The sequence below is a fragment of the Artibeus jamaicensis genome, unplaced genomic scaffold (assembly GCF_021234435.1).
Source record: "Artibeus jamaicensis isolate MK-2021 breed Jamaican fruit bat unplaced genomic scaffold, CSHL_Jam_final scaffold_474, whole genome shotgun sequence".
NCBI lineage: Eukaryota > Metazoa > Chordata > Mammalia > Chiroptera > Phyllostomidae > Artibeus > Artibeus jamaicensis.
This window is the reverse complement of record NW_026522046.1, coordinates 27,279,827-27,334,096: the sequence shown is the minus strand read 5'-3', so window position 1 is coordinate 27,334,096 and position 54,270 is coordinate 27,279,827. Positions and strand designations below refer to the sequence as shown.

At 39.6% G+C, this 54,270-nt stretch overlaps 1 protein-coding gene across 1 annotated transcript; it reads left to right on the top strand.

The window, feature by feature from the left end:
- Window positions 1–366: 366 nt before the first annotated feature.
- TIPARP (TCDD inducible poly(ADP-ribose) polymerase) lies at window positions 367–29,302 on the top strand. Its single transcript, XM_037126355.2, has 6 exons — window positions 367–605; window positions 3,792–4,750; window positions 19,272–19,440; window positions 21,234–21,394; window positions 26,380–26,658; window positions 27,317–29,302. The coding sequence occupies exons 2-6, from the start codon at window positions 3,834–3,836 to the stop codon at window positions 27,762–27,764; spliced, it is 1,974 nt and encodes a 657-aa protein (XP_036982250.2). The 5' UTR covers window positions 367–605; window positions 3,792–3,833; the 3' UTR covers window positions 27,765–29,302.
- The last annotated feature ends 24,968 nt before the right edge of the window (window positions 29,303–54,270 follow it).

The window sequence follows — 54,270 nt, the reverse complement described above, 5'->3', positions numbered from 1 at the left end:
TAAACAAAGCCAACCACACGAAACGGGTCGTTCCGTTTCACATCCTCCTTCGGGCGCCTGGGTTTTCTCGGAACAAAGTGACCCTCCAGCTACCCGCAGGCAGGTGGAGCCCGCCTCACGGGAAGAGTTCCTCCTCGCCGCGCGCTTCCTGAGGCGCATTGAGGAGGACCCTCCGGTCACCAGCTGGCCCGGGAGAGGACACGCCCCCCCCCGGGAGCGCGCGCCCGCTTCGCGCCTCCTCGCGAGCGCGCACGCGGGGCGGGTTTCTCTCTCGGCACCCAGTGAGCGCCCGGCCCCCTCACCCCACCCCACACCCCGCGGCCCAGGCTCCACCTCCGCGGCCGGGCTGTGGAGCGCAAGCGACCGGAAGCCACTTTAAAGCAGAGCTCGAGGTGACAGGCGGGCGATCGGGATCGGGAGTGCGGTCGCGGCTCTCTGCGCTCGCGGCGGCGGAATGGCCCGGGTGCCGCTCCCGGCGTCTCCAGTCTGCGACCCCTAGAAACCCAAGCCTGCCCTCCGCGCTGACCCCCGTGCGGACGCTGCCCGCGTCTCGGCAGCGCCGCGGCTCGGCTTCTGTGCTCTGTTTTCTCAGTCTGTCTGCTCAGGTAAAGGGCTCGGCTGAGCTGAGGAGCCGGCGAGGGACCCTGGCGGGGATGGCGGGCGAGGGAGGGGGCGCCGGCCTCCTCGCTGCGATTCTCGCGGATCGAGATGCGTACTTAGTGCTTTTTTTGTGCCGAGTTCACTCGGAGCCCTTCTAGATGGGGATGGAATTGGTTTAGACTTCTAAGTCACTCCGGGCCTCTGGCAGGTGTCTACGTCGGAGTGGGGCTCGGGAGGGTTTAGTCGGGGTCGCGGGCGCCCCTGCCCGCTCCCCCAGATCCGAGCGGCCGCGGGGGAGCGTCCGCGCGGCCTCCCCCGCACCCCCCCGGGAGCCCTGCGCGGATCCAGGGGCAGGCCCGGTGGCCAGGCAGCCTTCCGGCCGGCCCGCGCTGCGGCTGCAGCCCAGAAGTTTGCAGGCTGTTCTCAGATGAACTTTGAGGGTGCAGACGTCCTCGCCAGCCTCCCCGGGGAGCGCCGGCCGCGTCTCCCCGGCGCTCCGCCGTGCGGCTCCGCCACCCGCCGCGACTCGCAGGACTGTCCCCCCTGGAGGGTGGGCTGGGGCGGGGGGTGGAGGAGAGATTGTGGAAGGCGCCGTGCGGGGCTTCTGGGGAAGCCGGGCGGGAGGCGCTCGCCGCGAGGAGGCTGGACCGGGGTTGGCGGAGCGCCGCGGCGCCGGCCGAGGGGAGGCGGCGGGGCGAGATGCTGCGAACTCCGGGGCCGGGTCGGCCGAGCCCCGCCGCGGCCCCCTCCCCCCGGAGGCGTCGCTCGCACCGGGGCTCTGCGCCCGGGTGTCGGGCGGCCGTCGGCCTCGGGACGAGTCCCGACTTTGGAGCCGGCGGTGACCGGGGACCGAGCTACCGGCCGGGAGTGAGGGGTGGAGCGGCGGGGAGGTCGCCGGCGGCGGGGACCCCGGGGAGGATCCTTCCAGTCTCTAGTTTTTGTTATGCAAACTAATTGAGGAACTGGGTTCTACGACTTCCCTCCCCACTCCCACCACGCTTCCAGTTTTCTGCCTCTTCCTCAGTTTTACTTCCGAATGCGATCAAAGGGCAGCGATGGGAAAAGTTGTAGCATGTGGGTATCGGTAAAATTGGGTTAGAGTCTGTTTTGCCTCGACGGGGTGTGATAGGAGTGGTTTGTGTGTGTGCGTGCGTGGAGGGTGGCACAGGCCGGTTCGGTGTGGCGGAGAGGGAATACCACAATCCGTGCCAATTGTGCCTCGAGGCAAGAGCAGTGAATTATGAATAATAACGCCCGGCTTGGCCGCTTCCCAGTTGATTTATGTCCTCTGTCAAGTCCCTCCTTCGTGAAGCTTTCCATAACAATGGCAGCTCACACCGAACTCCCCCCCCTTTTCCTTTTGTACTTATCATGGGGGCTAATACCTTGTGGTTTTGTGTTTTATTTTTCTGAGTTTGATCATTATGCAGTTTTCACACGTTGATTGAAGTATCTCTCCAATGAGATCTTTAATATTCATTTTCTGGGCACTCAATTTTATTTCCTTGTTGTTGATCCATAAAAAGTAATAGCATAGGCACTTAATAAGGTTCTTTTTTCCTCAGTAACTCAGCCAAAAAATGCCGCAGGGTATTAGTGTTCGCATTGCTAGACGTTGTAGTGGGTACCTGGGGTGTGTACTTGTTGAAGTCATGGGCCCTTGCAGCAAATATCCTTTTCAGTATTTTGAACAGGAGAGAAGAGGATTAATTGCTCATCACCAGTCCTTTCCTGCCTGGCACAGTGTTCAGTAAATATTTTCAGAATTAGTTGAATGCTAGGTTATGGAGGAGACACCATTTGTCATTTTACAGAGTTTCCTTAGCTTTATGCTTTGTTCACCATTTGTCATTTTACAAATTTTTCTTTGATTTACATTTTGTTTCCCTTTTTTTCAAGGGGTCTGATTCATTGTAGAAAGCACTTTTACTCTTTCAGTAGTTCATAAGGAGTCTGAAGTGTGGTTTGTGTTTTGTATGCTTGTGTTATTTTCTACAGTATGCCTTCATTTGCCTTTAAAAATGTCTGTGTGTAACTTTTCTGAAGACAAGGACAAGGAGGCTCTTTCTGTATTATGAAGTTGTGTTTGGTTTCTAAAACAGTGTGTGCTACGGTTGTTGCTTATGTAGCTTCTGTTGCTAAACAAGTCCTGGAATGTGTCCTCCAGCAGTGGTAATGTTTTGGGGATAGCAAAGGTAGACTCTTAACATCTTTGGGGAATATATTGGAACTTTGTGAGTGGACAGCAGGTCATCATAAACGTCATGTTCATGTATGGACTTTACTCTTGTTTATAACAATTAGCCTGTGGTAAAATTAGTTTGGTTATGGTTGTTTCCCTAAAGTCACAAATGACCTTAAGTAAGGACTTAACAGAAATGTTTTAACAGGCCCCTGGCTTTCTCCCATGTAACATTTTGAGAGCCCCTGTTTCCTGAGTGTTCACACTCCATATTCACTCACCGTTTAACTAGAACTTTACCCTTCATTTGATGAACTTTTTTTTTTTAAAAGATTTTATTTATTTATCTTTAGAGGGGAAGGGAAGGAGAGAGGGAGAGAAACATCAATGTATGGTTGCCTTTCGTGCATCCCCTGCTGGGAACTGGCCTGCAGGGAACCTGCCTGCAACCCTGGCATGTGCCCTGACTGGGAATCGAACCGCAATTGTCTGGTTCGCAGGCCCACGCTCAATCCAGTGAGCTACACCAGCCAGGGCTTGAACTTTTTTTTTTTTTTACAAAGAAACAGTTTTTGTCACCTCATGAAAAAGGTGATACATAAATAACTGAAGAGAACCACAAAGCAGTGAAGATGTGGTTTCCCTGCTGTCATCGTTAGACGAACTTATTTCAACTCCTCACCCCCACTCCACCCTAGACTTACAGTTAAAATTTATACCTCAGCAGAATTACAGATTGTTGTGTATTAAGTCCACAAATAAATTTCAAGAGCCAATTGAGAAATATTTTCTCTTTTACCTTTACTTGCTATGGAGTTTTGAATACCCTTGGCTGCTTTAGAGCCTTGATTTCTCAATAACATTTAAAATTGGCCGTAAAGATGAAATACAATGTAAGACAAGTGATTTCAGGGACTTGGTCACAGACTAAAACAAAACATTTTGGTGAATGAATGGGATCCAGTTGTAATCAGCTTGTAAGTGATCATCTTCTTTCCTTTCCTGGTAGGATTTTTTAGACTCTGAGGAGCAGTTGGAGCTAATCCACATTATGGAAACGGAAACCACCGAACCTGAGCCAGACTGTGTAGTGCAGCCTCCCTCTCCTCCTGATGACTTTTCATGCCCAATGAGACTCTCGGACAAGATCACTCCGCTGAAGACTTGTTTTAAGAAAAAGGATCAGAAGAGATTGGGAACCGGAACACTGAGGTCTTTGAGGCCAATATTAAACACTTTGCTAGAATCTGGATCACTTGATGGGGTTTTTAGATCTAGAAACCAGAATGCAGATGAAAGCGGCTTGCATGAACCTATGGTGAAAAAAACCCTGGAAATCAATCCATCGTGTCCACCAGCAGAAGATAACATGTCTGTCCTGATTCCTGAGGGAACAAGTGTCGGGGACCAAATACCAGAAGCTCGTCCTTCCACTGATGCTCCAGAACAAGTGGTTCCAATCCAGGATCACAGCTTTCCAGCAGAAACCATCAGTGGGACAGTGGCAGATTCTACAGGAGGGCACTTCCAGACTGCCCTTTTACACCCAGTTTCAAGTGATGTTCCTGTTAGTCCTGACTGCATAGACAAAGTCATGGATTATGTCCCAGGGGTTTTCCAAGACAACAGTTATACAATCCAGTACATTTTGGACACCAGTGATAAGTTGAGTACTGAGCTCTTTCAGGACAAAAGTGAGGAGGCTTCCCTTGACCTTGTATTTGAGCTGGTGAACCAGTTACAGTACCACACTCACCAAGAGAATGAAATTGAAATTTGCATGGACTTTTTGCAAGGCATATGTATTTATGGCAGGGATTGTTTGAAGCACCACACCGTCTTGCCCTATCATTGGCAGATCAAGAGGACAACTACCCAAAAGTGGCAGAGTGTATCCAATGATTCCCAGGAGCACTTGGAAAGATTTTACTGTAATCCAGAGAATGATAGGATGAGAATGAAGTATGGGTATGTACTTAAAACTTCTTTAAAGCTGTTCTCGAATACCATAGAGAAGGTAAAGAGGTTAAAAGCTTAGTGGGCTGATTTCCTTTAGTAGTAACCTAATGGGTTTTATTCTTTTTTTCTACTGCTGTTCTGGCTATGTGCTATACTGATTTTTCATGGTGGTTGAATGCAAGCTATTTACCTGTACAGACAAGGAAGTTTTTATGATTTGAAAGATTCAAGTGTTTCTCTGTGCAATATATTTATGACTGTGAAGTTACATATACATTGACTGGTAAATCAAATACAATTTTAATCACATGGAGAACTTGAAAGAAAATCCATGGTGAATCTTATAAATAACGAACACCTAATATATCTAATTTTAAAGTTACGCATATTGAGTAGCTTATTTTTAAAGAAAAATAGTATTGTTTGAAGACTTTTATGGCCCTCTTAATTTTAAATGGTACAACAGTCTTTTTGTGAACAGTTCAGAAGTTCTTCCCAAACTTATGAATCATGCCCAAACATGATTAAATATTTGTTTTAGGTTTCTTTAAAGCTTTTTAATTAAGTTGATTATTTATCTTACAGGTGAAATTAATTGTTCAACAAAAAATTGAGGGTATTTTCTTAAACCTGAAAGAGTCTTTTAACAATAAATGAAAGACAGGTTTGTTTATGTTAAGTTAATAGGTATATTTATCATTTACATAAAAAAGTTATTCTCATTTTTTTTTTATCCAAGACATGTATATAAATAATTCAGTTCTTTTAGTATGGATGTTCACTGATAGGATAGGGAACTGAAGTTTCCACATCTGAACCTTTCTTTAATTGAACTTAAAATGAAGAAGAAAATGATAATTGCCACCTATGAAATAGCTAGTGCAAAAAATGGCTGTATAATAATATTAAGCCTTATATTTCTAAGTTGTTTCTCCTATAGTATAGAAGGAGTTATAATGTGTGATATTAAGAGTTATTTGTGTGTGACCAAGAGTAAGTAATAAAATTACTTAGGGGGAGAAGAGCACTTTAATTAATCCATGTTTCCTGATTTGGGAGATCATGCAGGTATCCTGACTTCTTCACAGATAATAAATGGCTTGATGTGTGTGTTACTGAGAGGCATGGCCCATAGGGAGGAAAACTACCCTGAGTATCCTAACCCAGAAGTCCAGGAGAAAAACTTGCTTAAGACACATTTTGGTTCACAGAAAACTTGGGTTACTCTCTTCAAGTGTTTGGAGAGTCAACAAACAAACGGTGGTGGTAAACCATTCCCAGGTTGTTCAATGCTTTTAGTCTTGCTGTTCACCTTCTGTGTTCTAGTATAGTGCCCAGAACATTATTGGCATTGTAGAAACCTGGTCCTTTTTCTTTCCCTTTTTTTTTTTTTTTTTTTTGGTACTTGTTCCCATTTACTATTGGGTAAGTAGTTTCTTCTTAATATTTCAGTTATATAGCACACAGATCTGTGTCTTTTTAGCAACTCAGTTATGAGACTAAATTATGCATCTTCTAAGATTCAAAGGGACATCTATGGGATATATGGAACAAGATGAGAAACAATATAAGGCCTAAATTTAAAGCCATTATTATTTAGAAGACTCTTTGGGATAACAGTAAGATTATATCAAAGAATGGAGTTTTCCTGATCATAAGTGTATTATCTTGATAACAGAATTCATCCAAGATTCTATCTTGTTTGAATAGTGAAATTCTTAGATCCTGTGATAATACTAAGTACTTTTAACTTTTTTAAGCCAGCATTGGAGGACAATTATGTTTTCCATTCTCTTAAAAATCTTTTTAGTAAGGAATTGTCCTAAATCTCTGTTGCCCATGAGCTAACAATTCTAATTGGTCAAGGGTAATTAATTTTATATACTCTCAAATCCTTCCATCTCCAGATTGCAAAACTGCAGATAGTAGCCTCCCACTTCACTCCTATGAAGCACATTTTCTGCCTGTTTGAATTGGCCAGGATTATTGTCCAACACATTATGTTCTATTATCATGAGTAAGGCAAGATGGGTATTTTGATCAAGCAAATCCAGGAACTCTTAGGTCAGCAACATATGGGGTATTTTGTCCTTTGGTAAAATTACTTTGCTGAAGAATAGATATATTGTTGGATCAGTTATAAAGAAGTTGCAGTGAATGCTTGATTTCCAAATCAGTTTTACAGAAGTAATGTTTATTTTGACACTTGAGAAGACATGATTGACTTATTATTATTATCACTCTTGCTGCTGACACGTTGTTAATGGTAGTAAGTTGTCCTATCCTTACAAAAATAGCAAAGTACTAAGTTAATTACTAGTAAAGTGCAGGTTCTCCTTGGAAATGTTATAAAATTGTAGATAGCTAAGTGTCAACAATTAGGCTTTTGGGAAGTTGACCTGTGGTCATTGCAACCTGGTTTTCCTTGTATTCCAAAGCGATGTTGTGTTTCCTGGCAACAAGATGCAGATAACGGCATGTTGGGCCTTGCTGAGAGATTCACAAACAAGCTGGAGCAGCCCAGGTTCACATGGTTACCACATTATTTGGCTAAAGCTATTAATCTCTGTGGTCAGGCCTGTAAAGCTGGTCTATCTGTTCAGATTGCACATAACCAGGAAGTGTGTGTTCAGCTGTGTATATGTCCAAGTCAGACCCAGCAGTCTTTGGATCCAGGAATAATGAATGACAGTTCTTTGTCCTACTTGTGTTCAGTATTTAATATGACTTGGTAAATCATAATTACATACTACATACATAATACTTCATTGTATGAAACTTGGGGAAAGTTCATAGTTCTGGATCTACTGTGCAGATAAAACTCTTTGTTTTGCAAATGTAGATTTAACATCTAAATCCAAATTAGATTTGCAGGGTTCATTATTCTCAAGAATGAAATTGGAGAGGAAGTTGACTTAGATAAGTTCACAAGTCTCTTTCACCTCTTCACTCAAGATGCTTAGATACTAAAAACACATTTAAAAAAGAATTTCACCCTGGCCAGTATAGCTCAGTCGGTTAGAACATTGTCCTGTAAGATGGAAAGGCTGGGAATTGAACCAGTTGTGGGTTTGATCCCTGGTTGGACACACACTGGCATGTACAGGAAGGCAATCAATTAATGTTTCTTTCTGTCCCTTCCTCTCTTTAAAAGCAATGAAAAAATATCTTCGGGTAGGATTAAAGAATATTTTTTAAAAGAATTTCAATAATAATAAGTGCTTATTTGGTTCATTATAATGAAATTATTTTAATTATTTTTCAATTTTGCCTTTACCCCAAATTATGATATAATGCCACTTTTCCACCATACTCTGCTTTTGTACATCTGCAGGTGTTCCTTGCCACCATCAACTGGAAACTAGTTGTATGTATGAACTCCCCGTATTTACATGCTGATGCTTCTTTTGCACACGGAATGGGTTTTGGAGAATTTCCAAATTCCAAATATGAAGTTAAGAAAACAACATTGAATGTTGTGTTTTCAATTAAGGAAACATAGTCTCTGACAATTTAGACACTCATCTTTTTTAGAAAATGATACTCAATGGCAGGTCTTAAGCAGTTTTAAAAGAGCCTCACTAAATGTAGAATGCTGTTGGGGATAATTGAAATTATGAAGGATATGCAAATCTTCCATTAGCAACTAAGATTGCCATTGGTTTTCACATTACATCCATTTTTAAGTGTGCCAGAAGTCTTGTAGTTATTATCAACCATAAAGAAGAGGCACTCTGCAAACTTTAATATGGAGTTAATCTGTAGGTGAAAAATATGACCAGTGATTATTTCTAATTGATTTTTTTTGGAAGAGTACAGGAGGGTGAAGTAAGTAGAAAGTTGCAAACCCTGGCTCCAGGGTTCATTTTTCTCAGAGAACAGTATTCTGTTTTCCCTCTTTTTGGAATTAAAGCATACTGAGAAAAAAGGGAGTTTTACTTGATATGGCTTATATTTAAGAGTGTTGAATTGTCTTAGTTTTGAATGATGTCTTAGTTTCAATTGACAGTTGCTTGTAGAACTTCTTTTTTTTAATCTGTCCGAAGGGTAATACCATTAGATGATGTCACAGGAACTCTGTGAAAGAAGACAGAAGTGTTGCAAATTGATGATAACAAAGAGCATATGCTGTTCTTTTTTTATGGGACTTGCAGAGTGGATTATCGATTATCTAAAATGGAGCAAGCTCCTGACTGAACTCTACTGGAATAGTTAAATTAGCCAAGTTAGCTCTGGCCTGTACAGCTGTGATGATGTATGAACTAACTCATCATGTGTTATTGATAACACTGGAGAAATGAGAAGAGTTGAAACTTAACTATGACTTGTGACTTTTTGGTGTTTCTTGAATATACACAGCTGGATGAGTTAGAATTTATTTTAAAAAATTTCTGCCTAAGAGAAAGAGCTCCATAAGCAATAACTATTTGAAATGATTTTCAAAATGTGTGCCTTGTGCTTTAGAATAAAGCAGTCCAATGAATTATTTTTTGTACCTCTTTATAATGCTATTTACATATGAAATAAAACTATAAATGGCTTCTGTCTATACTAATCTAGAGAAGTTACTGGGTCTATAGAGCTATCATGGGAATCAATAGCAATCATTTTCTTCTCTAGTTTTTAATCAATAAGCATATTAGACGTTTTGAAGCAGCTGTCACCTGGTTTCAGGTTGAGGTCAGTCTGTTCCTAATGTATTTATGGTCATGAAAATGAACTTCACGAAAAGCAAAGACATTTGAAGGAAGTACTTACAGGGGTATCTGGCAGTCCCTCAAAATACATCATATATTATGCATTTAATTATTGAGTTTACCCTAAAGCTTTCACCTTTTATTGTAAGTAAGTAGGAGAAAGTAATAACTCCATTCAACATAAAACTTTACTCTGAATATGTGGACATGCAAAAAAGGCAACCTTTTATTAATTCACTGTACTGTATCCCTGTAAATCTGTTTTCTATTGTTACACTAGAATTTCTAGATTCTAGATCTGAATTTTACCATAAAGCAAAGGTAAATTCATAAATTCTGTCTGTGCATCTCTGATCTTAGTGATTTTTTGTTTTTTATTGGATTTGACAGCTATTTCTAGAAGGTAAAGCAGTATATAGCCCATATAAACCTTGACCACTCAAGGAATGCTACTAAAATCCAGTCATTTGAGATTGTGTTTTTCTATGTCCGTTCTTTATTTCTGTCTCCATGATTTGAGACCACCAGCTTCTGCATCCTTTTTGTCTGATGATACTAATTTTCATCACATTTAAATTAGGACCTATGGTCCTCTTAACCTGGGTCAGCAACCTTGAATAATTACCAGTGTCCTGGTTGTGAGTTGCAGTTGCCTTTTTGTGGAAAGAAAAATAAAGTGTATGTGTATGTCATTTTTGCAAAGAGAAAAAAACATTTTGAGTTATAAGGTGGCTCAATTATTCTGGCACAACTTCCTATGAGGCTGGTAAGTTTTATAAGAAACTCTCTTTGTTAAAAAGCAATTGAGCTTCTCCTAAAATAAATCTGGGAGTCTTAAAATAAAGTGAAGTGAATATGAGTGATCTTGTATTACTGGAAGACACCAGACTGCTGAAGGTTTCATCTGGTTTTGATGTTGTTAGGTAATAAGCTTAAGATCTTGGGTTGAACTTTACTTTGTAACACCATAAACACAAACTATACAAAGGAATAAATACTTGTATAGTTTGCCATTTTTAGGAGCAAACAAGTCACATTTTAGATATGAAGGGACTTCTTTAACAGAAACAAAATATTTTTATATGTATAGATTATTTATGATAGTGCTTTCTAGGGACCAGGAATCTAAATCCCTGTGGTAAAACTTATCCAGCCTAATCCCTGACATAGTAACTGAAAGCAATGAATTTCTGATACAGATTAATTCCTTGTTAATTTGAAATTATAAGGTTTAGGTTCTGAAACACATTTTGAAATCTTTGAAAATAAAGGATTTTATGTAAATTCTAGTTATTCAACATGGTAGTTTGTAAAGATTTATAGTTGTTCTGTACAAAAGACAGTATTGCAGTTTTGTACTAAATATACCCAATCCTGTGATCAGGAACTCAAATTTTAGAAGTCGATGCATTAATAAGTTTCTAATTCTGAAATTTCCAATTTTCCTTGCTGACATAGTCAGTTGCAAAAGTAAGCATAAAGGGAGTTAACTAAGCATTCCTGTTTGCAGTATTCCTGTAATAAAATGTGTCTGTCTCCTCCATCTTTCTCTGCTATGTGCTATTTACTTACTGGTAACACCCACTTGACCAGTAAAGAACCTTTGCGTGGTACTCACAATGAAAGGGTAAGCTAACATGAGAGTGAGAGCACTAGAACGACTATTTCACATTCTTCAGAAACCAGTGATTTGCGAGCATATGTGCCACAAAATGTTGTGTAAGGAGTGTATTAGAATCTCCCATGACTAAGTTGTCTGAGAAAAATTTGTTCAGGACATTTGTATTCCTTATGCAAATGGTGTCTGTCGTTGCTTCTGAGCATAAGGAAGGCTTTGTGACTGGTGTTAATATTGAGACATAGCACTTCTCACAATGATTGGAAATATGTTTTGTTTAGGCCACACTTACTGGAATTTCTTATTACATTTATTTATTTTTCTTTTTGAATTAAGATATTCCTAAACTGTGCCTTCTCTTTTGACATACAGCCATTGAGCTTAGGTGACCTTCCTTGCTCTAAGTTTTACCAGCACTAAATAGTAAGTGGAGAATGGCAGGAGAAGGGACCTAAGGGTGAACTTTGGTCCTTGTAGTAATGCATGTGCTTTCAGAATCTTGCCTGCACGCTGTGATCTTCACAGCTCCTGCAGGGTGCAGAGAGGGCAAATGGCAAAAAATACTGTATATAATTTCCTGCTGTGGTTGGTCTCTGGTTTCTGACTGTCACCTGGCTTCTCTCTTTCATTTCCAGGCACTGAGAGAATAAAAATAAGCACAGGAGAAATACAGGTTTGCCTTCCAAGTTAATACAAGAAATGCAAGACATCCTTAAATGGGGGTAGAATATATGAAACAAAAGAAACTTTGACTGCTTTCTGAGGTTTGGATTGTCCAAATGTTGCTACACCTCAGTAGCGCTGTGTAAAGTGTTCTACAATTAATTTGCTACTAAAAAATAATGTAGATTCCCTTAAGTAATTGATAAAATTAAATCTTGGTTTTGTAGCATCCCTGTCCTCCAGGAAAAGTTGATTGACTTAAGACCCTGTTGAAAGGTTTTATTGTTATAGTTTACAAAACCAAGACCATTTAAAAAGCTCTCTGAATATGTTTTCTATAGGAAGTCTTTTCTTTTTCCTTTCAGAAATTTGCTTTAAAAACTCTCAGGGGATGATGCATTCACTATATACTAGTTTGTATACAGTTAAATCTCTAGTGCCGAAAGACTTATTCATCTCTGGGTCCTCATAATAAGATATCAGTGATTGCATTTTTAATTTGTTCATTTATCAGTTAGCTTATCTGTACAAGTTGGGAGAAAAAGACAAGGCTAACTTAAGAATGTTCTGACTAAAAACCTTTTTAAGGGAGTTGTTTGTGATTTTAAAAATTAGCTCAGAAATAAATTAAGGTAATAGATTGTATCTTCCTGGGAGTTATTAGAGGATATATTTTATGATAATTATTTATAATTAGTATTTCATTTATGTTATTTCACTTAACAAAAGGGATATTTACTCATCTTCATAAAAAGCAACAACTGCATAATTTAAGGTAGTGTAAGGCATGATACACATTATTTTAATCCATTGTGTGCTTTCTATCTCAGCTTTTTATGGAAATTATGTTTCACTTTCTTGTCATGCCATGGTTGAGAAGTATGTCTCACTTTACTTCTAGCAGTCTCAGAACATGTGAATGAGCTTGGATAAAAGTTAAGGCTCTCTTACATTTCTGATGTCTTCAGGGTTCAAAATTTAGTTCCATGGCTCCATAAATAGATAGCAGTGAGAGCTTCTGAACTTTTAATATGATTTTTATTCATCAAACAATTTTGGCTTATCCACAGCTTATTAGCAACTTCTTTTATATGCTTTGCTTTGATCTGGTAGTTTTGTAATAAAAACCAAAAAGCGTAACAATATTTTAGTAGATTTCTTTTCCTCAAGTGGATATTGTATTTTAATTAATTCATTTTTAGTGGTTGCATGAAGGAGACTTCAGTATATGATATTCTCAGGGGTTTAGGGACCGTTTAAATGTTTTCAAATGGCTGTATCTTAGTACAGTTTTTTGACAGTGAACTGTATTATGTGTTTGTTTAGTTCCTCATTTTCTTAAAAACAATGTATCCTTTTATTTAGGAAACCTACCTATCTTCCATTTTTTCTCCTGTCTCTTATCCTTATTATTATTTCACTGTGTTCACCTCTAGAATGACTTTTCAGATGACTTACTAGATGTCTAACAATTTGTAAATCAGACAAGGGGTTTAGCAGACAGATAAATGTGATTCTAGTCAGCGTTTCACTCACTCACTTGCTGCCTTCTCATTCACCTATGTATGTCTAAGGTGTCTGTCCCAGGAGAGACCAGAGGAACAGCAAGCACACACAGTCAGAAGTTTGCCTTTTGATGATGCCTTTTTAAGAGTTGTTTCTTAAATTGGAGAATATTTTTACCTTCCCAAAAATCTTTTGAGGCATTTAAAGAACCATAAGATAAATCTATGATCCAAGATTGATGTTAATTGTTTTATAGAGTGATCTAAAGCAGTTTTGCCTTGATTAGGCCACTTATCTCCTAGGTATAGATAAATTTTTAATTTTAAAAAAATTATTGATTATCAAAAAATTATTTTATTGATCTGAGAGAGAGAGAGACAGACAGACAGACATGAATTGGTTGCCTCCCCTACGCATCTGACTGGGAATTGAACCTCCAACCATTTAGTTTAAGGATGATGCTCCAACCAACTGAGCCACACCAGTGAGGGCAGGTATGTGCAGATTTAATTGAGAGTCAGCATTTGATTTGTCACTTACCCATATCTACTGAGGGCCTTATGCATAATAATGTAAACTCCCAATTTTTACTTTTAGGTGTATCTGTATCTCCAGCTATTCTAATACAAAGGGGAAAGCCTAGTTGTTACACTAAGACCCAGTGTCATAGTGTAGAAGTTAAGTATAGAATTTTAACTTCTGGTAAATATTAGAAGATGTTGCTTTGTATATAAGTGTTTATAGATAATTTTTTCATTGCCTCTTCCAATAGTTCTGTGCTATTTATTTGAGTCAGTGTTAGCAAAAAGTCTTAATTAGTAACAGAATGAATGACAATTACTATGTTTATAAAGCATAAAGTTATGAGTACATAGTCCTCTGAAGTTTAATAATTATACTGCTTTTACAAAATATTTTTGTATAGTATATGCCATGGCTTTGATTTTCATCACCTTGTAACATATTTGAAGGGATCTATAAGCTGCCAGATATTCTAGCCTTGCTAAATGAGTTCCTGGAAACATCAAAGACAGGTATCAAAAGCCAGCTATATTTTGTGCGTCTGTGAAATTTCTGTAGCAGCAGCAAACATACCCCATCTGTCATGCCTGTCCCAAGTCTGTAGTAGAAGAGCCTTAACACTCTCTTCATACTGCATTTGATCTTTATCCTTCTATCATTATGATTCTCAGTTTGGGGAGACATTTTCATTTTATATCATAGTAATAAAATAAGAGGACCTGTTAATTATGTCTAGTTAGTGCAGCTGATTAGGGCAGGTGTTATTGAGGTCACAGGTTTGTCCTTGTAGAAACCAGTTAACTTATAGGCAGGAAGCCAAAGTCTAGCCCATTTGGTTAAAACTGTACAGAGTAGGGTCCAGAAAACTTTGTACTTAATTGATCTCTGCCAGAGTATGATTTCTATATTTTATTTGCATCATATTCCCATTTAAATATGTTCCACCTCCTGCAGTTCCTGTCTCATTTAATGGCACTGTTATCAGACACCCAGACGAGAAATACAGGCTACATCCTGGACTCTCTACTCCTTTCAGCCCCACATGTAATCATCCTCCATGCAGTCATGTTCTAACCCTTAAATACCCCTCAGAGCATCTGTTGCCTCCTTCATTTTCTGTCATTTACTTGTCAATACTTGTAGATGGCTAAGCATAGAATAGTAAATACAAAAGCAAGTAAGTGCCTGTCTCTATCTACCCTTCCTCCACTCTCCCATATTCTAAAAAAAAAAAAATCAGCCCACCATAGTACTACTGTTGGGGAGTGACCTTTATAAAAGTCAAGTCTGAACCTGGTTGAAAATCCACTGGTGATTCCTATTGCCCACGAAGCAAGTCCTAACCTCTTAATCCATAATACAAAGCTCTTCATTATCTGGCCCCAGCCAACCTATCCAGTCCAATCTTCTCTCTTATCATCCTCTTCACACATATACACCCTGACTTCCCACACGAATTGCATGTGCTGCATGCTCTTGGGGTCTCTTCTGCCTTGCTTGGTTAGCTTCTAACACATGTCAATCACTTTGCATGTGGCGTCCTCCCTCCCCCCCCCCCTTCCCCATTGCCTGCCTGGTGGCTGGCCAGACTTGGCTCTCGTTTCATCCACTCTGGGATGCCTACCGTGACATTTCCTGGCCCCTTTTTATTATTTCTTTGTCACATTTCTTCCTTGGTTTCAAACAACTTAAATAGAGAAATTACCTCAAGTGGTTACACTCTTTACTGAGCTCCCAAATGCATAATCCCAAGAAATATTTATCTAACAAACAGATCATGTTCTTACTCATTTCTATTTCATCCAGCAACTCTTTCTTCAATAGTTTTGGTTTATATTCATTAAACAGCTGTTTATCATTTACTGTCATAGACTCTTTTTACTTTATTGTTAGTATCTGAAATATACATAGAAGAAGTGGTGGTGTGTGGGGCATACTTTTTGACTTAGTGTGGGCATTGGTATTGCTAATGTATGTTGGAAAATGTCGGTTTAATTGGTATGTCAAGATATTTGTTGAGACCATTATTATAAAATATCTAAATTATGAGAATGGGTGTCACTTTCAAAATTTTAGTTTCGTATCTGGATTCTTATATTGGTATGTGTGGTGGTGTGTTTGTTGGTGAAACATGTGGAAATAGAATTGTTAATATTTAACACAAGTTCATTCTTCCCTTTACACCAAAAATTAGCAATATGTTCACAAGGTTTTTTTCTCCTTGACTTACCATGAATGACTGGGTTATATCTCAGGTACATCAATACTGATTGATTTAGCCACAGGATATATTTAGCAAAATCTAAACTCTACTTGCACAGTGGGTGTCTTGAACAGAGTTCTTATCCACCAGGATATTGGATCCTGCTTTTATTAAATTCTACTCCCAGTCTCTTGCTCTGTCTGTTGCTCAATTTTTACACATCCTTTAATTCTTCAACCCTTTATCACCATCTGCTTGATACTCTAAAAATCCCACCTGTATTTAAGAAACCCTGGACTTGCCTCATCAGCTAATGGCCTGCCATCTTTCACATTGCCTGTTATACTCTGGTTTCACATTTCTTCATCTCTTCTCTACTTCTGGTTTGAAGGTTTCCTTTTCCAACTATCTGCTCTGTTTCTGTCCCTACCCTCCTTTCAAGAATCAAGGTGCTTGAAGAACTCTTTTGTTGTTGTTTTCCACACCACCCTTTACTTACTAATAATATTTCCTATTATGTAAGTTGTTCCTAGCATTTTTTCTTTAAAGAAAGTTATCTTGGGTTGATAAAGTAAAGCCTATTCCTTTTTCTGACCTTTATCCATTCCTGGATGCCAGTAATCAACTCCTCTCCCATAATGCTGTACGGCTATTCTTTGTCCTCTCATTCCGGGATTGTACTTGCCACTGATGAATTTAAATAGGCAGATGTATTGCTTATTTGATTTGACCTTTGGTTTTTCATTTCTCTCTTGAAGCCCTTGGAAGCCAGGGACTATTTCTGTTTTAATTCTTTGTGCATTGCCTAATACAGACAGACATTTCTGTTACCACGTACACACAACTTATAACTGCTTTCTGATAATACAAAAGAATGGTTTGATAAAGAAGAGCAGTAGATGTTGAACATTTGGCATCTGTATTTTATGCATTCATACTGATGCAGATTGAGGAGGGAAAGTACTCTTGGCTTTGGAGTTTTAAGCATTGGTTGTTTATGGGAGAGCAGGTGGTAAAATTAATCTTATAAAAAGATAATTTAATGTTTTTCACATTTGTTGTTTTGTCTCTGTCAAGCCTAGAAAAGTATATTGAAAATCAAATAGAGCTAAAACAGTACTTTGATAACATCAATCCAAAGAACATTTGATTGTAGTAAATTAGGATTTGTCATAGAAACTTCATAATGCCCAAAGGAGAATGTAGCAAAAGCTGCAGTTTTAGATGTCTTTCTCATGCAAATCATTATCTATGAGTCTAATAATACAGGCTTAAACAAAAATTGCTAGAGTGATGTCCAGAATAAAATCTGATACTTTACTAGCAAAAAGAATTGGCTATGGCTATTATAATGCACGTTAACATAATGACTACTGTTCTAAGACCCTTTTAAAAAATGCTGAGGATTTATTAACATAATTGGAAACAGTTATTGGGAAATAAACGTAAAGGCAGAAAAATCTGTTTAGAACTGGAAATGATTTTAAGAGGAAGAAAGAGTTAAGTGTCTCTTGGCTCTATGATAACATCAGATTCTCCAAAAGTTAAGTGAAATTTGTTTACAGCAAGTTGTTGCGAAGTTTAGGTATAGCAATTTTTTTCCGTGGTTTTTTTTTAAGGGTTTCCCAGGAAAATTTTTTCCTTTTTGATTGAGTATTCCTGTTTACCATAATCACTTTAATCAAAGCAGTGTCCAAATGTTATTTTAAACTATTCTCTTATTCCAATTTTATAATGAAAATTATATGTTCTTTTTAAGATCACATTCTATTATCTACTAGTGCATATTCTTTCTGAATAAGAAATTAGGGGTTTGGGAAGACCCATACTATTTTTTAGAAGTGCTTCATGGTACCATCAGTTGGGTTTATGGCTTGAGTTTGGTTTGTTTGTTTGTTTGTTTTTAATAGAAGCTGATTCACAAGTTGTGGACATTGGGGTGGTGGGTAGAAAGATTTTCTTTCCCTAACATTTGTCAGGGTCGTTTATTGAAAGATGTTAACAAGTATTCATGGGGAAAGGGGGGAGCACTGTCACAGGTTTGTAAGGATACTTTATAGCCTATCTTAACATGTTAAAGGGACTGAGGAGTGACCACAGTAAGTAAATTGTTTAATTTTGTGTAACCAAGTTTTTTCAAACATTTGACTGCAAAAATGTTTTTTTTTTGCACAGAATACCTATTTAACAATCCTTAAAACAACAGCAGAGTTTGGAAAGTATTGCAGTAACCAACCAAATCCCTAGGTCAAACTAATACCCTTTGCAAAACCCTATTGTACAAGGAAATAATTATTGGGAATATCTGTCCATGTACCTGGATTTCACGTAAACTAGTCATTCTGAGCACAACTGTATCTGGAGCATCCTGTGTGTTACAGATATCTAGTAGGGAATCTGTGATGTTAAGAGTGGAAAGTATATCTATAATGTTATTTTATGTTTAACTTGTTGTTTTCTTAGGGAAATTTTGAAGCATACACAAAAAGAAAGAAGAGCAATGAATAGTTGAGCTTGTCAGTTACTTCAAATGATTCAGATGTCTCATTTAATGATTTAATGGAACTAGATGAAGTTCCACTAAAAAAGAAACACAAATGTTTTAATTGGACCACCCTTTATAAATTAATTTTCTTAAATGATTCTGCTTCATACAGTGGGATTTTTCACCCAACAGTATTCAGATATTTTGTAAAGTGCTGGTTCAACAGCAGCAGACCAGAGAACAAAAATAGATCATAGCTAAACCTCATAATCAAACCATTTTTTCTCTTCATGTTTTGCCAACTATTTTTTTCACCCACAGGATAAAATATAATATTGATGGTGGGTAGATTAGCAGTACTTGCCTCCTGGAGTTATTTTATTTTTCATTTTTCTTTTGTTTCATCAGACAGTATTGTATTCCTGTATTGGCTTATGTAAACTGATAGCTCTGAAAAAAAGGACTGGGTCCAAGAGAAGTTTCTTTTGTTTCCCTGTCTGCTTTGTCAGTGTCATCTTCAGTCTGACTCCCTGATTGGCTAACATCAGTGTAGTGGGAAGGGTGGAGTTTTGTTGATTGTTTAGGCCTTTGATACTGTGGGATAAAATCAATTCTGCCACAACTCCATGGCCTGGAGATTTTGGTCTTGTTAATAAGTAAAGGCATGTAGTACATGGGGAAACAATCAGTAATGACCTTTTACTCCAAATAAGACTAGCTTTAAAAGTCATACGATATCCTATGCTAGGTATATTTACTGTCATTAATGAGATGTTTTAAATTTTCTGTTTTGTGAATATATTAATATAACAAATCATCTTTCTTGATCTTTTTAGAGGACAAGAATTTTGGGCAGATTTGAATGCCATGACTGTATATGAAACAACTGAATTTGACCAGCTACGAAGGCTGTCCACACCACCCTCTAGCAATGTCAATGCTATTTACCATACAGCCTGGAAGTTCTTCTGTAGGGACCACTTTGGATGGAGAGAATATCCTGAGGTATTTACAGATTTTTTTTCCCCCCAAAAGTACATTTAAATATTTTTGTCTTTCACATTCTTTTCTTCTTCCTTTCTAACAATGATTAGGCAGAAGTACAAATCAAAGAGCTTATGGGTATAAAATTGAGTTTTGTTGTTATAAGTAACACTTTATTGATTTTTCTGAAAATATTTTTCCCCCTATTAAACTTATGGAACCCATAAGTAGAATATCAAAGTTGTCAGAGAGAGAAAATGTTTCCCCAGTATCTTACATTATGGAGAGAAAGTATTTACAGTTATAGGTACTCAGACTCATTACTGTTTTTGGAATAATTTTAATGAGATGAGCACTTGTATAACTAACTTCTGTCTATATCTGGCTCCTGGGCTCATGGTGATTAGGTCATGTGTTGCACTTAGCATTTCAGAAGTCTAGTGGGAAATAATCACTCTTAGGCCCCTGGAAGAAGTACTTGAAAATGTTTATTGAGCTGTGGTTAGGAACATTAGTCATTCAAAATTCTATCAAACATACACCTACATTCTTATTCTAAGGTGGTAAGAATAGTTTATCAGTCACAAAGCAAGGTTTTAAAATTATGATGCTTTCTTTACTTCCAAATAAGGATTCTAAGTCAGATTTAAATACCCTGAAATGGACTTTAGAAATTAATTTCACATTCCAAAGATCTGACTTCAATTTGATCAAATTTCCAGCATTACAAAAGAGGGAAACTATCATATTTACCTTAGAGTTTCTTTTAAGGCAATAACAAAGGAAAACGACATAATGTTAGTTGCTATGAAACAATATAAAATTTTTGACTCTCTTTTAAGTAATCATTAGTATCTAATATTTTCCAAAGAAAAGAGGCTGGTTAAAATGTATTCTCAGAATACTTGGATTGTCCCTTTGTTTTTCCTTTGAGAAGTTCTTTTAGGTTTGGAATTTAATTGATTTATTTGAATACTATATCATTAATACTCTTCTGAAAATTCCCTTTATAAATATAAAAAATCGTTGTTCTTCTTCCTAGGATGGTGTCTTCTGGCACTCAGAATAGTTCAATGTGTGACATACCCTCAGGGACTGCCCTGCAATGCAGCCTCAAACAAAGCTAGGCTGTCCTGAACTCCTGGTATTTGTTTACCTTTATACCAAGAAGGTTGGGAAAGCCCCAAAGTCTGCACATGGTGTGTGCCCAGGCCAACTTCAGGGACTTTGTGCTGTGAGACCTGAAGTTCTAATGAGGTTGTCTAACATGAAAAAACATTCAGCAGGGCCTATAGTGGTGGATCTACATGTGTTAAATGTGTCTGTGACAGGTTCAAGTGTGCTTTTTCTTTCTAGAGGAGCAAAAAATTGTTGTGAAGGCACAAGCACAGAGTCAGAAAGCTAAATTTAAAAAAATTAGCTTTTTCAAGTAAGAAAAACAATTAAAAGGCTAAAAAAAGAAGAAGAAATATAAAAAAAATCTCTAGGACATTGTTATTGTCAAAGTAGAAGAGCAGTTCCCAGTCACTTGTGTTTCTTAAGGTTGAAATCTGTGCTCTCCTAAACAGGGAGCATCTTTCTACCCTGCATCTTTGGCTACCCCCTCAAAAAAAAAAAAAAAGAAAGAAAGAAAAGGAAAAATTTCTATGTATAAAGGGAATTAATTGACTCACTGTACTTTATTGAAACTCTTAATGTTAACAGCAAGGTTAACTATTTGTAGCTTTAGTAACATGAACATTTTTTTATTTCATAGTGATTGTGTATTGACTTGCTTTTTCCTTTTTTTTAACCTTCTGTTTACTACTCCATAGACTGTTATTCGATTGATTGAAGAGGCCAACTCTCGGGGTCTGAAAGAGGTCCGGTTTATGATGTGGAACAACCACTACATCCTCCACAACTCATTTTTCAGGAGAGAAATAAAAAGGAGACCCCTCTTCCGCTCCTGTTTTATATTGCTTCCGTATTTACAGTAAGTGTCCAATGGAAAGTCTCATCTTTACTCTGATTTTACAAAAAATGTATAACCAAATGCCAAAGAGAAAAAAGTTAATTAAAAGACTAACTTGGTTATTGCTTCTAGAATGTGAAATTCTGAGTTATTCTTTGGTTTTAATTCTTCAAAAAGTAGAATTCATATAAGCTAGAGTTAACCCAACACTAAAGTAGTAAGTATTGTATTAGATTTTTTTTAACTGAAAAGCACAGTAGAGTTAACTTTTTTTCACAACTAAAGGTAATTATATTTGGAATGAGGCAAAGTTTGCGTTTCCTCCTTCAGTGGAAGATTGCATTTTCTAATGATACCTTCTGTGTTGTGGGACTACTTCCCAGCCCAGGTAAACTTCCCGGTCAGGTAGGGAGAATCCTTCAAGGTGGTTGTCTCCATTCTTCTTCCTGGAATTGATTTGCATGGGAAGAATTTACATTTTCATTTGCTAAGTAAGGCCTATCTTCTTGTAATGCTCACTAAAATTACCTGTGGCACCTTTAGGTTGAGATTGAACTCATCTTTCAGAATTATAGGTGAGCTCTTTTATTTTCCCAGGTGCCATTTCTTCTTTCTTTTTCTAGATAGCCTATTGGCACATCTTTCTAGATACAAGTAGGTGGGGAACGTTGTCATTAGCATGGCCATCTTTGAAAGTATCTCTAGGGAACTGACTGGTATGGCTCAGTTGGTTGGGCATCATCCCACAAAACAAAAGGTTGCTGGTTTCATTCCTGGTCAGGGTACGTGCCTGGATTGCGGACTCAGTCCCTGGTTGGGACATGTAGGAGAGGCAACCAGTTGATGTTTCTCTCCTTCTTTTCTCTCTCCTTTCCCCTCTCTCTAAAAATAAATTAATAAAATCTTTTAAAAGAAAGGTATCTCTAGGGAAATAATTATAATACTCCAGTCAGATATACTGTATTTAGAGCCTAGTTTCTGAAAATGATACTAGGTTTACTTGGTTTTATGAACTTCGGAGGTCTAGAGTGATACTTGTTAGTCTCTTCTGCTCATCTTTGAGGTGAAGATGCTCTTTTTATAATCTTAGTTGTAGTTCTCTTTATTTGGGGCCCAAACTGTGTCTTTCCCAGATCATTATGACAAAACCTTAATGACTCTAATTCTGAGATTGCAAAGGAAATGTTAAAAACAAAATCTCTGAAATTCTTGGTATCCAGAAGTACTGTGTAATAAGTCCAGTTTTAGAAATCTATATTGGCTTGGATAAATGTATGCTTTCTTTCTAGTCCAAGTGTAAAATATTTTACCTTGTAGGGTTTTTTAATTATTATAAACTAATAAAAATGCCATTTCTGTGATTTTTATTAGCACAGCTGGAGATGGTGTCAGTGTCCAGTAGTTAAGAACATACTGTCTTCCTAGTGAGAGTGTAGAACTCATAAGTGAGAACAGTCTCTTGGCATGCTGAGCCAATCAAGTGAGATGTAGCTTCTGTTTGAGAGTAAGAATGCTCATTTGGGTGCTACATTGTCGAAGGACTTTTATAGAATGGTGAAAATTGCTGTTTCAATCCTAAGAAAAGTAATTATGAAATGTTACCTCCACCCTCTATTAAACTTAGGCTTGTTTTGTAAAAGCATAAACTATAAAAATAATACAAGTAGTAGTAGAATTAATGCCACAAATATGACCTTACTATTTATAATTTAGGCTTAAAGAGAACAAAATTCTTTTCTTCCATTTCATTTTAGTGTTCTTGTCTAAAACAGTGATAATCAAGTGTAGGATAAGAACTTAGCAAGTCAAAGAGATTGTGCAGACATTTCAGTGAGCAAGGAGTGCAGCAGCAGGAAGCTCACCAAGGTAGAACAGGTAAATGTAGGCTTTCCATTCCGATCTGCCTGAGTCTGGGCCTGAGGGGCACTGGGACTGGCCTAATGGAGACAAAGAGCACTGGGATTAGTTCTACAAAGCGATTTCAGAGAGACCATGATCTTGGCCAGAAAGAAAGTTTTTTGTTAAGTGTTAGTGAATACAAAAGGTCGAAGAAAAACATAGGTGTCAAGAAAGCCACAATTAGGGAATCAGAGATGCCTGAGAATTGGGAATGCTAGAGTAGGGTGGTGGTAAGATGGAAGGGGGAGGGAGGTGGACCTACCTCATGAACTTACTGCAAATTCAGCTCTTTAAATGAGTTTCCCTGCTCCTTTGTTTTTCTTCCAGGTTTTTTTTTTTTTTTTGAGATATAATTGACGAAACAACATTGTAAGTTTAAGGTGTACGGCATAATGACTTAACGTATGTATATATTGCAAAATGATTACCACAGAAAAGTTGGTTGACATCCATCACCTCATAGTTACAAAATAGTTTTTCCTTGTGCTTGCTGTTTTTTAATGGGGCTCATATAGAGGGGCTTATTCTGTAATATTCTTAGACTTGAGCTGAGACTGAGTCTTAGCTTGAGCTGAGACTGTATAAGCAAATAAAACTCAGAATTAGAGGTTTGGAGGTTCATTTCAGCTGATAGGACATCTCTCCCCTGCAGTGACCTGAGAAGGCAGGTCATGAGAAGGCAGCCTGATACAATCTCTTTGGCTTTTCCCTTCTAAAGTATAAAATGAATTAGTTTTTGCTTCTTTACAGAAGGTGGGTTAGGAAACATCTTTCAAAATGACAGGGGGGCAGGAAGGTGAGTGATAAAAGGTGGCTTTGGATTCTGAAAATCTTTTTCAGAAGTTCTTGAGTACAGGCTCCTTATCCTTCAACTTTGTCTCCCTAAAGAAGGCTGGTACAGCACAGTAAAGCACACAGTATGTCTTTGGGCTATGCATGAGCTGAATATAAGCTCAGCATTCTCAGCAAATAAAGCCCCATTTCTAACTATGCTTAGACTATATTTTTAACCCATGGGAACTAGAGTGTATCAGTCCATCAGATATGTCTGTGTGCATTTTTTTTTTTTTGTTTTAGCCCAGTTAGGATTTGCCTTGTTAAAAGTAAGAATCTATTGGTAGGAATGAGTGCTAACCATATATATATAAAATATCTTAGGGTGGATAAAATTTACTTCTATAGGCTTATCATCTTCAGGCATGTGTGAGTAAGTAGTAGACCTTGTCCCCCTTGAAAAAGGAAAACACATTAGAAGCTTTCATTTTATGAAACTGGTTTTTAGGGAGGAATGGTATAAGAAAAAAAAGGGGCAGTCTCTTCTGTTGTTAGTGCCAGGTTTTCAGCACAGTTGTGACAGCCCAAAACCTGTTTGGGGCAGAATGTTTTGGGAGAATCTTACCTTCTTCCCTCAACCCGAAACCTCCATCAGTAACTTCAGCCCTTGGTAATACTGAAAAGCCTGGTGAGCTGGGATTTATCCTCTTTGCAGAGCAGAGGTAGAGGGGACAACTAAAAATAAAGAGCTTATATTCTGTATTTCCTGCCATCCTCCAGCATAGTGATGGTTTTTAAGGAGTTATAGACTTTTTAGGATCTGATTAAAATAGAGTAGGGCCTCTCTCTAGAAAGATGTACTTCTTTCTACCTCTGGTCTTTGCTAGCTATGCTAGCAATTTTTATATGTGAAAAGTAGGCGTACCCAAACTGTCTTGCAGGGTGGTTATGATAGTTAGTGATACTTTATGCAAAATGCCAAGTCCATAGTGTGTTCTTAGGAGAAGGTAGCTATGATTGTGAGGAGGGTGATGGTGAGATATGCTCTTGGAGACTAGATGCATGTTCACTCACAGTTGCAAACTCTGTGTCACAAAGCTCTTGGAATATTTCCCTTTCCTAATCCACGTGGCAGACTTACTGCTTCCTTGTGATCACTACATGCTGATGAGTGTTACACTGTCCTGAGCCTTCATCTGGTCTCAGGATCAGGATTTCCTTTCTGCTGCTTCTCTTTTGCTCTGTTTTGAAAATGGCCTAAAAAAAAATAAAAAAAGAAAATGGCCTAGACATATGACTGGAATGTAAGCATTTAATCAGGTAGGAATAAGTAACTGAGCAAAGTTGCTTCTTATCTAAGCTCATGCTAAGTAACAGGCCTGAATTTAGAGGTTCAAGGATATGCATTCTGGTATCTAGAGCTTAATTAGCACCATCATGCCTAAAGGTGTAAAATTTGAATAATATTGGTGGGTTGTTTTTTTTTTTTGGTGATAATGAAAAAATGAAGCAAATATCAAATGTCAGTTTTTAGTGCTTATGCCGTGATGTTTATTTGATTTTATACAAAATTATAGAGGTTAAGCCTTTCTTATTAATAGTTTGCCTTCTCCCTGTAATCTCCCTTTTTTCTGCCTGCCTCACTTTTTCCTACCCTTCATTCTGCTCCCCTGACCTTCCATAGACTTTAGTAATGATATGTTTTCTATTTAGTGAGGCCAAATTTGAAGGATGCATGTGAATTATTCTCACTCTCTTGAAACAAAGCTTCTTTAAATAGTTAAAAGAGGAGTCCAGGGTTCAAAATGTGTTTGTAAATTTGCTCTTGCTTGCTTGTTTGCTTTATATTCTATATTCTATACTATATTCTATATATACTATATATATAGTATATACTATATAGAATATACAACAGTATATTCTATAGTTTTTTCTGTAAGGAGATGGCCAGGAGGAAGCAAATATCTGTGTACAGGCAGTTTTTGCTCTGAGATTTTTTCTTTAATAGATAGCGTTATTTATAAATTAATTAATTAATTAATTAAAGATTTTATTTATTTTTAGATAGTGGGGAAGAGAGGGAGAGAAACATCAATGTGTGAGAAAAACACTGATTGGTCACCTCTCACATGCCCCTCAACCCAGGAATGTGCCCAGACTGGGAATCGAACTGGCAACCCTTGTTTCTCAAGCCAGCACTCTGATGCATACCAGCTATTGTTTTTTAAACAAACTTTTAAGCTATACAAATTATATTAGGTATTGCCGTAGAGCACTATAATGTGAAATGTTCTGCGTAGTTTTACCCTGGTGTTTCTCCTTCTCCCTCCTAGGACACTTGGTGGTGTTCCCACACAGGCTCCTTCACCTATGGAAACAACCTCATCATCACAAATCATCTGCCCAGATGGGGTCACCTCAGCAAACTTTTACCCTGAAACTTGGGTTTATATGCATCCATCTCAGGACTTTATCCAAGTGCCTGTTTCTGCAGAGGACAAAAGTTATCGAATCATTTATAATCTTTTTCATAAGACTGTGCCTGAGTTTAAATACAGAATTTTACAAATATTGAGAGTCCAAAACCAATTTCTTTGGGAGAAATATAAAAGGTGAGTCAGTAGTACAAAAAGTTCAAGAGAGCTTTTGTTATAATAACTAAAGACAATGGCAGAACCTAAGAGTAGAGACCTGTGTAGAAGTGAATGTAGTATTTTTCATACATTAACTCACATAATTCTTATAACAGATCTGTAACTGAGTAAATTGCAGTCTATATTTTACAGAGAGGAAATTGAGTCACAGAAAAGTTTGGTAATTTGCCACAGGAATACAGCTAATAAGATAAGGTGCTAGAATTTGAACCTAGGCAGTCTAGCACCAGATGCCTTGCTCTTAATTACTTTACACTTTACTAGTGTAAACAAACCAACAAATTAATGTTGTACAAAAAGAATACATGTAGGTTTAAGAAATCTCAGAACTAAGAAACACATAGGTCGGTAGAATTAGACAGGGAAGGCATTCCGAGAAGGTAAAATGTGAGACCTAGTTTTATGGAGGTGGGGGGAAGGGAGGGATTTCTTGTCTGCAGTAGAAAAGATAGGTTTAAACTTGCAATATGATCTTTGATGGCATTTTGGTCCTCGTAGCTCCTTTAATATTTGCTCCCCCCATTGGACCCATAAAGAGAAGTTTACGACTATATCATGCCTATTGAATTGATCTATCCTTCTGTCTTCTGAATTCCCTCTCTACTCTTTGCATTAGGAAAAAAGAATATATGAACAGGAAAATGTGTGGCCGTGATAGGATAATAAATGAGAGACATTTATTTCATGGAACCTCCCAGGATGTGGTAGATGGAATCTGCAAGCACAACTTTGACCCTCGAGTCTGTGGAAAGCATGCTACGATGTTTGGACAAGGTAGTTATTTTGCCAAGAAAGCAAGCTACTCTCACAACTTTTCTAAGAAATCCTCCAAAGGAGTCCATTTCATGTTTCTGGCCAAAGTGCTAACTGGCAGATACACAATGGGCAGTCACGGCATGAGAAGACCTCCCCCTGTCAACCCTGGCAGTGTCACCAGTGATCTGTATGACTCTTGTGTGGATAATTTCTTTGAGCCTCAGATTTTTGTCATTTTTAATGATGACCAGAGTTACCCTTATTTTGTTATCCAGTATGAAGAAGTCAGTAACACTGTTTCCATTTGAAAAATATTGGTACTGCTAAATTATTTGATATGAACTCAATCCAGCATTTGTAGCAGGTCTTGGATGGGTGGGACAGAGTGGGAAACAGCTTTGGACATTAATAGGGCACTTTTAAGACCAATTTTTTTAAGAGCTAGAAAGTAAAATTTTTTTCAAAGAAAAGTTTTAAAATGACCACTTATTCTTTAATTATTTACTAATTATTGTTAGTGTACTCAGTGTGGGAAAGACTACAGATGGCATACTCATCATTTACACTTGTACATATAGGCAGCAATGTTATTAAAAGCATTTTTTTAAAAAGAGAACAGCCTAACTAATTAAATGTGACTTAAGCCTGGTAAGAATTTGGCCAAATGAAATGGAAGCTGTGAATAAAGTGAGGATTCAGGATATTTACAATGATTCAACTGACTGGAACTAGTACTATCATATGTACACCCTGTCCAAAGCAGGGAGAAATGTTTCTATCAGCAGGACTGAAAATGTGTCACCCAACCAAAGATTATCAATGACTAACTTTTGTAGAGTTTGCTTGAAAACTCAGACCTGTTCAGAGGAAGTTTGAGAAAAAGAAAAAAATTTTTTTGAAATGTTTTGTCATCAAAATTTTTCAGTAATTTAGTTATAGGTGATTCTCGTGTTATTAAACTTCAGCGTTGGAAAACTCAGTCTCTTCCGTTATCGTCCACTCAGTTTGAAGATGTTGGGCTGCTAATTTGGTTAAAGCCAGTCTTGAAGATTAGCAGTGTTACTTTATTTTAGGGTTCCAGATGTAGGCCCTCACTGAAGGTTTTAAAAGAAGGAAGTACATCTATACCCAAATTGATAGGGCTTATTACTGTGCTTTGCACAAAGAAGACTCTCAGAACTATTTGCTAACTTGGAAATAGTGTTGAAGGTGGTAATCCCACCCATATGCCTGCTTTGCCAGATGCAGCTGGGTTCCCTGGCTGGCTCTGCATTTTACACTACTTAATAGAAACACGAACTTGGAAATCATGCTACTGGCCCAGCTAGAGCAGTGTTAGGTAAATATGCTGACACCTCGGTTCATAGAGGTAGCAGCTAGGTATACTTTGCCTTAAGCAAAGCAAATACGTGGATTTACAAAAGTGGACATGGCTATTCACAAAAGAATTCACAGAATTCCTTCAGATACCCAGCTTTCCTAGTACGTCTGTCATCACTTCATTGACATGAAACTTTGCAGGAACTTCTGTGTTTAAAGCAACATATGTCTATACCAATGTTTTGGTGAATCAGTCTGTTTAAACACTTCTGGGCTTCCACACAGTTATTTATTTTGCCCTAGTTGATCTTGTTTGGTGCCATTGGCATGAAGCAGCCAACTGTGGCTGTTACAGTTGTTTCATTCAGTTATAACTTGTAAACCTGTGATTCCCAATCTTTTCAAGTTAAGATACCTTACCATTGCTTATTTGATTTTATGAAACTTGTTCCTTTTTTCCCTCCATAAAAGAAAAAAAGCTTTATGATATATTTATTTTTTTAATAAAACTAAGCAAAAATAAAAGTTCTGGTAATTCTTTAAAACTTTGTTTGGGTTCCATTTAAGATGACTGAATTCAACACGTAGTAGATGATCTATAAATGCTGGTTGGTTGGTTGGTTGGTTGGTTGGTTGGTTGGTTGGTTGGTTGAATGACTGAATGAAATGAACTAAAGAGAACCCACTGGTTAAAACACTTATTCTGGGATTAAGTAGAAAGTATATTATCTAGGAATTGACTACTAAGTCACCAGAGAAGAGTGAATATTTTCTTTTGTAGGTAAGTCTTTGGGGTAAAGGGTCATGTTTTATATCAGCAAACATTTATAGTGCAAAATAAGAGCAGGTTGTCCCTTTGAACAGGGGCTGAAGGAAATACAAAAAGGGATTAAGAGAAATTTTGTCAGCTCTCAGGCACCTTACCCTTTAGCCAATTTAGTCATCTAATTGGCAAATGTGAGCATCTGACAGTATTTAACCTCCAGTGTAATAAATTTGAAATTCCTATATGTTGTTTTTACTAAGCAAGAACTATGGAGTCGGTCTCAATTTTGTAATGATTCTGTGAATTTAAAACATACTGGAAGGCATTCAATAAATCTTTCTCCCTATTGGCACAGCTATAGTTTACACCATTTCAGAAAGTTGGAACTTAATTAAATTGATTGTACTTTCTAGGGAGCCCTGGCGGGTGTAGCTCAGTGGATTGAGCATGGGCCTGAGAACTAAAGGGTTGCAGGTTCAATTCCCCATCAGGGCACATGCCAGGTCCCCAGTGAGGCGTGTGTGAAAGACAACCACACATTGATGTTTCTCTTCCTCTCTTCAAACAAGAAAAAAAAAAGATTTCTAGGGAAGGTCTGCCAACTCCTCAAGATATTTCAGTGTCATACAAGCCTATATACAGGAAGAATTTTTTTATTTGTGCAAAATTTATAAATATTGGATCTTTTGTAATTTTAACTTCTAAAACTGCTTCTTGCTAGAAACCTGTTTATTTTAGTAAATTATTTAAATGTGAAAATAATTATTAAGGCATGAAATACTGATACTTAAGAATTTTTATTATGCTAGGTCTGCAAATAACTAAAGAGAATACAGTCAACACCCAAACTATCAGTTTAAATCAAGAAGGGTTTTTTTGTTCATTTAAGGAAGGTAAGATGACCACAAAATGTTTCTTCTAGATTTCTTTAATTGGGATCAGATTGTTAAAATGCTTTCAGAAAATTATGGCACTTTTCTAACATCTAATAAATTCGCATTGCTTATGTAGTTGCTATCATGTGATTTTTTGGGTAACTTTTATATTTTACAAATTAACCTTTCATATAGTTTCTTGTTTTTGAAATAGAGATTTTTTCCTTTTTTTTTGGAAAGACTATAAGTGGTCTTTTCAAAAAGTGGGCTATAAGTAAAAATGTTTTCACTCCCAGACCCTACAATACAAAAATTTCTTGTAAAGTGCTATAAAACTAATAGCACTTATTTACAAACTAAAAGCCAGACAGCCATTTTCCTTAGGAAAAAATAGTGTTCCATTATAAAAACAAACTCATCTACTTTATTGACTTAGGTACTACTTGCAGGCAAGTTAAAAAGAAATGAAACATTTACCTTCTTTAGCTTATTAAACTTACTCTTAGTCTACGTTGTAGGAAAAAAATAGATGGAATTGAAAGCTTTCATCAGCATTATTAATTTTATCGCTCAACTCCTCAGCATCTTTTGGGAGAATCACTCTTGAATAGAACTGTCAGATGACAGCTCTTTGAAAGCTTTAATCTTACATGAATGGAGGAGTTTGTGTGTATGCAGCATTTCATGAACACTGCTGAATTCTCCAAGCTAGAGCAGAGGTGCCCAACACATTGAGGATGTCAGAATTTCTTAGACTTAATCGTACCTAGGTGCCTAATGATTAATAAAATGCAAAATGACTAAAAGCTTCTATGAATTCAGTGGTACTTTAAGCAAATTTGTATTATCACCACTGTATCAACATTTAATATTTAGGATATAGTCTACAGACAACATTTGGTGCTCAAATGGATTAATGGGCTCCTTACAATAACTCCTACATGTTGCTAGAGTTTATAGCCCACAGGCTAGAAATTACTGGGCTTCAGGTTTTTATAACTCTTAACTATATTCAATCTTAAAATAGCCTTAAATAAGAAGACAGCTAAGAGGGTGGACCGAGTGTTCAAGAGCCTCCTAACCCTCCTAATACTTTGGAAGTCTTAGGTGCCAAATTGTTATTTGGGCCCTATGTTTAGATACATCAGCTGCACTTCAAAGTGTTTCTCAGTGCATTAAGCACTGCATCTAACAGATTTGAGTGGCAAGAGTACATTAAACAGATGCTCCTCAACTACATGATATTGTGGGATTCTTCAATGCTAACAAATTCTTGTGTAGCCATCAGTTTATAAATTTGGTTTGAGCAGCAGTGATGGGTTTTGGGCATTAATACACATTTTTCTTGCAGAGGTCCTAGCTGAAGGTTTACATTTCATAGCATCTTGGTCAAGGGTTTAAGATAGTTTCTTAAGCTGAGTGCAATGAACTATTGCACTTAGGAATAGCTATTATAAATTTAATTAGCATTGGTTTCAATGATCTAAGTAACTGAACCAGGTAACTATAAGCTTTAGTTCCAGTCTCTCAAATGTAGCTGAATTTCTGCTAAATGCAAATTTCTACCCGTATGACTACGTTTGTAAGTTTGTGATCTTATCTAACTTGTAGGCACATACAAGTCAGTGCTAGATAGGAGTGGGAGTACAGATTTCGTGTCACTGTTACTTGATTTTGTGATGAATTACTTTCATTATCAGCAATGGCTTAGTCACAAGCCTGTCCGAGAAAGTTACACAATCTTAGTATGTGCCTTATGGACTAATTGAGTTAAAGAATGTAAAGTAGTTATCACAGTGCCTGGCAAATTTTTGCCAGTAGTAGTAATAGTAGAAGCCATACAGTAGGCTGAATAAGGATATCCTACTCCGAATAAAGATCTGGTATGCACCTAAAATATCCAAGTCCTGATGCCAGGAATTTGTGAAGATGTTTCCTTATAAGGCAAAAGAAGCTTTTCAGACTTTATTCAATTAAGGATCTTGACATGAGGACATTATCCTGGGGAGTCCAATGCAATGACAAAGTTATTTATTACAAGAGGGAAGCAGATCAGAAAGTAATTGGATGATGCTACGCTGCTGACTTAGAAGATGGAGGGTGAGGCAATGAGCTAAAGAATGCAGGTGACCTCTAGGAGCTAGAAATAAGGAAACATTCTACCCTGGAGCCTCCAGAAGGAACACAGTCCTGCTGCCACCTTGATTTTAGGACTTCTGACCTCCAGAACTGTAAGAGAATAAACTTGTGTTGTAAACCACTAAGTCTGTGGTGATTTGTAACAGCAGCAATAGGAAGTATAGTGAATATAATAGAAATTATATTGAAGAATCTTCAAGAAGCTGTTTTAAACTAATAATTTAAAAAGAGCATTATGAATAAGAAAAATTCAAATGCTTGTTGGAAAATTGTAAAAGTATATATGAAATTCCAGGAGAGTAGACTACCAATGGCTTTTCAAGAGTGGTATGTATATCCGTACATCCTAAATACAAGCTTCATTTAAATAAAGTTTCTTCAAAAAGGTACTTAAATACTGAACAAAGATAAGCACTATACTTAGCCCACCCCTCTTGAAAGACAGAGAAAGCAAATTGCTTTAGAGTATTTTTTGGTGATACAGGGAGGGAAAATTTTAGCATTTGAGGTTAACTGTGTATTTGCTTATTCAAGCCTCCTTTGAGTGATCTCTGATTCTTACATAGGAAAGAGCACACAGCTATTTGAGAAGAACCATATGTTGACTGCCTCCTAGAACCCCTTGAAAGGGCACTGTGGGTGGGAGGAAGGTAGGTTACAGCACCTTCTGGCCTGGTTGTGGGTGGGGAAAAGAAAGGGCCCTCTGCTTCCAGGATATAGATTAGCTTCCTTTAACTTAGCAAGGTATAGGGTTCTCTTTAGCTCTGCTGTTAAGGAATATTAGAAAACGTTGTTGTTTGCAGAAGAGACCTTGTTAAAAGTCTCAAACTTTATTAAAAATAACTCCACTCCTATCCAGCTTCTTTTTTTTGTAATCAGGAACTTGTTAGCAGAAGACCTCATTTGAAGCTTTTCTTTGAGGAAAAGGGAAATCCACTTAGCTTTGCTTTTCTCTTTTGTACCTTACTCAAAAGAGTCTTATAGAGAGGGTCGCAGTGATCAGATTGTTTTGGTAAATAAGGTGTCATAATAAATGTAGTGAATTCTTTATCTCTTATAACAGAAATTGAGAACAGATTATTCCAACACTGATTAATTCAAAGGTGAAACATTTCCAAAGAATTTGTATGATTGATTCTCTTGTTTCTCCAATCATGATTACAAAATGACCGATCTGGCCCCAAATTTTACATCTTATTTGCAACATCCAGAAGTAGGAAAGAATGATCTAAATCTAATGCGTTTTTTAATCTTTGAAGAGCTAGAAAAACTTTACAAAAGCATTCCAGTGGACTACCATTTTTGTCTTACTGTCCTGGTGGCCTTACATGACCATGCATAACCAATCCCTGGCAAGAGAAAGAGAATCATGAATGATTTGGACTAACCAACATTAACCTTCTAGGTAGTAATCCATTAAGCAAGTAGCCAACTAGATCGGTCACTTGAACAAGATCGAGGATTGTTTGAAAAAGGAAAATGGCTTTTGGGGGAGAAAAAACAGCAATTACCTGTCATACATGTTGTTTGTGAGGTCCAATAAAGGGACTATGGATGTCTGGTCAAGACGGCGGTGTGGGCAGACATGGTTCAACTCTTCATACAACCACATCAAAATTATAACTGAAATATACAACATCCATCACTCAGAACCATCAGATACTGAGTTGAATGGAAGTCTGACAACTATGAAATTAAAAAAAAAACAACACACATCCATCCAAGATGGAGAAGGGATGCAGATGCAGAACAGATGTTTCCCATATCCACGTATAGTGGATAAAAATTTGGGAGGCATATCTCGCTAGCGAGGAATCCCAGCTCCACAACAAGCCCCTCAGCCAAGGTTCCAGCACCAGGAAGATAAGTGCCCACAACTTCTGGCTGCAAAAACCAGTGGGGATCGATTGAGTTGTTGGAAGAAACTGCTGGAGCCCCAAGCAGTTCCTCTTAAAGAACTCACATGCGGACTTACCTATTCAGACTCCTCCCTCTGAGCTCCAGCACTGGGACAGCAGCTTGAAAGATACCAGTGGTAGGCACATAAGGAGGAACTGAAGTGTCTGGCATCAAGGCAAGCAGAGGCCATTGTCCCTTTTCAAAACTGTCCCCTCTGGTCACAGAGCCACCAACCAGGTGCCATATCTGAGACTCCATCAACCTGGCTAACACTGTTTGACCTGCCTTGTAGATCCCCAGAGTTTCCACCCCACCCAACTTATGGGTCAACCTAACCTACTTTTTCATATGAATGGCTAGTCTTGGATCATACTGCACAACTTCCTAAGTCCTGTCAAACAACCAACAGCTGGTCTCAGTGAGGCCAAGGCCCAATACCAGCAGTAGCCAGCCTAGATTCACAGCTTGGACTCACCTGGGACTCTCCAAGCCCAGCACAAGTAGCAGCCATCTCAGACTGATTCATAGCTCAACAGGGTGGCTCTGGGCAAAACACAGGTGGATGCTGACCTTGGCCTACAACACCTGGAAAATGCCAGGGCCAGCACACCCAGTGGACAGCTACAGACCACATCAAAGCACTACCACCCTGCCCCTGTAGAGCTGATCCTTCATGGAGGGTAGAGGTTGGTAGTAAGTGGTCACAGCCAGTCCTTGCAGCTGACTGGTCTGACTATATCCATCCCATCGATCTGCCAAAAGCAACCAAGGCTCACTTACAAGAAGAGGATGTACTCAGCTCAAATGAAGAGCACAGCTCAAGTACCCAGCTTGAATGATGGGGGAGGCTGTGTCACTGGACCCTACAGGACACCTACTCCATTAGGTCACACTACCAAGTCACAGAGTCAAAGCAGCTCTACCTAATACATAAAACAAACAACAGAGAGGTGGTCAAAATGAGCAAAGAAACATGGCCTCAAAGAAAAAGCAGATCAAAACTCCAGAAAAAGAGCTAAATGAAATGAAGATAGGCAATCCATCAGATGCAGACTTCAAAACACTGCTTATAATGATGCTCAAGGAACTTAGGGAGACCTCAGCAGCATACAAAAGATCATTCAGAAACAAAGGACACATGAATTAAAATAAAGAACCATTTACAGGGAAACAACAGTAGAGTGGAGGAAGCTGAGAATTGAATTAATGATTTGGAACATAAGGAAGCAAAAAACAACCAATCAGAAAAACAAGATGAAAAAAAGAATTCATACAAATGAGGATAGTGTAAGCAGCCTCTGGGACAACATCAGGCAGTCCAACATTCTCACCATGGGGGTGCTGGAGGAGAAGAGGCAGAAATTAGAAATCTAATTGAAAAAAGAATGAAAGAAAATTTCCCTAATATGGTGAAGGGAATAGACATGCAAGTCCAGGAAGCACAGAGAGTCCCAAACAAGATGGATGCAAAGAGGCTTACTCCAAGACACATCATCATTAAAATGCCAAAGGTTAAAAATTCAGAGAGACACTTACAAGCAGCAAGAGAAAAGTTAGTTACCTACAGGGGAGTTCCCATATGACTGTCAAAAGATTTCTCAAAAGAAAATTTGCAAGCTAGAAGGGACTGGCAAGAAATATTCAAAGTCATGAAAAGCAGGGACCAACAGCCAAAATTGCTCTCCCAGTAAAGCTAACATTTAGAATAAAAGGGCTGATAAAGTGCTTCCCAGACAAGAAAAATGTAAAGGAGTTCATGAACACCAAACCATTATTATATGAAACATTAAAGGGACTTATTTAAGAAAAAGAGGTTCAAACTATGAACAATAAAATGGCAAAAATACATATTAATCAACAACTGAATCTATAAAACAAACTCAGCAAACAAGAAAAACAGAGACAGAATCATGGATATGGAGAGTGTTTTGATGGTTACCACATGGAAGGGGGTGTGGGGGAATGGGTGAAGAGGTGAGAGGAGTAAGAATAGCCATGGTGATGTAAAGTACAGTATAGGGAATGGAGTTGCCAAATAACTTATATGCATGACCCATGGACACGAACAATGATGGGGGGATTGTCTGAGGGTTGGGGGGCATCCTCGGTGGAGAGGAGCAAAGCAACTATAATAGCATAATCAATTAAATAAATAAATAAATAAATAAAGGGATTGCATTAAAGGGCACTCCTTGACAGTTTTTTGATCTATTTTCACAAAGACCCTACATAATCATTTACAGAACTTAAAAATCAAATGGTTATGGAAACAGAAATGATGTTTCAAGAAACTTATAAACTGACTTAAACCTGGAGTTACTACTGTCTGGTCAATGAACCTTCCAGATTCTAAGTGCAGATGTTTTTAATATGAACCTTTGGCCTTCTCTATGGACTGACAGATGCCTCTGCCCCATGGAGTGGGCGTGGGGGACAGGAACAAAGACTCTGTTTAGATTACTTTGGTTGGAATCCTAGCATCGTTATCTCCATGTGGGGTAACCTGAGCAGGTTAGCAGCATCTCCAAGACTCAGTTTCCTTATATATAAATAACCTTATGGACCTTATAAGGATTAAAGGAAAACTCATGTAAAGCATTTAACCTAATAATAATGCTGTCTTCTTACTACTTGAGTCCAAGGACTCTAATGAGACCAAATTGAAGATTGATATTTGGGGGTAGGGATAAACCCCCAAAAAGTGAAATCACCCAGTTTCCTTGCATTTTGGGTTAAAAATTTCTTACTTCTCAACCAAAATTTAAAAATTCATAAAATACAAAGATGATAAAATACAGCTAAGCATAATGTAGTGAAAACAAAAAGTTAACTATGTTTTACTGCATCTCAGCATCAAAGCCAGCCTCCCAGCTTCATGGAACAGCAATGAAAAGCTAGTTCTCACTCAGAATTTGGGAGGATAGATGAGATTGTCACCGAGAAGCATCAGAAATGGACTTTGATCCCTCAGAATTTGCTAGGGCCAGCCTTGAGCTTGTGGCAAGAAGCCAACTTGAAGATGGTACTGTTAATTCATCTCATCACCAGCTAGCAAACTCCGTTTTCCCCATGAATGCAAACCAACATCTGATGGAATTGGGGTGTTACCCAACAGGATTCTGACTGAGAACCTCAGGAATACCCAAGCCTGGGTGTATCCAGTTCTGCCTTGGATCAGTCACTATATCTCCCCACAAGATCTCTGAGGAGGTATTTGCCCAAAGCAATCAAAACAAAGAGACTATGACTAGTTGGGATTTTGGCTCTGCTCTCAATAAAGTAAACTAACTGAAGGTATGAAAGCCACTTCTTCTATTATTGGTTAGGATCAAATACAACTTCCTACTTCTAATTCTTTAGCTGGGCCATCAGCCTTCATTTCTACGATATAGGGAAAGACAAGTACCACTCACATTCCAGCCAGTTCCAGGAAGAGAAAAGTATTTGTGATTTAGAGCAAGGATTAACAAAATTTTTCTTAAAAGAAGTTGAAGGTAAATATTTTAGACTTGATAGGTCATACAGAATCTCACAGCTACTCAACTCTGCCATTGTAGCACAAAAGCAGCCATAGACAATGTGTGGGGGAGCGAGCCTGGCTGTTTCAGTAAAACCTTACCACCTATGCTATACACCACTTTCATTCAGTTTAAATGACTGAACCAAAGTTCTTTTACTTGATCAGTTACTTGAGATGTCCAGGCACTATATTAAAATTTTGATTCTTACTCTTATTATAGCCGTACTCCTAATCACAGGGAAAACATTATTATTACTCTTTAAAATCTAATTTCCTTTCCCTCCCTATTCTATAATAGACCATATTCAATTCAAAAATAAAATTGAAGGCCTTTAAGAAGGCTATGCTGTGGTCTGACATTTGTGAAGGCATACTAACTGCTTACCTCCCCACTTTGGGGGCAGTGGTGAATCATGAGGCCTCTGTGAGAAGGCTTCCACCTTTGCTCTGAGACACCCACCAGTTGAAAAACCATCTCATCCCTCTTTTGGTTCAACAGAAACCTCACATCAGAGAGCAGAGTAGATGAGAAACCAACTGGCTCCAATAGTAGCAGATTGTCTCTTACTGGGGTCTCATTTAGATGAAAAGCTTTTATGATATTGGGGCTTTCTGTCATAGGATGGCCAAGGTCTTGAAGAAGCTCCTAAAGGCAAGTGGTCATGTAACACTCCCCACCCCTCTTTTTTAGTAGTTAGAGTTCTCTGGATGGTGGGAGTACTCTCCAGGGCCAAAATATAGAGCAGGGAGATTTCTCTGATGACAAATGGAGACGACAGGATGGAAAGCGTAGGAAAGTATTACAGAAGCATGACCATATGGTTGATAAGGCTCAAGATCAAGTGCGAAGGGGCCAGTGTTAGAGCCTGCAGTTGAGTTTGGCTGTGCAGAGGCAAGAGATCAGGAGAGGAACATGGGTTTTGTTCTAGTCAATTCTCCAGCAATGCAGGGAAAAAGTACCTAATGAGGAAAAATAAAATAAGTTGGAAGCCAACAAGCTGGCACACTTGTCTATGGACTTCCCCAAATAAAAAACTCTAGAGAGCTTTCACAGCTTTTCACAGAAGTGCCACAGAGCCTTAGAAAAGCCACAAGGAGGTGGTGATGGCTATGGTGGTGTTAACCATGATCACTGAGGTGATAATAGTGGTGGTCCTTCCTGATGATGTTGACAGTGATGTTGGTCATGGCAGCAGTGGTGATGGAGAAGATATGCTAGTGGTGATGGTGATCGGGGGTAGTCATGTTCATGGTCATGGGGTCATGTAGGTCATAATGGTGGTGATGCTGATGAGAGTACTGTTGTTATTTATAGAGATGGTGGTGGAAAGGGGAAGAAATCAAGATGCCTAGAACTTGATTGCAGGGAAAGAAAATAAAAAAAAGATGTAGAGAGAAAGTAAGGGTAATAAATTTTTTTATTGCCCAGCTCTGCTATAAAGATGCGTAGAAGAAGGGAAGTACAAAATTTTTGACCTTGAGCCCTGTTTCAGAATTCAATCTGATAATTTTGGAGTCAGGAAAGACTCCAGGTTTTTTTATGTAGGAAGTTATGTTAATGGCTTCTTGATTATGAAAGCCAAGTTTTTTCACCTTCCTCCACTCCAGATGGAAAAGGCGAAGGCTGTCTTACTGTACAACTTCAGGGAGCATTATACACTCAACAAACCATGTTGATGGCATACCCAGATGAGTTTAATGCCCAGACTGAAGCTCTGCTTAAGGCCTTGACATAGCAGAGTGGGCTGTAGTGGTCTGAGACACCAGCGCTGGACCCTAAATTCAAGGGACAGCTAAAAAAGCAGACAGTTCTCTGAAGGGACAGAATGGTGCCAACCACAGGAAGACAGGCCAGGCCAGGCCTACCTTCGGCTGTACAGAACCATGAAGACATTTCCTGCAGTGGGCAGCACTCCATGAACTTAGAAACGGCATTGTGTGATATTTAAATTTTAAGCTGCTTACTGTTCTGAAGTGTATTTACCCTGTTTTATTCCCAAATCTTAAGTAAAGTCTCACAACAGCCTTGAGTCTTAAGGAATTAAGGAAAGGACATTATGTCCTCTCTTGGGGATGCGTGAAGGAAGAATAGAACAGAAGCCTGCAGGTGATGGACAATGAGCCAAGAGAGAGGCATCAAGCAAACACCAGGCAAATATAATTACCACCGAATTTAAGCACCCTCTGTGAAAATTCAGGGACACGTGCTGGTCTTCCCATAAATAAGTGAGATGAGGGCACTTGAGTCATTTAATTGGGATAATAAAGAAAAGGATGACCCTGGAAAGCTGGAGAAATTTAGGTATAATAGTAATGTTTACTGAGGTTTATCAAACATTTACTGATAGTTATTGAACATTTACTATGTGTTAGGTTCTGTATTAAGTGCCTTATAGGCTTTATCTCAGTTTCACAGTGAAAAAATAAAGTTTAAAATAAATTATTCTGATCAAAAGAATGCAGGCGGTGAGTGGCAGAGCCAAATTTAAACTTGTCCCCTAAATTCCAAATTCACACTCAAAATCAATGGTCTCCAAACATGGTAATGATACATTTCTATTTGAAAAAAACTTTGGATGCATACACCTCAATGTGTGTATATTTACTTACTCATAAATTGTATATATCTTTTTCTCCACTAATAAATTTTATGCACTCTAAAACCAACACAAAAATAGAAATGAAACGAGTAATAAAAAGATAAAGTAAACAATATAAAATAAGATATTTTAAAAGTTTAAAAACAAGAAATGTAGTGCTTTTATATTTATTAAATGTGCTCAAACATTTTTGTTCTCACAAAAAAAGTAGTTATTATAATAATGATATTGTAACAGGGTGCGGCCAAGAGGGGGCCCCAAATAGGGATTTGGAATGGGGTCTGGAACTCAAGGTGTCCAGGTAATATTAAAAAAATATATAGGACGTCCTTACCCATCCCCTCCCCCACAGCCACAGGGTTGAGTCGGGGGAAGGGACACATGGAGCAGGAACATGCAGAGCTATTTTGTACAACAGCTTTGCAGCTAATCTCTGGCATGGTCATTTAACATATTTATAACCTTTAACTTGTTGCATAGATATGTTAAATAGCTGTGGCGATGCTTTAAGCCAGGGGGATGGAAGTGACTCCCTCCCAAGATGTAACTGGGGAGCAGCTCCCCCTTGTTACAGCACCTATGTGAGAGCTTAGAGAACATTGGCTCCATGCCATGGGGCCACACCTGCCCAGATTTGTGATGGCAGCCCAGTAAAACTGGAAGAATACAGGAATGCTGGCAGGTGTAACTGCTTGTAGGAGGAGTTGGAAATGAGGGTACAGAGGAAGGTGGGCACGGGGATTTAAACCCAGACTCCACATCCATGCGAGGGGAGAACCTCTGGCTTTGGTGAGAGTGAGGACTACATGGCTTTGGGGTTGCTCCCTTTTGTCACGTGGCTTAGGAAGCAGGAGAGACTTTGCCTGGAAGAAAAGGGGTGAAAGAACTCTTGCTGGTGGGCCATGAGAAGGTGCCACGTGGCTTTGGATTAACTGGAGATCCTGGCAGCAATACAGCTGATGGTCCGGGAGCCTGAATCATGGACTTTTACTTCTTTTTCTGAGATACGGTACTGCAGATTAGGGCAGAGGGGGAAGGAAGGACTGTGTTCGTCTGTGGGTGTCCTAAAGGACTTGAATATTTTAATGAAGACGTAAGTCACTACTCTAAGTCTGTATAGCTTTAAATAAATATTTCCTTTCCTTTTCACAAATCTCTCACATTGAGAGATGTCTTTCCTTTGGTGGCGGGCATAGCAAACCTAGTGTGGGGTCCTTTTGGTAATAGTATTTCGTACCCACCTTGGGTCTGTTGTATAACAATATCTGGAAAAAGTATATCACAAAGACATATATCCAAATGGAAAAAAATCTACCATTGACTTAGCTTACTAAATCACAGTGCTCATTTTTTCATTCTTAACCTACTTCAACAAAGATTTCTGTTGAAATTCAGCTAGAAAATAACCATATTTCAATCAGTCATTCTTGCAAACTAGTAGCAAAGTGTTGTATTTTTCTATATTTTAACATATGGCTTTAAATTCTATTGAAACTCTTCATTTAGATATCTTTTAAACAGAAAATTCTGCTTCCAAGTGTCTCTAAGAATACGCTTGTGAACATTAAGTGATACACTTATTTTTTTTTAGAAACAGAAACACATCAGAATATTCTGTTTCAAACTGTTCTGTCCATAGGACGTTTCTTATGAGATGCGTAATCATTCCTCCACATCGTTCAACAGTGAGATGTGTAGGGCTTTTTTGTGTGTGTTTTTTTCCTTCAAAAATATCTCCTTGGTCACTAGAATCAGCTACTTGTCATCAGAAAAAGAAGGCCAGCGACTTTGAAACATTAGGGTTTTTGTAAAATAAAAATGCATAATTCATCTCTAATTCTACCTTTCTTTTAAGAATTTTGTCATGAGCTAACCCACAAACTTAGGTGTGAGAGGAAAATTTCCATGGCCACTCTCCTCTTTCCCGTGTTATAAATTTTTCCAAAAACTGAGCTATTTACAGTTGGCCTGATCAATAGTTTTCGTAAAGGGTTTGATACTAAATGTTCCAGGCTTTTCAGACCACACAGCCTCGGTTGCAACTACTGTCCTTTTCCCCTTTAGCTCTTCTGGTTAGTTGAATAGTTTCAATGGCACACAGACTACCAATAGAAGAAAATCACATTTTAATCCAGTGCGCACACAGAGTTTACATAAGCATGAAAATTCCAAAGTCAGTGAAGCAAAATGAGGTCTATATGTCATTTTGGACTAAGGGAGGGGAAAGTAGGCAACTCACAGGCTGGTGAGAAAGAACAGACATTTGGTGAACAAATCCTCACCGGGACACAAACCCAATGGGACACTAAGGGGACAGTAGCAAACAGTTTGGGTTGGATCCTCCCTGTCGCCCACACTTCATTCATATGTGCTCAGGTGACTATAGTAAGGTGCTTCTGCTAAGGTTCCCTTCCTGAAGCAGCTTCTTCCACCTGAATCTCTTTAGGTAGGAAAGGGGGAGTTCAAAAATTCTCCCTGAGTTTGTTGGGTTTTAATTGTTTTCAGCTCAAAATAATCTGCAAGCCAAGATGGTGCATCCCATAGAGACTGACTTCTGATCATCCCACTTTTCATCTCTGCTGTTGCTGTCTGCAAGCAGCCGTAGACAATATGGAAACCAGCCAGCACGGTGCTGTAAATAAGACTTTATAGCCATCAGGCAGGTTTGGCCTTGGCTGTAGTTTGCCAGTCCCAGATTCAGGGTGACATAGTTCCCAAACCCACTCAACCAAGTGCAGATAAGCTGCAGTATGTTCTAATGCTTTGAAGGGGGAAACCGTGCAGATGCCTCTCTCTGCTGGGAAACCTCGGTGCCCAGCCAAGGGGTACTCACCGACCTCAGCAGAATGGGATACTGCACCATCATCACATGTGTCACATAAAGAGATGGCAGGTAAGGCCTTGGGATTTTTCACTGTGATTTTTCACAGATAGCCAGAGTGGCAATAATCTAATTGATTTGATCAACACTGACTGCAGGACTGGGAAATTCTGGTAGAACACAACCTACTTAGTGCCCAATTAGGTGGTTTGTTTGACCTTATTGAACTGGAAAATGCCGAATCCCTTTTCACTTGGTACCTCAGGAATATTACCTGCCATAGTTAAGTCGTAAGTGCAGAATCCCAGGCCATATTAAAATATTGTCCAGCTGCCAACAGATGGTCCTTAAGTAGGCATGGCTTCCCCTGAAGACAAGGGTTAATCCTATCTTCTGTCTTTCTTGTCTTTGTGTCAGTTTATGATGTCTCAAGTGTTGTTAAATCTGGATGGTGTTTGTCAATTAAGATTCCTTTGGTCACGTTAGGCTTCTATGTGTGGGTGTGCATCCTTGCTCTTGCTCTCGCCCCCTCCCTTTCTGTCCTTGTTTTTTTCTCCTTCTCTATCGCCCTCTCCCCTTCTCAGCTCGGCTCTCTGAAAATTCCTGCTGAACCAACATATTCACTTCTCTCTGGGACAGGGAAATGAACCACGCAGTTTGAAACAGAGTGAATAAAGAGAGGTGTGAATAGACCGCAAAAGTAGGAAATGTTACTTTTCAAGCAGCAAACAGCTCTGCTTGAAGGGGGAAAAAAACCCCTTAAATTCTGGCCGCAGTTTTTCTGATAGCTTTATCCAAGTTACTTAACCTCAGTTTCTGCATCTGTTACATGAATGGGTTGAAGACAAATATGAAGACAAATTATGAAATGATACATCTATAGCTTGAACCATTAATACTGAAGATCTTGAGCTTAGAGGCAGAGTATGCTTCCTAAAGAAAGTCATCCGATTCCAGGCTGAGTGACTCCAAAGGCAGATCTCAAAAACAGAAGGTGGAAAATACAAATCCAAGATTATCTGCACTTGTCGCACTGATCTCCACAGGACTCTCAGAGGTATTTGCTGCCTGTCCGAATGCAGCCCCTGCCTGGCACAGAGATACTTCCAGTTGTGATTTCTACAGTTCTGACTTACTCTGTCTCTTTCTGGTTTCTCTCTTTCCACTTCCGCTAGCCAGTGCCCACACCACAACCCTTTCCCTCCCTTCTCCAAGAATACCGGAGGGTGTGTGTTCTCAAGGGTCACAGAAGCCTTCCCTGAAACCTGATCTTGAGGACAGGGACCCTGCCCGGAGTCAGCCCAGCCCTCTGCAGTGACCCACTTTTTAATAACTTCCTCCCATGCGATCAGGTTCTGCCTGCACAGATAACGCCAGGCCTGCCGCCTGGAAAGGCTCCTGGGATATTGACTCTGGCTCTCTCCCCTGGGGCTCCTGCCGCAGTGCGAGCCCAGCAGCCAGCCAGCGAGCGCTCCCAAACACCTTTCATCTGCGCCCAGCTTCACGGTGGGGCTGACTCTGCCAGGAACTGATGACGTTCACTTGTGAATGGAGCGTTCCAAGCAGCTATCCGTGCGCTGAGGGTGAGCCTTTTCTGTCCTCTTTGCTCCTTCTCGGTCAGGTTGTGCTCTCTGACTCAGCTTCACGCGCAGCTGTTCCCTGGGGTGTTACCAAGGCTCCTTTCTAACCAGTCATTTCTCCTTCCTGCAGCCCCACTGGCACCCAAACCGCAGGCCACTTCCCCAGGCTCTGCCCCTGCATGATTCTCACATCCACCTTGAAGCTGATGGAAAGTTTGCCTGCAAGCAAATTAATTCCTCATGACTCTACAAGATGCATATTTAATGCATTTTTAAAATAGATACTGAAAGTCGTTTCCACAGCTATTCCAGATTATTGACAGCAAATCTTCTTTTAAATAAAACTTTTATATGCAAAATGATTTATTTAACATTGAGGCAGATTTTATTCCCAGGAGGATTAGTAAGTATTATTTGCTGCTCTTCCCTGGCACAGCATTGTAGGAAACCACAGAGATTTGGCTTGGAATAACAGACATCTGAAAAACATTTGATTTCCATTGTATTTCTTAAAATTTTACTAGTAGCTGAAGACTCTTATCAGTCCATAATCATAAATGGGCCAGAACATGCAATAGCAGTGAGAGCTGAGACAGAACACTCTTGCTGGAACGTGGCTGTTCTTAGAAACTAAGACCTGTTCTTTGTTTTTTTAATTAGATTTTATCCATTGTGCTATGACAGTTGTCCCAATTCCCCCCCCCCCCTTCTCCCCCTTCACCCAGCATGCCCCGCCCCTGCCACTCCCTCAGGCAACCCCAGCATCACTGTTCTTGTCCATGGGTCATTCGCACAGGTTCTTTGGCTGCTCCCTTTCCTATGCTGTACTTTACATCCCCGTGGCTGTCCTGTAAGTATGTATATGTACTTAATACCCTCGCCTCCTCACCCATTCCGCCACACCTGCCTCCCATCTGGCAACTATGAAAATGCTCTGAATATCCATGATTCTGTCACAGTTCTTCTGGTTTGCTTAGTTTGCTTTTTTAGATTCAATTGTTGATAGATAATATATTTTTGCCATTTTATTGTTCATAGTTTTGAACCTCTTTTTCTTAAATAAGTCCTTTTAACATTTCATATAATAATGGTTTGGTGTTCATGAACTCCTTTACATTTTTCTTGTCTGGGAAGCTCTTTATCAGCCCTTTTATTCTAAATGTTAGCTTTGCTGGGAGAGCAATTTTGGCTGTTTGTTTCTGCTTTTCATGACTTTGAATATTTCTTGCCAGTCCCTTCTAGCTTGCAAATTTTTTTTGAGAAATCTTTTGATAGTCATATGGGAACTCCCCTGTAGGTAACTAACTTCTTTTCTCTTGCTGCTTGTAAGTATCTCTCTTAATTTTTAACCTTTGGCATTTTAATGATGATGTGTCTTGGAGTGGGCCTCTTTGCATCCATCTTGTTTGGGACTCTCTGTGCTTCCTGGACTTGCATGTCTATTCCCTTCACCATATTAGGGAAATTTTCTTTCATTCTTTTTTCAATTAGATTTCTAATTTCTGCCTCTTCTCCTCCAGCACCCCCATGGTGAGAATGTTGGACTGCCTGATGTTGTCCCAGAGGCTGCTTACACTATCCTCATTTGTATGAATTCTTTTTTTCATCTTGTTTTTCTGATTGGTTGTTTTTTGCTTCCTTATGTTCCAAATCATTAATTCAATTCTCAGCTTTCTCCACTCTACTGTTGTTTCCCTGTAAATGGTTCTTTATTTTAATTCATGTGTCCTTTGTTTCTGAATGATCTTTTGTATGCTGCTGAGGTCTCCCTAAGTTCCTTGAGCATCATTATAAGCAGTGTTTTGAACTCTGCATCTGATGGATTGCCTATCTTCATTTCATTTAGCTCTTTTTCTGGAGTTTTGATCTGCTTTTTCTTTGGGGCCATGTTTCTTTGCTCATTTTGACTGTCTCTCTGTTGTTTGTTTTATGTATTAGGTAGAGCTGCTTTGACTCTGTGACTTGGTAGTGTGACCTAATGGAGTAGGTGTCCTGTAGGGTCCAGTGACACAGCCTCCCCTGTCATTCAAGCTGGGTACTTGAAGTGCACCCTTCATATGGGCTGAGTACAATCTCCTCTGATTGCTATTGGCAGGTCAATGGGAGGGATTTACCCAGGCCAGTTAGCTGCAAGGACAGGCCATTTCCACTTACCACCAATCTCTGCCCTCTGTAGAGGATCATTTGTGCAGGGGCAGGGTGGTAGTGCTCTGATGTGGTCTGTAGCTGTCTACTGGGCGAACAACTCTGGGGGTTCCTAAGTGGTGCAGGCCAAGGTCAGCTCCCACCTGTTGCCCAGGGCTACCCGGCCTGAGCAACAAAGCAATCTGAGATGGCTGCTACTTGTGCTGGGCATGGAGATTCTCAGAAGCCAAGTTATAAATCTAGGCTGGTTGCTGCTAGTGCTGGGCCTGTGGCCACTTAGCAAGAGGTACAGATGCTGGAGGCTCACTAAGGCTGTCTATTGCCTGTTTGAGAGGAGTTAGGAAGTTTCAAAGCACGAGCCAAGACCAGCCATTTATATGGAAAAGCAGCTTGGATGGGCCCGGAAGTTGGGTGGGGCAGAGTCTCTGGGGATCTCCAGGGTGGGACAAACAGTGTTAGTCAGATTGATGACGTCTCAGATATGGCCGGCCTGCTAACTCTGTAGCTTTGTTGGCAGAAGGTTCAGAAAAGACACAATGGCCTCTGCTTGCCTTTCTTTCTGGGAGAAAGCTGTCCCCCAGCTATTGCCTTGATTCCAAACACCTGAGTTTCTCCCTGTACATCACCAATGCCTTTCAAACTGCTACTCTGGTGCTGGAGCTCAGAGGGAGGGATCTGAGTAAGTTCGTGTATGAGTTCTTTAAGAGGAACTGTTTGGGCCTTGGCTGCTGGTGTTGCTCCGTAGATTGAGCACCGACCTATGAAACAAAAAGTCACGGGTTCAGTTCCCAGGTACGGCACATGGTTAAGTTGTGGGCCAGGTTTCTGGTTGGGGGTATGCAAGAGGCAACCAGTTGATGTTTCTTTCACACACTGATGTTTTTTTCCCTTTCTTTATCCTTCCCTTCTCTTCTCTCTAAAAATAAATAAATAATTTTTTTTTTTAAAAGAAAGAGGAATTGCTTGCGACTCCAGAAGTGTCTTCCACCTACTCAATTCCCACTGGTTTTTGCAGCCAGAAGTTGTGGAGACTTATCTTCTTGGCACTGGAACCCTGGGCTGGGGGCCTGGTGTGGGGCTGGGATGCCTTGCTTCCGAGATATCCATCCTCAATTTTTATCCACCACACGTGGGTGTGGGGCCCATCTGTTCCGCATCTGTGTCCCTCCTCCAGACTTTATGGATGTGGTTTCTTTAATTCTGCAGTTGTCAGACTTCCATTCAACTCGATTTCTGATGGTTCTGAGTGATAGTTGTTCTATATTTGAGTTGTAATCTTGATGTGGTTCTGCGAGGATGCTCACTCACTGTGTTTACCTGTGCTGCCTTCTTGACTGGAAGAATGCCCTTGACTTCCCAAGGCCTGTTCTAACTTGCCAGGAAGAACATTATAATATCATATATGCATTGGAAAGTATTTTTCAAGGTAAGTATTTGTCACCTTTTTTTCAATTCTTTTTTTTTTAAATTTATTTATTTTTTTGAATTGATTATGCTGTTACAGTTGTTCTATTCCCCCCTTCATTCCCCTCCACCCTGCCCCCCCCAACCCCACCATTACCCCCCTTTAGTCCATGTGTCTCAAGTCCTTTAGGTTCTATATTTCCCATACTATTCTTGCCCCCCCATCTATTTTCTATCTACTGTCTATGCTACTTGTTTTCTGTACCTTCTCCCCCCATCTCCTCCTCCCACTCCCCTGTTGCTAACCCTCCTTGCGATCTTCATTTCTATGTTTCCACTCCTGATCTAGCTGTCCTTTTAGTTTGCTTTCGTTTTAGGTGTGGTTGTTAATAACTGTGAGTTTGTTGTCCTTTCACTGTTCATGTTTCTTTAACTTCTTTTTCTTAGATAAGTCCCTTTAACATTTCATATAATAAGGGCTTGGTGATGATGAACTCCTTGAATTTGGTCTTATCTGAGAAGCACCTTATCTGTCCTTCCGTTCTAAATGAAAGTTTTGCTGGGTAGAGCAATCTTGGTTGTAGGTCTTTAGATTTCATGACTTGGAATATTTCTTTCCAGCCCCTTCTTGCCTGTAAGGTCTCTTTTGAGAAATCTGCTGACAGCCTGATGGGGACTCCTTTGTAGGTGATTGTCCCCTTAGCTCTTGCTGCTTCCAGGATTCTTTCCTTCATTTTAATTTTGGCTAATGTAATTATGATATGCCTTGGTGTGTTTCTTCTTGAGTCCAACTTTTTTGGTACTCTCTGGGCTTCTTGGATTTCTTGGAAGTCTATTTCCTTTGCCAGATTGGGGAAATTTTCTTTTATTATTTGTTCAAATAGTTTTTCCACTGGTGGTTGTGTCTTTCCCACTTCTGGTACCCCTATAATTCGGATATTGGAGCGTTTAAAGGTGTCCTGGAGGTTCCTAAGACTCTCCTCATTTCTTTGAATTCTTGCTCCTTGACTCTTTTCTGTTTGGCCATTATTTGGTTTCTTCTGGTCCACTCCATTGATTTGAGTCCCAGTTTCCTTTTCATCTCTATGGGTTTCCTGTGGAATTCCATTCATTTCCCTTAATTTAGCCTTCATATGTTTCTCTAATTTGTGGCTATAATCCACCAGATCTGTGAGGAAGCTGATGACCAGTGTTTTAAACTGTGCGTCTGAGAGTTTTGCTATTTCTTCGTCACTTAGATTTATCTCTGGGGCTTTGAGTTCTCCCTGCGACATTTTTGGTCTGTTCTGGCCCTTTAAGTGGGAGAAGCGGCGCCTTGGAGTCCCAGGTCGCTGGGTTGTGACGCTGTATGTGGGGGCGTGGTCAGAGCGGGGAAATGGCGGCGCCCTCTATTGCCGCCGCTGCCGCCGTCTTTCGTCGCTGCGGCCGCCGTCTATCGCCGCCACCGCCGGTCCAACCGCTCACTCCCTCACTCGCGCGCAATTAGGCAACCACAGTCAACACGCTGCACCGCCTCCCCACTGTCTCCTCTGCAGTCGCTCCCCCGGTGGGCTGCTCGGTGGCTCACTAGGTCCAATCCTGGGTTTGGAACCCGTGCGACTGGATTCCGCACCCGGGTCGACCGAGCCCTCCTTTGTAACTCCTCACCTGACACCGGTTTCGCCCCTTACCGGTCGGGCTGAAGAATTTGTTGTTAGCGGACTTCCGAAAAGTTCAGTTTTCCGTGTTCTGGTTGTGTTTTCTGATGCTAATATTTAGTTGTCCCTAAACTTGGTTGTGTGAGGAGGCACGGCACATCCACCTAAACCTCCATCTTGGCGGAAGTCTTTTTCAATTCTTTATCTGAATGGTGGTCAGGTTAGTTGTTCAGATCTCTAAACTGATTAGAAATGAGTGCATTGTTCTTCAAAAAGAATGTTCATCCCATGAGAAAATGCCTTTTCTGAAACATTTCCTAAGCTGATTGTACAGAGACTGTGTCTAAGCCCCAGCTGAGAAATGTCCATTTGCTCAGCTGGCCAAGAAGGTGGCTGATTCTAGGAAATTTTCCACTTTTAATATTTAAAATTTATTCCAGCTGGAGCTATGATGTAGAAGTACATATGAAAATAACTTCATATGAAAATTACATATATAATGATTTATACTGTGATGGTTTATTTTTCAAAACATGTTTATTAAATAGCTAAGACATGCAAAAGCTAAAAAGTGAAAACATTACAAAAGAATACATAGAGTTTCCTTAATTTTCCTCCAGCCCCTGCTTAGGAAAAAACTGTTATCTGTTTCTTATACACCTTCCCAAATATAATATATGTGTGTGTTTTCTGTTTCAAAGATGATAGCATATTGAACACAGTTGCTGTACTTTGCTTTTTCTCACTTAATTTATCTTGGAGCTTAACCTCATTCTTTTTAATGACTGCCAAGTGTTCTCTCTTATGGATGCTCCTTAATTTACTTAGCCAATCCCCTAGTGAATGATTGTGTTGTTCTCAGTTCTTGCTATTACATGCTATGCTGTGGCAAACATCCTTATATATACATCTTTATGCATATGTGCCATTATTGCTACAGATTAAGTCACTAGAAGTGGGATTGTTGGATCTAAGGATAGCATATTTTCAATTTGACAAATATTACAAGGTTGACCTCCTTAGAGACTGAACCAATTTTGCCAGCTATTCTTGCATACTTACCGCCACTGGGGGAAAAAAAAGTATGAGAGGACGATGCTCTCCTAATCAATCTCTTTGCTCTATTTAAGTTTCTGTCTTTCTGGGATTGCTTTAAGAACAGAGAAGTGTATCTAACAGAACATGATACAATCACCACAATGTCATCATTCAGGTCTCATCTCAACTCAAATGTTATCCCCTCAACGAAGTTTCTTTGACCACCCAGCACACACATCCCCAGTCAATCCCTAACCCATTATCCTTTCTGTTGCCTTACTAGAATCCATCGCTATTAGAAATTACTTTGCTTCTTTAGTTGTTTAGTGTCTGCCACTACCCTACTACCCTCACTGGAAGGTGAGCCATGGGAGAGCGGGAAGCATGAAGGCCCGTGTTGTTCACCCAGTACCTAGAAAAGTACCTGCCAAGGAGTCAACACTCAGTACGTGTGTGTCGAGTACAACTCTGGCTCCAGACATACTTTCGGCTTCTGTGGATGTGAATTTGCTCTGGAATAACTTTCCCGAGCCCTCCAAGAAAGGCAGGAGGGTGGAGGGCTCAGAGCAGTTTTTAACCCATCTGGGATGATTTTACAGGCTTTTGGAGAGAAAACAAGGCTTGCACCAATTTGAAGGAAAATAAATAAACAGGGCTGATAGAAAATATCCAGTCCTTTGCTTTGGGCCTGAAGAAAAATAAATCACATAATCCTTGGTCTAGGCAAACTGCAGACTAGAAATTAATATTTGTAAAGTGGTTTGAAGAGTTGTCAAGCACCATGGATTAGTAAGAGAATAAAGATTTTTTTAATGAAAACTAAAGCAGAGGCCTTTGACTTTTAGTTTATAAAGCACCTTGTCTTGAGGAAACCCTTTCGGATGGTGTCGTCTGTTGAAGTGATTCAGTGAACATAGGTAGTATAATAAACAAGCTGTTACTAAATACTCTAAGGGTTATTCGGCTGGGTCCTGGGTGTGGCTGGCAAGTTCAGCTAGGCCTAATTAATTAGATTCAGCCATGTGGGAAACTTTAATAATGACTGTTGGTATAACTAATTCTTGCCACCCAGTCACTGGCTTGGCACCAGGAAGACAGCAAAATGTCACTTGAGCTTTTTAGATGTTATGCAGGGTGTGACAAAAGTGAGCTTACATCTGTGAGTACACAAAACAGAGTTTATTCCTGAAGCATTATTTATGAATTGTTGTTTTATTTTCCATACTGTAAACCTACATCAGCCCCCACTCTGTATACTCTGGGAGATACGGGGGATACCCAGTGTGTGTTCCCACTGGAAAATGTTTCTTAGTCTTCATTACTTAAATACACGAAGTAGATTCATCTTAATTGCCAAAGAATATGCATTTCTCAGCATGCTTAGCGAAGTCTGCTACTCAGTTTCTTATACAGAAATTGCATCTAGTCTTTCATGCTTAAGTGCCATCCCGAGGGGTAGCTTTGGGATTCAGACCCCCTTCATCCCTGTAGGTCACCTTCCTCAGTTCTTCAGGTGGACAGTGAATGTTTTCTGAAGCTCAAAGTGCTGCCAAAGTGCAACTTCAGAGACAGGTCTTCTAGCTGCCCTCACTTGCAGCAGGACTGATGTTCCCGAGCACCCCATGGAGCAATGCTCAAGTCGGCCCTTGTGGGGCCCACCAACTCTGAAGACCTTGGAGCCGGCAGCCGCTGCAGAGCTGTCCATCAGCTCTCGGCTTCTTCCCTGGCAGACACACTGCCCCCAGGGAAGTCATTCTTAGATGCCTTTCACAGAGTCCCCTGCTCTGCTCTCAGCAAGCCCAGGTCCCTGTGTGAACTTCTGACTGTGGAAGGACCTGAGGGGACTGGGTTATTCTGTGCAGGACGGTGCTGGTGGCACCAGGTGCATGAGGGCTTCTCTGAGTCTGCCCAGCAGTTTCTTCTCAGGCCCCAGCTCTACAAGTGGAAAATTCCAGATACAACTCTAGCAGGAGGACCCTCACTGTAAGGGCTGTGCAAAGCCCTGGCCCCTCTGAGACTGGGGCGTTCAAGTAAGCATCCTCTCCACAGGTAGGAAGAAAGTACGATGCCGAATTGGAGGTGACTAGAACATTCCAAATTTGTTTGAGTTATGTGATTTATAAGATGTAAAAACCAAAGTTGATCTGAAAGTTCAAGATGCTCCTTTTTTTCACAGCATGTAATTTCTAGACCTTCTGTAAAATACCCTCAGGTAAAGATGATCTACATATTTGTGTTTAAAAAATGCACAGGATTCTGAAAAGAAGTAATGCCACTTAAGATTCTCCAATATCTATTTTTCCTTATTGGTTATGAAACACTTACTTGCCTCCCTTAGATCTTGTCCAGGAAGTAAGAATTTTCCCACAAGTAACTTAAGTTGTCTAGGGGGAAAAGGTGTAGAGATACAAATACTTCCTAGCATGTGGAATGAGGAATGATGTCATAATTCCCATTCAGATGATCCATTGAGATTATTTCTGAAACAAAACGCCCTTTAATTAAGAGAGCTCTTAGAAAGGCTCATTTTGCCAAGCCTGGCTTAGAGACTTAACAATGTCTGTCCTTCAGTGGAATGCCTTACAGGAACCTGTGTATCAACTCAGTTTTCCAGAGCCAAGGAAACAATAGTGAGGACATGGCTTTCTCTGTAGTTACTAAATCCTCTTCATGACTGTTCTGTCTAGGACCTGTGGACAGGGTGACGAGTGTTGCTATGACTGTAGCCCAACCCTGACACAAAGTAGTATTGAAAAAGTGGACGTGGGGTATTGTCTTAGCTTGGGCTCTCATAACAAACTACTGTAGACTGAGTGGCTTAAACAACAGAAAATTTTTTTTCTCACAGTTCTGGAGGCTGGAAGGTCAGGGTACCAGCATGGCCCCCTTCTTGGTCTGCAGATGGCCATGTTCTCGCTGTGTTAGAATGAGACAGACAGAAAACACGAGGGCCCCACCCAAAGGCCCCACTCCAACTAACATGACGCCGCGGATCAGGGCTTAAACAGACCCCTGAGGGGCCACAGCTCCATTCATAGCAGGTATTACATCAGGGTAATTGAGATTTTGT

What these genes read in the sequence shown, in the direction of transcription:
- TIPARP (XM_037126355.2), top strand. Translation starts at nt 3,834, where the DNA reads ATGGAAACGGAAACCACCGAACCTGAGCCAGACTGTGTAGTGCAGCCT. An exon ending in GATGGAGAGAATATCCTGAG is followed by an intron (nt 19,441 to 21,233) that starts GTATTTACAGAT and finishes ACTACTCCATAG; the next exon opens with ACTGTTATTCGATTGATTGA. An exon ending in CTTTGGGAGAAATATAAAAG is followed by an intron (nt 26,659 to 27,316) that starts GTGAGTCAGTAG and finishes TCTTTGCATTAG; the next exon opens with GAAAAAAGAATATATGAACA.